General features: G+C 47.7%; 2 protein-coding genes and 1 long non-coding RNA gene across 6 annotated transcripts in view; all 3 read right to left on the bottom strand.

Annotated features, from left to right (window-relative positions):
- The window catches only part of CCNJL (cyclin J like), a 53,048-nt gene extending 38,851 nt beyond the window's left edge, over positions 1 to 14,197 (bottom strand). For 3 of the 4 annotated variants that reach the window (XM_046665653.1, XM_046665655.1, XM_046665658.1), the window contains exons 1-2: positions 13,899 to 14,197; positions 13,404 to 13,518 (exon numbers count right to left, since the gene is read on the bottom strand). In XM_046665653.1, coding sequence (XP_046521609.1) covers positions 13,404 to 13,466 — 63 coding nt within the window. In that variant the 5' untranslated portion in view covers positions 13,467 to 13,518; positions 13,899 to 14,197. The remainder of the gene's footprint in view (positions 1 to 13,403; positions 13,519 to 13,898) is intronic. The other variant, XM_046665656.1, reaches the window with a different exon arrangement.
- A 5,251-nt stretch (positions 14,198 to 19,448) lies between these two features.
- Positions 19,449 to 31,648, bottom strand: LOC124241688 (uncharacterized). The gene is made up of 3 exons (XR_006889295.1): positions 31,602 to 31,648; positions 26,601 to 26,678; positions 19,449 to 19,646 (listed from the first exon to the last, which is right to left on the bottom strand). It is a non-coding gene; the product is annotated as an uncharacterized LOC124241688 (long non-coding RNA).
- An 18,521-nt stretch (positions 31,649 to 50,169) lies between these two features.
- Positions 50,170 to 70,832, bottom strand: C1QTNF2 (C1q and TNF related 2). The gene is made up of 3 exons (XM_046665537.1): positions 70,721 to 70,832; positions 54,466 to 54,718; positions 50,170 to 50,950 (listed from the first exon to the last, which is right to left on the bottom strand). Exons 2-3 carry the CDS (start codon positions 54,707 to 54,709, stop codon positions 50,337 to 50,339), a joined length of 858 nt encoding a protein of 285 aa, XP_046521493.1. The 5' UTR covers positions 54,710 to 54,718; positions 70,721 to 70,832; the 3' UTR covers positions 50,170 to 50,336.
- Positions 70,833 to 71,273: the final 441 nt, after the last annotated feature.

The following is a 71,273-nucleotide window of genomic DNA, read 5'->3' as shown; positions in this document are numbered from 1 at the left end:
AGAAAACCACGTTGGGTCTCCTCTGTGCTCCCCACCAAGCTCCTCCTCACTGCTGCCAACTGCTGCCTCCCTAGGGAGGCTGGGCCTCCAGGCGCTGGGCCAGCTGCTTGGGAAACAGCTCCAGGGGTTGCGTCTGCCTGAGAACAAAGAGTGGCAAGATGTGAAGAAACACCATGGGTAACCAAGGTGACCAACAGGAAGCGGAGACTTGCAAATTGAAAGGGAAAAAGAAAGGGGAGGGGTTCCTCAGAGGCCTCAGGAGTACACACCACTGACCCGGGAGGCCCTGCAAGGCTGGAGGGCCACCCTCCTTCCCCTCTCTGCCCTATTGCTTCACAAAGCCCAAGGAGGCACTTTCGGTAAAGAATCGACATCTCTGCGGGAACACTATTTCAACATTCTCTCGAGAGGGAAGCCCCCGGCACAAAAAGCCAACAATGCCAGTGACATCCCCTCCTGCTGACACCTGGCTTAGCTTCCTTCTAGCAGAGAGAAAGGTGCCCCCAGCCACCACATCTCTCACCAGCCCCCTGAACTCAGCAAAGGGCAGGGGGGCCAGCTCAGGACACACCTCCTCATTCCCAGGAGCCAGAGCCACTGCCATTCCGGGCATACTCTGCACCAGGCACAGCTACAGCTGCCAGGCATCCAACTGTGGCCAAAGTCATGTGTGTCCCCTCTTGGTGGTCTCCTTCCCACCAATGCCACTAAGCCCTCCCACCACCCCCATGGACAACACTCACGGCCTTTTCATAAAACACCCCCAAGGTCTTCACTTCAGCAGCTTCCTGATAGGACCACGTCCCACACCCCCTTGACTGGGGTTCCCCTCCTTCTCCCACACCCTCCATTACCTAGGGGCAGGGGTCATCACGTGCCCCCTTCCTAGTTCTCTGTAACACGTCCCACCCTTGGATGTCTCCCCCTTTCTTCCTAGGTCACCATTGCTAAGCTGTGGCCTCAAAAGCTCTCCATTCCACACTTGGAGCTCCTGTCCCCAACTTCCAGATTCCTTCTGATGGCTTCCATCCTTGGCACCTTGACCCTACCATGCAGCCCAAAACGGGTCAGTAGGGTGATCACCACCACTACCCTCCAGTCGCCCCAGCCAGGACTCCATTCTCCTGTTGGTCTCTAGTCCCGGGTTTCTGCAGCTGTGGTCAGTTGACCACAGGCATTGGAATCTCCTGGCAATCTCCTGAAAAATGGAGGCACCCCCCCTATACTCAGTTGGATAGTGACCCCCAAAATTCATGTCTACCCAGAACGTGACCTTATTTGAAAACAGGGTCTTTACAGATGCAACCAAGTTAAAATGAGGTCGTATTGGATTAGGGTGTGTCCTAACCCAATGACTGGTGTCTTTACAAGAGGAGAAAACAGAGACAGACACACAGAGGAAAAACTAGGTGGAGACGAACACAGGAAGAAGGCCATGTGAAGACAGAGGCAGAGAATGGAGTGATGCAGCTACAAGCCAAGGAACCGCCAAGGATGCTGGAAACCACCAGATCTACAAGAGGCAAGGAAGGATCCTCCCCAAGAGCCTGTGGAGGGAGCACGGCCCTGTAGACAGCTTGACTTCGAACTTCCAGCCTCCGGAACTGTGAGAGAATGAACTGTCGTTTTAAGCCAGCCAGACTGAGGCGGCCCTAGAAACCTACTACCCTCCCCATTTCTGACCTACTGAATCAGACGTCCTGGGCACCTATCTGTGCTTTACAAGCACTTCACTTGAGCCTGATGCTGGACTCTAAGCTCCATGAAGGTAGAGAACTTTGTTTTGTTCGTCACTTACATCCCCAGTGGCTATCAGTGCTTGGCACCCGGTCAGCTGCTAATATGTGTTGAATGCAAGAATGAACATGCACTGAGCTTCAGTCAGGACATTTAACTTATCCTTTTTTTTAAAGCAACTTTAATAATCAAATGAGATAATGTGCATCAGGCACTCAACAGGGTCCGGCATATAGTAGGTGCCCAATAAACACCAACTCCCTTACTGTGGTGGTCAGTGGGGGGGTCCTTAAAGATTACAGAGAAACTAGTCATTGCTAGAAGGAGCAGTTTAAGAACAATGCACTGTGAAAAAGGCTGATTGTGCTCAGCAATGGAAAATTACTTTGTTCTAACTAGCAAGAAACTTGAAATCTTTCAGTCCTTTTGTTAATTGGCCCTTTTTCTTTTTTGAGGAAGATTAGCCCTGAGCTAAAATCTGCTGCCAATCCTCCTCTTTTTTTGCTGAGGAAAATTGGCTCTGAGCTAACATCATGCCCATCTTCCTGTATTTTATATGTGGGATGCCTGCCACAGCATGGCTTGATAAGTGGTGTGTAGGTCTGCACCCGGGATCTGAACTGATGAACCCCAGGCTGCCGAAGTGGAGTGTGCAAACTTAACCACTGCACCACAGGGTTGGCCCCTTAATTGGCCCTTTTGCTCCTATTTTCTAAAATTCTGAGGTCTCCTCACTTCCTGCCCTGGTTCAAATGCCATCTCTTTGAATCACTGCCAACACCCAGGTTGCCAAGGCCAAGGCCATTGTCCAGTGGTCTGGCACTGCCTTGCCCCTACCCTCTTCACAGCTCTCCAAGTGCTCTCAGGATAAGTGTAAACATCTACGGAGACTGCATCCCCAGAGTCAATGTTCCTGGCGCATCTCCCTCTCCTTCCCCACTCACCGGGCTGCCCCTCACAGGTCTCTGATGTGTGACCATCATCCACTGCCCCCGGCTTTGGGAGATGGACTTCCTCCACACCTCTCTGTGACTAGTCAGCTTGTGCTCACCTTTTGAACCCAGCTCAAACAGCACCTCCTCTTTGAACTTTTCACACTTTCCTAGGGAACGGGATGTAGCTGTTGGTATAGTGGTGTGAGTGTGAGCTTGGAGCCAGGTTGCCTGGGTCCAAATTCTGGCTCTGCCATCTACAGTACTAGCTGTACGGCCTTGGGTAAGTTAGTTCAGTCTCTAAACTTCAGCATGTCCCATCTGTAAAATGGGGATAATTACAGGACCCACTACAAGAGGGGGCCCGAGGACTTAGATACTGGAAGGGGGTATGTCAAGCTCTCAGCACCCATTAAGGTGGGCAGTCATTACCAACTTTCACTGGCTATTACAGCCACCAACAAATGGAATGGCCGTAACTGGTTTAATACAACTATGTCCTCAGCTGTGCTAAGGGCCCCCAGGGTGGGAGTTGGGTCCGGGTATGTCCTGGCAGAGCCTCCCAGGGGTCCGCAGGCTATACATGGGGCTCAGTTAATAGCTGCTGGATAAAGAGGCTCTCTGCTAAATAAGCCACGGAGATGGTGCACAGAAATAAGCCAGAACTGCCCTTCCCAGACTCACAGTCAACCAAGACTACCTGTGGCCACTTGGCTTCCTCCTTCCTGACCAGAATGCTGACTCCCCTCCTCCCAAAACAGGCTTCCGGGGAGGTTCCCGACACCCGGGAAGACGTTTCGAGTGGCTTGACACAAATTCCCCCAGAAACCGCTTCACGGCCCATCTTAAAGTTAACTATGCGAAATAAACCCTGAGGTATTAAGGGATAATGGGTTATTACGTCTGCAACTTCGTTCCAGAAAAAAAAACGTACAAAGATAGAAGAAGAGAACGATAAGGCAAATGTGTTAAAATGTTCACAATTGTGTTCTCTGCCGGCAACTCTTCTGCAAGTTTGAAATTTTTTCGGAACAGAAAGTTAACACAAAAGGAGAGACCAACGAGAGAGTTCAACTCCAGAGGCAACAGCTCTGTACCACGAACCCCCCCGCCTTCTCACCTCGCTCCGTGGCCGCCCAGGGTGTCGGCCCACCGGAGGGGAAGTTCACAGTTTACCATCACTGACTTCAAGACTGACTGCGAGTCCTCTGCCTGTCAAAAGCCAGGCTCTGGACAGTGGATCACAGGTTTTAAGGCCCCAGCTCTTCCATCTAACAGGGAGACCCTGGCCGAGCTCTTCAGTCCTGGGAGACTGTTTCTCTACCAGCAGAATGAAGTTAGCAGCAGCCGTGCTACCCACCCCACAACACTGTGGACAGCAAACTCCCAGAAGGCAGTGTGTGGGCTGTAAGGCACAGACCCCAGATAAGGTGTCCATGATGAGCACATACCAACTCGGGGGGTGGGGTGGGCCCTCTCATGCAGCAGCTGCTCTGCTGAGATCTGAGGAGACACAGCCCCCGCCCGCCATCTAGGGATGGAGCCAGATCCAAATGGAACAATCCCATTAAGAAGCGTATAATTACAAACTGTGCTGAGCGCAGAAGGAATAATCGAGGGTGGTCTGAGAACATCACAAGGGGCCCGGCCCTGTCCTTGTCTGGGAGTCAGGGAAGGCTCCTCAGAGGAAGTGATGTTTGAGCTAACAGCTAGAGAACAAGTAGGTTACAGCAAATTATAATCCACAAGAGTGGGGAACTATATAAACCAAACTGTTAATACCGAGCTCAGTTAAATGATATCAAGAGGAAGCAATAGGTCAAATCAAGAACAGGGGACATTCATCAGGACAAATGACCTGTTTTTCTCCAAAAATCAATGGCATGAAAAAAAAAACTTTTAAGGGGATGGAGGACGGGGGACCATTAGAGAATAAAACACTTAAGAATAATCTTTTAAAAATGTAATTAATGCACAGATCTGGATCATGATTTGAACAAACTAACTATAAAAGCCATTTTTGAGACAGCTGGGGAGAACTGAATATGGCCTGGGCAATAGAAGATATTAAAGAATTATGGTTAATTTTGTTTAGTGTAATAATGGCACAGTTGTTATGTTAAAAAAAAAAGCTGTTAGTAGATATTTATCTGTTAGTAGATATTTCTGGGTGAAGTGACATGCTGTCTGGCAAAGAGATGAAACAGGTTCCGGGCTGGGTGGAAGGTACAGAAGGATTCATTCTACTTTTGCGTATCTTTAAATATTTCTATAATAACAAGTTAAGGAAAAAGCTGTGGTTTACTCCAAAGCGTCAGAAGCACTCCCGGTAGCTTGGATTTTTTACAATGATCAGAAAAATCAATTGCCATCATACAAAGTTATCGACCACATCACGTCTAATGACTCCACCATATTTTAGTGGATAGATGAACCACAGTGAAACCAACTCCCTTCTGATGGGCAGTCACGTTTTTTCCAACTTTTCCTTATAACAACTGAATCTATCCAATTCCAGAAGCTTCTGTTCTGATGATCCTCCCATCCCCCTCTTGTCTTCCCCAATTCAGACTCTCAAGTCACTGGATGACCATTTCTGGACTAAGTAGCTGGTGGTAGCAGTGTGGACGTCCCTATCACAAAGATAGCCTAGACTCTGGCACCATCTGCTCCAGCGACCTGCAAGGGACCCACTGCCTCAAGACAATTCAAATTCAGCCTCAGAAGGATTCAGTTTCCAATTCAGCCTCAGAAGGATTCAGTTTCCAAGGAACTGCCCCTTGGGAGCAGCGGACAGCACACACTGCAATGATGGGGCTAAGAGGGAGCATGGGAGTTTTCTGGCCAGGGCTGAGGGTCACCTTCACAGCCCTCAAGCAGCCCGACACAGGCCTCAGGCTGGTTCCCTGCTGCAGACAGGTCTCCCAGATGCTGGAAAGTATTCAGAGTTCCCTCCTCCTGCCCCGCCATCCCGCAGTGATTTTCCTATTCTGGGTTCCTGCTCCTTTTAAGCACAGGCAAGAGACACCATCTAAAGGGACCTATTTTTTTTTTAAAGGCTAATATCCAGAGTTAGCAAAGCTGCTGAGAAGCAGGCACTCTCCCCCACCACTGGGGCAAGCACAAGCTGGGCCGACCTTTTGGGAACATATTAACTGCTGATGTGCAAAGTTCTTAGAGTCATACCCTGTGACCAGCAATTCCATTTCAGGAATTTATTCTCATGAGCATCCACACAGACTAGGCTCCCCACCACAGTGCTGTGTAAAATGGTACACTAGAAATGGCCCAAAAGACCATCAAGAGGGGAATTGGTAAGCAAATTATGTTATATACATACAAAGGAACACTACTCAGCAATAAGAAGAAATAAACTCCTAATAGATACAACACAGATGAATCTCAAAGCATTACACTACGTGAAAAAGGGCAGACAAAAAAAGGCATACACAGGCGTAACTCCATTTATATGACTCGAGAAAAGACAAATTAACCTACAGAGACTAAAACAGATCAGTGATTGACTGGGAGCAGGATGCAGTGAGTGACTGAGGGCGGCAACAGAGAACTTTCTAGGTGGATGGCAATGTTCCATATCTTGATTATGGTGGTAGTTACATGAGTGTATACATCTGTCAAAACTCACTACAGACTCAAAACTGTATGCACACTTAAGATCTGTACACTGCACTGTATATAAATTATACTTCAATTCAGAAAATGAATAACAGCTCCGTCTAAATACCCAGCAAGACAAGTTAATTGAAGCATCGCATTGAATCATGGTATATCCATACAATAAAACATTATGCATGATATTCTAGAATAGTTAATGACATAGGACTACGTCATTAGTATATACAATTAAGAAAAAAATTGTTAGCGAACACTAATGTAGTCTAATGGCATTTTTGTAAAATAAAATGTGTACATTTGGATAGAAAATGACCAAAAAGAAATATTCCATTCATTCATTCAAAACAAATTTATTGAGTTATCTACTATATATCTTTATTGTTACAATGAGCAGAAAAGACAAAAAAAAGTCCCTTCTGGTCATGGAGATTCTGTTCAGTGGTTTCACAGAAAATATTAAATAATTAAAATGTAAACATTAAAAAAAATCACATGGTACAGGAAAGTGTGTAAATGATACTACCACTTGTGTTAGAACATACACACATTTGATTTGTTTATGCACAGAATAACTCTGGAAGGATTCATGAGATACTGGGATCAGTGGTACCTTCCAAGGAAGAAAAAACTAGGGGAACACGACAGAGGAAGTCTATTCACTATCTGGTCTTTTATACAGCTTAATTTTGTTTTGTTTTCTTTTCCTTTTGTTTTGTTTTGGTGAGGAAGATTGGCCTTGAGCTAACATCTCTGCCAATCTTCCTCTATTTTGTACGTGGGATACCTCCACAGCATGGCTTGATGAGCAGTGTCTAAGTCTGCACTCAGGATCCCAAACTGTGCACCCTGGGCCAGTGAAGTGGAGCACACAAACTTAACCACTACACCATCAAGCCAGTCCCAAAGATTTTTCTTTTTGCTTGAGGAAGATTAGCCCTGAGCTATTATCTGTGCCAATCCTCCTCCACTTTGTATGTGGGTTGCCACCTCAGCATGGCTTGATGAGTGGTGTAGGTCTGTGCCTGGAATCTGAACCTGTGAACCTGGGCCACCAAAGCAGAGTGCACCAGACTTCACTATGCCGCAGGGCCAGCCCCCACAGACAGCTTGAACTTTTTTTTACAATGTTTGTGTATTATCTATTCTAAATAAACACAACTGATTGTTTCTCATTTTTTGCTAATGACCAATAACCAGGAATTGAGCGGGGAAGAACGATATAGAAATGCGTGCATGATAAAAGGCAAAATGAACAAAGAGTTTTGAGACAAGAGGTTTTCCATTTTTACCATAAGAAATTCAAAAATAAAAATGTTCTGTGACAACGCACACACAAAAGAACAGAACCTACATCAAAATGTCAACAGAGATTACTCCCAAGCGATGGGACTGTGGGAGGGGTTTTACCTTCTTCTGTTTGCTTGTATTTATTTTTGCAGTTTCCTAAACAAACAAGTAAAAAAAAAAAAAGATCCCACTCTGAGTGTGTGTGTTTAATTGCTTAAAAATGAGAAGAGAGAAAAAGCAGACCCATAGCGTCACCTCTTTCTGCCAGGTTCTCAGATACATGAGAGAGCGGTTGGCTGCACTCCTCTTACCCAAGGGGCCATGGGGTTTAGGAAGACAAAGAACAAGTCAAGGGCAAGGGCACAGGGCCAGCCCAAAGCCTTGTGTCCTTCCCTCACTCAGAGAGCCCAGGCTTCCCCAGCCAACCAGCGCGCCTGCCAAGCCCCTTGCCCGTCCCCAATCCAGAGGCCCCAGAGGTTGACGGAACATGCCCGTCATTTTCTCCAGCGTCACCTGGGAGGCCAGTGGGACAGGGATCACTTCCTGGTTTACAGATGGAAAGAAGGCTCCAAGCTAATTTGCTTCTTCCACAGAGAAGGTGCAGAGAGAGCAAGTCTCAGCTGCGTGTCACGGGTACACTGAGCCCTTCGGTCTTCTGAGACATGAAGGACTCGAGAAAACGCCAAGTTCTGATTGTTTTGTCACCAGCTTCCTACAGAAGACAGGTGACACACCGGAGTCAAGGAGTCACCAAACTGGATGCCACCTTGCATGACATTTCATCCAGCCCCCCAACCCCACTGGTCAATCCATCTTGCACCCTTTGTCTGTCTTCATGCACCTCTGGGGGCTGCCCACATCACCTCTGCAAGCTGGCCTACAGGAATTCTCCCGACGTAGGGTCTCTGGGAAGCCTTCCCACATACCCATTCCATGGGCCCCAGAAGAATCCATCTGAGCCTGGTCCTTCCCTTCTGTGCTCTCACAATGCCTGTGTCTGCATCAGGTGAGGCGGTGGACATCCCTCGGCCCCTCTCCACACGGTACACTCATCTGGGAATGCCGGGACACAAGGCACAACCTCATGCTGCAAGGAGCTTAAAGTCTAGCGGGCAGGACACACGACTATACAGGGTGACAGGGACAGTGAGAAGCATGCATGAGGTTGGAGCTGGGACACATGGCAGAGGGGAGAGGTTTGAAGGACAAGGAAGTTGGCCCTCAAGTTGAGAGCCACACCATGCCCTAATTCCATCGTGTGCATCCAGAACCTGCTAAGTTTAAACTTAGGTGGATGCATCTTTCACAAAAAAAAAAATGTAGCTCTCAGTTGTCATCTGAATACTCACCAGGGCATACACCTGGTTACCAGAAAAACACCACCACCAGCCTCATTATCACCACCGGCCTGGTGTTGATCTGCTCCTCCCCTCGTGTTCAGTGAAGAGGTTCAAGGGCACAGGTCTAACAGCAAGAAACCTGACCCCCTGTCCTGGCTGGCAGCCCCCAGACCCAGCAGAAAGGTGAGATGCGGGGTAGACGGGGTGTAGCTGAAGTGGGGGGCTCTAGGTCTGCTCCAGCAGAAGCAGTAGGGCCAGGAAGGGTGATCAAAGGAGCAATTTAAGGCTGGGCATGGGATAAAGGTGACCTGAGAGAGAGAGATTGCTCCAGAGCACCGGCGGGGGAGGAGAGCTCATTCTCCTCTTCACCAGTCAGGACGCCTTAGCTGGGCTGTCAGATCTTGCCGATGGTGCCTAGCTCGTGGGCCCCAGCCCTCAGCAGGACATAACTTTTGGCAAACTGCTGCCATCCCCAGCCTCAACCCCATCACTGTCCAATAGTCCAAGGGCAGAATGCTGCCTTTCTTACGAGGATTATCTGTCACACTTGTAAACCCTTGGAGGGTGGTCACAAACCCCAGGCCTTACCCTGACAATGCACTATGTGAGAGGGCCGTCGTGCTCACAGGCAGCAATCGGAAGTGGAAAGGCATGACACCCGAGAGGTACCCAGCACATGTCTCACACAGCTCTTAGGTTCTCTCACTTACTCCTAACACTCCTATAACACAGTTACCCCCATTGACAGAGAGGAAAGTAAAGAAGATTCTTTCTTCTCGTCATTGCACACAGACCCGGGAGGCTCTGTTCTAGACACAAAGGCCCGGCACTGAGCAACATGGACACAGGCCTATTCTTGTGGAGCATATATTCTAGTGTGGGAAAAAAGATGATGAACACACAGAAAACAATGCCAGATACTGGTAAATGCTACAAAGAAAACAAAATAGGATGGTTTGACAGAGTGACTCAGAGGAACAGTAATGAGAAAAGTCGACTACAAATAGAGGGAACAGATAGTGCAAAGGCCCTGAGACACAAACAAGCTTGATTATTCAAGGAGGAGATAGGAGGTCAGGCGGGAGCAGGTGAGACAAGGGAGGAAGGCAGGCTGGGGCCCTCGTATCAAGTAACACAAGTAGTGGTAAGGACTGGGAATTTTATTCTAAGTGCACTGAGAAGACACTGGAGATCTTTAAGCAGGGAATGACATGATCCAAGCTCTGGCTGTTGTGGAAAGAATGGGCAATGGGGGCCAGGTTTAAAGAGGTTTAGAAAGGTTAAATAAGCAGCTCAGGGTTTCACTGGCATTACTGGCTTGCATCCCACATTGAGGTTCATTTCCAGTGGCACATCCTACGTGCTGGAGTATAATGTTCTTCTAGAATCTCACATCTGATGAAGCGGGGCTCCCGCCATCCCCCCGACCCCAGCCTGCTTCCTGCACCAGTCTGCCGAGAGTAAGTGCTCCTGGTTCTGGGACGACAGCGCAACGGCACACACGGAAACACGCTCTGCGTCCATCTGGCAACATTCACCAAACTGTGAGTGTCTCCTGTGTGCCAGACACTTGTAAAGTTGTTCTACAGTATAAGAAAAGTTTTATTAGACAGATGTTTAATAAAAAATTACTCTGGGGAAAAAAGAAATGGCCAGCTCTCATTCCTCAAGAAAGGTGAGACCGGCGTGGTTCTGGGCTCCCCCTAGTCTTTACTTCTCTCTGCAAACTCTCTGTTAAGCCAAACCTTCTCCAGAAGCATCTGCTTCTTTCAAGAGGGAAAGGAAATAAAGGAGAAAAATAGTTAATACACTGGGGAGGCGGGACATTATAACTACAAGAACCTGGGATTTGGGGCTGGCCCGGTGGCACAGCGGTTAAGTGCGCATGTTCTGCTTCGGCGGCCTGGGGTTTGCCGGTTCGGATCCCAGATGCGGACATGGCACCGCTTGGCATGCCATGCGGTGGTAGGCGTCCCACATATAAAGTAGAGGAAGATGGGTATGGATTGTCAGTTCAGGGTCAGTCTTCCCCAGCAAAAAAGAGGAGGATTGGCAGCAGTTAGCTCAGGGCTAATCTTTCTCAAAAAAAAAGAACCTGGGGTTTGCCCTAGTACGACCAGCTTCAAGTCACTGGTGACCCTGAGCATCAACCCCTGAGTTTTCTATTTCTAACCTGTAAAACCTGGACAAACCCATCTACCCTCTGAGGTGGGTGGCCCAACAGTGAAGGAGTATGACCCCATGGCATGGGTGAGGCACAATTACTGGGGAGCAGCCTGCCCTGCTCCTTTGAGTGGCTGGAGGCGAGATGAGAACACTCACTCACGTATAAAAGGCTGGGGATTCTCAGGTAACGAGCCAGCTGAGTTTATACTGCTCTCAGAAATCCTGCCTGCTAGAAAGGGGCGAATTAGGTCAAAGTCATTCCTCCCAAGCTATAAGCAGAACTGACAGCCACTCGAGCCTGTGATAAACAAGGAAGCCCCATTTCCACAGCGGCCCTCACTAATTCATTCAGCCACCACCTCCAGAAAAGGACGGAGACCGCGCAGCCTGGGCTCCATCCCACCACCCCTGCTTTTTAACTGAACCCTCGAGACCAGGATTTCCTCTCAGATGCCTAGAATGTGCTGCACCTTGGCCATCCTGCTCCAGGAAGAAGCCCCAGGGAAGCCCAGGAAAGCCTGGACGAGCAGCACAAGACAGGGACAGGCTAGTAGATATAGGAAAAAAGAAAAAATAATTAATTCGGCTGGAAGACAGCTATTCCCTAATGAGGAAAAAATCCCACATAGCTGGTGACTTTTTAAGCAGAACTCCACAGACACTGGGTGCAAGTACACTGGATGTGGGACCTGTCGGTACAGAGACCCAGGAGCCCCACTAGGAAGGCCTCTTCTCCCTCCCTGTACTGGGTGGAATAGCATCCCATCCCCCAGCCACCCCAAATTCACGTCCACTCTGAACCTCAGCATGTGACCTTATTTGGAAAAAGGGTCTTTTCAGATGTAATTAGTTCAATTAAGATGAGGTCATACCAGATTAAAGTAGACCCTATTCCAGTGACTGGTGTCCTTATAAGGAGAGAAAACAGACAGAGACATACAGACAGACAGCCATGTGACAAGGGAGTCAGAAACTGGAGGGGTGCAACTACAAGCCAAGGAATACTGAGGATTGTGTGCAACCACCGGAAGCTAAGAGGAGGCAAGGAAGGACCCTCCTTTAGAGAGAGAATGGCCCTGCCAACACGTTGATTTCGAACTTCTGGCCTTCAGAACTGCGACAACAAATTTCTGTTGTTTTAAGACCCTCATACCAGATTTGTGGCGCGGTGGGCCCTCTGGATCTGCGGGTTCTGCATCCGCGGATTCAACCAAGTGCAGATGCAAAGGCCTACGCACGTGGTTCCGCTGACGGTTGCGACGGTACTGAACGTGTGCTAGACTTTACTTTCTTGTCATTATTCCCTAAACAATACAGTATAACAACCATTATACACAGCATTTACCTTGTATTAGGTGTTATAAGTAATCTAGACGCGATTTAAAGCATACGGGAGGATGTTGCCTAGGTTATATGCAAACACTACGCCATTTTATATAAGAGATTTCAGCATCCGCGGGTTTTGGTATCCGCGGGGGTCCTGGAATCAAACCTCCGCGGATACCGAGGGACTGTAGTTTGTCACGGCAACCCTAGGAAACCAATACACACTCTTCTACTTCTCACCTGCTCCCCAAACCACCCTTCCCTGTCTCAGCCCACAGGCAGCAGGCCAGACACACTGGCCATGCCTCCAGCCCACCGGGACTTTTTCCACCTTCCCAGGAGCCATCAGCTCCCCTCCTTTGAGGCGAGGGGAGTGGAGCGATCACATTTCAGCTGCCCCCACCTTCTGCCACCAGAGGCAAACTGGCAGGGGAGTTTGTGTTTTTCTCCCAACCGCCTCCTAGTTTTGTAGCATCTTTCATTTAGATTGGTGTTTCTTAAATTTCATTTACCTAATATTTCTTTGTTATCGAGTCACTATTTTTACTTACATTTAAAAGGATCTGCTACATCGTTACAATAAATGGAAAATGAGCATCATTTATCCTACACAGAATTTGCCAGATACATTTTTTTAACTGTACGTTAAAATACACTATTTTTTTTAAAGTCCATTCATGTGACATTTAAAATAATCTCGAGCGCCAATACGACGGGAAATACTGCCTTAAGAGTACAGTGACTATCTCTGTTTAATTGGCCGGAGCTCCGGGCTCCTAATCAGAAGAATCAACTTAAACTCTCCAATCTCGTTTTCCTTTCTCCCCCCACACACTCCGGGAGAAAGCTAAGGGCAGGAAGAAAGCAAGGCACCAAGGATTCTGAGTTCCCACGCGGGGTGACCTGAGGACACGGAATCGAGAGCGAAGGGACTTTAACTACCCAGTCCTGCAAGTGACAAGGGCGGGGAGGGACTGACCTTCTCGCGCAGGGTGCAGTGGACGTCCGAGGCGACGCGCCCTTCCCACCACGGCTCATCCATCACCGCGTGCGCAGCGCCGCGATCCGAGGCTACCGGGCTCTCCGGGCGCACCCTGCGTAGACACGGGCAACTTCAGCGGCCGCAGCGCGCCCCCCGGCTCCGACCCCCGGCATCCCTATCGTCGCTCGTCCCCGCCCGGGGACCCTTTCCTGCCCTGCTCGGCAGAGCTGGCGGTCGCCTCCTGTCCCGGGGAGGTTGTGGTGCCCCCTCCCCTCTGCTCGCGGGACCTGGGGCGACCTGGAGCTGTGCGAGAACTTGCAGAATTTCTATCTTCCCTTTTGCAAAAGTTGCAGAGAAAGTTGCCGTCGCCGCTAGCTCGCCCGAGGCTGGGGCTCCGGCGGCGGCCACCGGCTCGCCGTCCCCAACTCCTCCCCCGCCGCCCAGCCTTTGTCCTGCTCCCACATCCTGCCCTCGAGCCGGGGCGAAACTCACGCATCCCTCTCCGGGCGTGGGGGGCTGCGGGCGCCGGGCCCCTCCCAGGGCCGAGCCGGCGGCGCCTTAGAGCCTGCACGCGGCGGGCACCGCACGGGGCGCTCCCCGCTCCCGACGGCCGCCCCCGCAGCCCGTTCGCCCCGGCCGCCGCCGCGCCCCTGCGTGCGCTCGGTCCCGCCGCGGCTCGCAGCCTCCGGGCCGCCGGGGGCCTCCCTCCCTCGCTGGGGGAATTGGGGGCCGGGCCTCGCGCATGCGCCGCCGGCCCCGCACCCCGCGGGGCGGGGGGCTGGGAATTGGAGTTTTTCTTTCGCCAGCGCTGGCTCCGCTTCCTGCCAGCCGTCCTCCCCCGCCCCGGTGGAGAGCTTCCTCTCACCTTTGCCGAGCCTCCCGGTGGCCTCCTGGGCACCCTGCCGGCTCACTCGGGGGCGCAGGGACCGCGGCGCCACCTGCGCGCAGCACACGTGAAACGCGCGGGCGGGAAGCACCCAGAAAGTTCTGTCTCCCGCGTGCGCTGCTCTAGCCGAGTTTACGTCCGTTCCACCTGTTTTTTCTTTCTTGTTTTATCCTGTCCTGTGTTGGGGAGGTAGATTTCCAAACGGACGGTTCCCACGAAAGCTCCAGAAAAGCCACTTTTAATTATCCACGAGTCCCTAATTCTACAGGAGGCTCAGTAAGTCAACTAGGATTTCTTGTGCTCCTGCAAAGTACATGTTGATCTACGCCTCACATGGGAGGAAAAGCAATCTTTTGGGACGGTCCAGTAGGTGGAAAGCATTGTTTTTTTAATTCAGTTGATTGTTTTCGGAAAGGCACTCTTTTCAGTCAGCTAATCTGATGGCACAGTATTTGTGATTTGGAGATTCACAGTCCTGGGATCGAATCCACCTACCAACTAGGTGGTTTGTGCCAAGTTCCTCAGACTCTCGAAGCTTGGGAACCCTCCTGTGTCAAATGAGAATAAAAGTTGCACCATCCCGCTGGGGATATTCTATCATTAAATAAGATAATTCGCATAAAGGGATAACCGCCATGCCGAGTATAGAAGGAACATAATAGCTAGCTGCTGCTAAAGAGCCTTTGGTTTCTGACTAGTTTCCTGCAAGCAAATACCCACCTGGAAAAAAATCGTAAAGTCAGCTTTGGTAAGCTTTAATTGGAGCTTAAAGAGCAGTTTTAACTTAAAAAAAAAAAAACCCAAAATTATCAATTCTTGTAAAACTGTAAAAAACCTAGGAATAAACTTACTAAAAAGTGCAGGCTCTTCATGAAGAAGTTGTAAAGGTTGAAACGTAATAAGAAAGGCTTGAAGAAATAGGAGGTGAAAATAGCAACTTTACCCAAATTAACTCTTTTAATAAATTCTAATGGTTGTGAGTAGATGGGAGAGGATGAGACTTAACACTTTTTCTAGCACTTGAATGGAAGAATATCTGTGCAAAAAGCTAAGATTTTTAATTTTGAAAATGGGAATAGACATATCGCTGAATCTTAAAACATATTGCAAAGCTATAATTAAAACAGCGTGGTGTCGATACACGAATGGATGGAGAAGCATCACCGGAATAATTGAAAGTCTAGAAACATATACGATATACGTAAAAATTAACCAGATGATCAATGTGGCTCGGGCAGTTAGTTAATCTGGGGGAAGAAAGTAAAACTAGGTATTTATTTAAACCACCACCAAAATAAATATAAGAACCTGTCTAATGACAAAACGAAAACAATTTAGTGATGAGTTTGATGTCCTTTATTCAAGGGAGAACAATCCATGGGGTGGGGAGTACAGGGCCTCAGGAGCTGTGGAGCGCTCTTCCCCCCGGGATTTTGGGCAAGAGTGAGTTTTACAGAACGTTGGAGGAGGCAATGTGGAAACAGGGCATGACCGCCTAGGAGGCTGGGGATTTCCTAGAAGGCTATCGGGTCTTACTTTCTAGGGCAAGGTGAGCTAACAGCTGAGGTGGAGATCTGTGATTGTTGTATGTTAGGTTTCCTTGACAGGTGTTTCCAGTAGGTACAGGCTGACTTAGGTTTAGATTTGTGACCTGAGCAGGCCCACTATGGTGGCCTCCATTTTGTGGGTTCCTATATATGAATTAATTTCCTCAAAGCCCCAAAACTACAAACCACCACCAGAAATCACCAGAGAATTAAAGGAACACATAAGTGAATTATTTCAGAGGAGAAGGCCCAGGTAATAAGGCATAGGAAGAAACCAAAGGCAAGAATGAGGATATATATTTGAATAAATATGCAAGACTTAAACATACCAAATATCACCAAAAAAGGCAAATGACAAATTGGAGAAAATGTTTTTAGCAAATGTGACAAAAGGTTGATCTTACTGTATAGATCTCTTATAAATCAGTACTTCAAACACCAACACCCAAAATGCAGAAATGGATGAACAGGCCCGCAGTGAAAGAAGAAATTCAGATGGATAAATATCATTTTTAAAGTGCTCATACTCACCACCAAAGACATTGAAAATTTTTTGGAAACAGAGGCATGCACCTTTGTCAAGGATTTTAAAAAACGTAGCATGCAGCGTTGACACATATACAGTGTTGTTGGGAATATAAATTAACACCATATTTCTAAAAGATAAATGAACTCAGAAAGTTTAAAAATCTATCACTTGATCCAACTATTCCACTTTTGGAAATTTATTCAAAAAAATAAGCAGATGAGTATAAAGTTTTATTTACAGGGGATTTCATCATAATCCTTTTTTATTACACTGAACTGTTCGAGCAGAGACTGGTTAAATAAGGATTTGGCTCTTAAAAAATATTTTTTAAGAGAGTGAATATTGACTTGGGAAAATGTTCACATTATATTATGTGAAAAAGATTAGAGTATGATGCCAACTGTACTACATTCACACACACATGCAAAAGAAATGAAAGCAGATCCGTAAAAATATTAACTGTGTAATCAGAGTGGTAGGATTACGGGAAATTTCATTTTACTTTTTATTCTAATATAGCTATATTTTCTAATTTTTCTGCAAGAAATGTGCATTACTTTCATAATCAGAAAAAAAGTGAATGTTATTTTAAAATCTCACATGACATACTTACTAGAGTGGCCTTCCACTGAATAACAACTCATGGTATTGTTTCGTTTTTGTTTTTTTTTTTCAGTAGCAGTATTGTTCTTTCTCAATAATCTGTCTATACAGGGCACATCAAAAAAAGGAAAGCCTTTATTATTCACAACTTTGGAGCCCTCTTTTCCTAAACTTCAGCTCTCAGTTATCAGGAGTCCTGATAGGTGAGAGGAGGAGGCAGAAGCTTCAGGCTTTGCTCCGGGGGCCATTTTAAGCGGATTCTAAACGTCATTCACAGTCTTCAGTCCTTTCTGTATCATTCTCGGCAGTCTCTGGTTTTCCCAGAATCTCTGAAGCATGAAAACACATTGCACTGTTGGTCACTGTCCACAGGTAGAAATGGTGTCAGTGCCCTCAGCGGGAGAGGCTTCCTCCGGCGGATGGCAGGGGCACGAGTAACTGGAGTCATTTCTCCCACCCACCACCCGACCGAGCCAAGAAGTAGTCATTCGTTCATTCATTCATTCATTCAAAAACTAAACTTTTGTCAGGTGCTTACTGTGAGCCAATTACCATCCTTCTATCCCCTTTCTCTGAAGCTCACAAGTTGGGAACCAAAGATTTAAACCAAGACCGTCCTACCTGTCCCCAGCTGTCCTGTGTAGAAAATGAGAAAAAAAAGGTTTTTTTCTCTGACCATCCCAGTCTTCCTCAGAGGACAAATTAATCTAATATTATCAAATACTCACTTTAATTTTCCTTTCTCTGTTTCTTTTTCACATGATACAAGTTTTCACATGACAAATATATACGGTGAAATGTACATGTGTTCACTGTGGTCCCAGGCCTCGTCCTCCCCCTCAAGGACAAGCAGCACCTTGTGTTTCCTTCCAGAAATGATCTGTACACTTACCAGCACCGACATTCATGCCTTTTTCCTTCTACACGAACGGCAGCTTATGGTACACATCCTTCTGCAACTTGTTTTTCCTCTTGGTTGTTTCCGGGCAGTGCCCGAGCGCTGCACAGTTATCCCAGAGTCCCACGATACAGACCCATCGTGATATATGTAGCCAGCCTTCTTTGCTGGACTTTAGGTTATCTGCAGCCTTTTGCCACCCGACTGCACTGCAGTGAATGTCCTGGGTGGCAGGAGGTCAGTGATAGAAATTCTTCGAGCACTCAGGTTTTCAGAGGAAGTTGACGTGTATACTTCGAGTAGTGTTTCCTTAGGGTCTTAATGGTCCGCAGTGCTCCATTAAGGACCAAAAGCATGAAGGCTGGCTCTGTTTATAGGGACAGAAGGAAGACATCTGGGCCATAAACTTTGAGACATAAGCCTTGTTTACCACTTTGGTCTTTAACCAAAAACCAAGCCAATCTCTCTAAACTGTTTCTCGCGATGTGCTCTATGCAGTCGAGAGAACATTGGCCAAGTCTTTTATAATCCTTGACTAGACATTCTTGAGATGTAACTCTACAGATTAGGTCTGAGAACCAGGCAGGAAGAATAAAACCCCGGCATTTTGCAAACAGAACTCAAAACCTAGGACATTTATAAAGCTGGCCCAGATTACTCTTTTCAATTAAAAAAAAATGGTGTGAGATCATAAAGTATAAAATAAATAAAAAATAAATCTCCCTCTCATTGGGGCCAATTCATGGGAGTGTGATCTATGCACTTGCACAGCCTGTGCTCAGAAGGGCCTCCTGCTTGTTTTAATGCTCTACCATCACCAACTTGAAATTCTTAAGAATTTTATCTTTGGGCGCCATCCCTGTGGCCCAGTGGTTAAGTTTGGAGCATTCCTCTTCGGTGACTGGGGTTCATGGGTTTGGTTCGCGGGCACAGACCTACACCACTTATCAGCCATGCTGTGGTGACATCCCACTTACAAAATAGAGGAATATTGGCAGAGATATTATCTCAGGGATAATCTTCCTCAGCAAAAAAACCACAAAAAACAAAAAACAAAAGTCCTAAAACAAACCAAAGGGCCTGAAACAGAGCCTGTTTCTGCCACATCCCTTATAGTACAGGGTTCAACTAGGGATTCAGTTAACTGACAAAGGCCAGGACCTGTGTTCACAAAGACTCTTAACTCGATCTATTTAAGAAAAAAAAAAAGAAGAAGAAAGAATTTTATCTTTGAACCCGTATTTTGTAAATGAAGTCGGAGGGGACGGCAGAGCACGCACCTGAACAGAGAGTTGTGCAGTAGGTGTCTGCTGTCCCTTGCTGCCCCATTTGCGTATAGTGTTCTCCATGCCCCATGAGCACCGAATTCCAGTGAATCTGTAAGGCGTGGGAGTTCAGCAAGATTCAAAGGAAGTAGAAGGTAAGTGAATTATGTCTACAATGTGGGGAAAGGAGGGCAGGAGGAACTGACAGCTCCTAGAGGCCCTGCTTTCAGCTTGAACTAGAACTTGCTTTGAACATAGAAAGGTGTATAGTTTCCCAGGGCTGCTGTAACACAGTACCACACACTGGGTGGCTTAGAAAAACAGAGCTTTATTATCTCCAGTTCTGGAGGCTACAAGTCTGAAATCGAGGTGTCAGCAGGGCCATGCTCTCTCTGAGGCTCTGGGTAGAATCCTTTCTTGCCTCTTCCTCGTTTCTGCTGGTGCCGTCAGTCCGTGGTGTTCCTCACCTTGCAGCTGCCTGACTGCAGTCTCTGCCTCCATCTTCAGTTTTCCTAAAAGGATACCAGTCAGTGATACAGGATTAAGGGCCCACTCATTAAGATGAGTATGATCTCATCTTAACTAATTACATCTGGAACGACCCTATTTCCAAATAAGGGCACATTCTGACATGCTGGTGTTAGGATTTCAACATATCTTTCTAGGGGGACATAATTCAACCCATAATAGAAGGCAATAGTGTTCTGAGAAATACACACCGAGGAACCCCATCATATCCTTTCTTACTGGTATTGCTTCTTTGTATTAGGCAGCCACATATTATGACAAGAAGGAAAGGAAAAGATAGGACAACCCATCATTCCTTTTCCTCTCTGCCCTTCCTTACTCATCAGTAAGCCAATGGTAGAGAGCATTAAAAAGATGTGCACACCTCAAGAAGTTCATTGCAGCATTATTCACAGTAGCCAAGATGTGAAAACAACCTAAGTGTCCATCGATGGATGAATGGATACACACAGACACAAACACAGACACAGACACACACACACGCAGGAGAATATTATTCAGCCTAAAAAAGGGGATTATGCCATTTGAGATAAATCGAGGGCACTATGATAAGTGAAATAAGCCAGTAACAGAAGGACAAAGACTGCACGGTCTCATGTACATGTGGAATCCAGAGGAGTCGAATTCATAGTGGCAGAGTAAAACAGTGGTTACCAGGGGCAGGGAGGTGGGGAAATGAAGAGATGTTGGTCAAAGGGGATAAAGTTGCCATTATGCAGGATGAATGAGTTCTGGAGACTTAACGTACAGCCTGGGGACTGTAGTCAATGACTCTGTATGGTAAGCTGGAAATTTGCTAAGAGAGTAGATCTCAGGTGCTCTCGTCACCCCCCTCCCCCAGAAAAAAGTAACTATGTGAGGAGATGGCTGTTAGTTAGCTTGACTATAGTAATCATTTCACTATGTATATACGTATAGCAAAACATCATGTTTTATAGCTTAAATACACAATATTTATTTAAAAAATGAAACACCCCCCAAACAAAAACAAACAAAAAGAAGTGAAATAAAACCAGTTGAGTTAGTTTTGTATAGCATATGCAGTGTTATTGTATGAACTAAATACATGAGCACATACAAGCCAAAAAATACAAATTGTGTAATCTCAGGGATCCTATATGTGAGTTAAATGCCCTTATTTTTGCATTGAAAAGTGTTACTGCACAATATAAAGACGAATGATAAAACTCATGCTAATATTTTTAATTTTTCTTTACTGAGAACATTAAATCGCAAATTAAAAAAAAAAAACCCATGGCAAGTCAAGAGATGGCAGAAGAAAGGACAGAACTTTATATTTTAGCACTTTAACAACACTTTTCCCAGCTTCTTGAACAAGGAGTGCTGTGTTTTCATTTTGTACTGGGCCCTGCAAATCATGTAGCCAGCCCAGCTCCCACCTCTGTCCCCTCTGAACTCTACCCCAGAGGAAACCCATTACTATGGTCTGAATGTTTGTGTTTCTCTCAAATTCCTATGTTGAAATCCTAACCCCTAAAGGTGATGGTATGAGGAGGTGGAGCCCAGGGGAGATGACTAGGTCATGGGGTGGAGCCCTCATGAATCAGATTAGTGCTTTATAAAAGAGACCCCATAGACATCCCTGGCCTGCCCACCATGTGAGGACGCAGCCAGAAGGTGCTGGCTATGAAGCAGGAACAGGGCCCCCACCAGAATGTGACCCTGCTGGTGCCTTGATCTTGGGAGTTCCAGCCCCTAGAACTTGTGAGAAATAATTTCCTCTTGTTTATAAGCCACCCGGCCTGTGGTATGTTGGTATAGCAGCCCAAACAGACTAGACATGCACTTCTGTTTCCTTTCACAGACCTCGTGTGCCACACCACTCTTCATGGGAACTCACCCATCCCCCTCCAGGGGCACTTTGGGGATGAGGTTTTCTGCATTTCTGCCCGCCATTACTATTTGCCCTCACACAGTTTAGGCTCCTTGAAGACAAGTACAGTGCCTGAGGTAGAGGAGATGGTCACTATAGGTTTACTGAATTGATAAATGATGGACACGTGGGTAGCAGAGCCCATGGGGGCCTGAAGCAATCACTGGCCCAGACTTCAGGTTGGTAAGTGGTTTTTAATCCCCATTTTTCAAATGAGACCCAGAAAGTTGTGTGACCCTGGACACTGATGCTCTTTGGGCCTCATTGTTCATATTAGTAAAATGGAGGAACTACTCTTTCTTTAAAAGACTGTTGTGACTGTGAAAAGAAGAAACTTGAGTGGAAGTACATCCTGCTCTCTAATACTTGCCACTTGTAATAATAACAAAACATTCTAGAACCTTCCTAGGACATTGTTCTTTACAGCCTGAAGCAAGCACTGTGTAAATTCACTGTGGGGACTTGGCAGGTAGCCCTCTTTCCGTGGACCTCAGTTTCTCCTTCTGTCAAAGAAGGGGATGGGGGGCCGGCCCCGTGGCCGAGTAGTTAAGTTCACACGCTCCGCTTCGGCAGCCCAGGGTTTCACCAGTTTGAATCCTGGGCACAGACATGGCACCACTCATTAAGCCATGCTGAGGCGGCGTCCCACATGCCACAAGTGGAAAGACCCACAACTGAAAATACACAACTATGTACCGGGGAGCTTTGGGGAGAAAAAGGAAAAATAAAATCTTAAAAAAAGAAAAAAAGAGGAGGGGATGGGATTAGACCAGGGGGGATACAACCCAGGGGGATAAGAGGATCAAGAAGACAACATAAGAGAAAGAAGCTCGCTGGGTGGAAGAAAATTCTCACAGCCTTCCTGGCCCAACTCCCCCACCCCTCACCCCCCACTCTGAAAGAGACAAGAGGAGAGAGAAGTGCTTTTCTTTCTCAGAAAAACAACAGCACAATTTGATGGTCAATGGCCACCCCAGTTGAGGGGCCAGGGAAGCACTGGGAGTGGGGAGGACTGTGGTGAGCAGGACAGCTCACGGTGCATCCAAAGCGAGGAGCCCCTTCTGCAGCCCTGGGATTGTTCTGGCTCTGGATGTGGGCCCATTGTTGCCAGATGGTAAGATTTTTCAAAGCAAGAAGAAATTGAGATATCTCCTGATTTTTAAAATACTGGCTTCTCTTTTTTTCTTTCTTTCTTTCTTTTCTTTTTTTTTTTTTTTTGCCATGTGGCCACCCACAGCATCAGCCCTCGTTTCAGAGCTCTGGGATAGGTGTGTGGTAAGGAGCCTTCCAGTCTGCCTAGGACTCTGTGGGGAACAATGGAACGAGACCCTAGGAACTCCCCAGACTCCAGGAGGAGGAAATAAAAGCAGCCATTAACTTCAAAGCCCCTGAGCCTGCCAGACCCCCCTCCTCTGACAGACAATGAACAGGAAGGAAACTGAGACTGGACAGTAAAAAGCCACCAGACAATCCTGTCGGGGCCTGCCGTGGGACTCTCAGGCAGAGGCAGTCCTGCCTGCTAGCCGCTGGGCACTGCTTTCCTCAGGCCACGAGACGCCACCAGGTCACCTTCTCTGAGGGGCTTCCAGAGAGCCCAGGGGGTTCAGAAACCCAGGGTTGAGGAGCTGAGGATTAGGGTGGCAGCCACTCAGCCGGGGGCCTTGAGGCTGGGGGGTGGGGAGGTGCTGCTCCATCTTCTGTTTTAAAATGTTTTGATCATATAAGTGTCACTCTCCTTGTAACACTATTAAAACATGATTACAATATGTTCAAGATCCTGAAGGACTCCACCCTCCTCCCACCACCGGGCAACCATGCAATACCAATGCGATGGTGTCCCGGGCTGCACACATGGACGGTGAGGGGCAAGGGAGACCAGCTGGGAGGCTCCAGGTGCAAGCGGTGGAGGAGGTGGGAAGGGACCGGATTCTGACTGTCTTTTGAAGTTGGAGCTGATAGGATCTGCTGATGGACCAGATGTGGGGTGTGAAAGAGGGAATCAGAATGACCTCAAGCTTTTAGTCCTCAGCACCTGAAGGCAGAAGTTCCCCTTTACTGAGATGGGGACCTTAATTCCATCACCCAGGACATTTTTTTTTTTTTAAAGATTTTTTTATTTTTTCCTTTTTCTCCCCAAAGCCCCCCGGTACATAGTTGTATATTCTTTGTTGTGGGTCCTTCTAGTTGTGGCATGTGGGACGCTGCCTCAGCGTGGTTTGACGAGCAGTGTCATGTCCGCGCCCAGGATTCGAACCAACGATACACCGGGCCGCCTGCAGCGGAGCGCGTGAAGTTAACCGCTCGGCCATGGGGCCAGCCCCTCACACAGGACATTTTTGGTGTATTTCCCTCCCCTCCCCTGGCCACTGTACCTCCCGCCAGCTCAGTGGTTCATCGGGGCTCTAAGAGCTCCGACTTCAAGCTTGACCTTGCTTCTTTCTAGTTGATGATCTCAGGCAAGTTATTTAACCCCAGATTCCTCATTTGCAAAACGAGGATAATAATACTTCCTTTAGAAAGTTATATAAAGATCAAATGATATAATGCCTGGTATGTAGAGGGCACTGAATAAGGGTGAGCCAAAATTACTATATCATCGTTCAGTTATAATCGTATATGTACATAGTTTTGTATCCTGCTGCTTCTAAGCCCAAAATTATCTTATGAGCATTTTTTCATGAGTACCTTAAAAATATCTTTCAGGGCCTGGCCCCATGACGGAGTAGTTAAGTTCGCATGCTCTGTTTCGGTGGCCCAGGGTTCAGGGGTTCGAATCCCAGGTGTGGACCTACCAGTCACTCATCAAGTCATGCTGTGGAGGCACCCCACATACAAGATAGAGGAAGATTGGCATGAACATTAGCTCAGGGACAGTCTTCCTCATCAAAAAAAAAAAAAAGTCTTTCAAATGGCTGCGTGATATTCTATTATATAGCTAAATCATCATTTATTTAACCAGACTTTTATTGTTGGATATTTTAAAATATCGCTAGGAGCCATTGGTAACATTTACATTGATTCTGTTTTTTCTCTATGTGTTATAAAGAACACTGAGATGAAAATCCTAAAAACATATTTTCTTCATGCCTCTCCAATTATATCCTGAGGATACACTCCTAGAAGTGAAATTGCCATGATAAAGGTTTGAACAGTTTTAAGGCTTCTGAAATCGATGAGAAATTGACCTCCAGGTGGTTCTACCAAGACACATTCCTGTCCGCACAACGTTAGAAGGCGCCTGCTTCAAAATCAACAAGTGGGACGACATCAGACTAAAAGCTTCTGCAAAGCAAAAGAAACCCTCAACACAATGAAAAGGCAGCCTATTCTGTAGGAGGAAATACTTGTAAATCATGTATCTGATAAGGGGTTAATAACCAAAATATATAAGGAACTCATACAACTTAATAGCAAAAAAAAATCTGATTTTAAAATGAGCAGATGACTTGAACAGACATTTTCCCCAAAGAAGACATACAAATAGCCAAGAAGTACATGAAAAGGAGCCAGCCCTGGTAGTCATGATTCAGCAGTCTCACTGCCACAGCCCGGGTTCATTTCCTGGTCAGTGAAGCACACTACTCATCTGTTGGTTATCATACTGTAGCAGCTGCATGTTGCTGTGATGCTAAAAGCTATGCCACTGGTATTTCAAATACTAGCAGGATCACTCATGGTAGACAGGTTTCAGTGGAGCTTCCAGACTATGACAGACTAGGAAGAAGGACCTGGCCACCCACTTCTGAAAAAGTTGGCCATAAAAACCCTGTGGATAGCAGTGGAGCATTGTCTGATAGAGCAGTGGAAGGTGAGAGGATGGTGCACAAAGACTGGCCCGGATTCCACTCTGCTGTATGCAGGGTCACTAGGATTCGGAATTGACTTGACAGCACTAACAACAAAAACGTGAGAAGGTGCTCAACATCACTCATCATCAAGGAAATGAAAGTCAAAACCACAGTAAAATATCACCTCATACCTGTTAGAATGGTTATTATAAAAAAGACAAGAGATAACAAATGCTGGCGAGGATGTGGAGAAAAAGGAACCCTGGTTCACTGTTGGTCGGAATGTAGACTGGTACAACCACTATGGAAAACAGTATGGAGGTTCCTCAAAAAATTAAAAATAGAACTGCCATATGATCCAGCAATCGCATTTCTGGGTATTTATCCAAAGGAAATGAAAACAAGATACTGAAGAGATATCTGCACCCCCATGTTCATTGTAGCTTCATTCAAAATAGAGAACCAAAACATGGAAACAACTAGGGGCCAGCCCTGTGGCCGAGTGGTTAAGTTCGCGCACTCCACTTCGGCGGCCCAGGGTTTCGCAGGTTCGGATCCTGGGCGTGGACATGGCATTGCTTATCAGGCCATGCTGAGGCAGGGTCCCACATGCCACAACTAGAAGGACCCACAACTAAAATATACAACTATGTACTGGGGGGCTTTGGGGAGAAAAAGGAAAAAATAAAACCTTAAAAAAAAAAAAGACATGGAAGCAACCTAAATCCATCGAAAGTGGCCATCAGTGGATGAATGGGCAAAGAAAAGGTGATACACACAAACAGATACAAACAGAAACACACACACACACACATGAATATTATTCAGCCATAAAAAAGAAGGAAATCCTGCCATTTGTGACAACATGGATGGACCTTGAGGGAATTATGCTAAGGGAAATGAATCAGAGAAAGACAAATACTGTATGATCTTATTTACATGTGGAATCTAAAACATCAAACTCACAGAAACAGTAGAATGGTGGTTGCCATGGGCTGAGGAGTGGGGGAAATGGGAGATGTTGGTCAAAGAGTACAAACTTCCAGTTAGAAGATGAATAAGTTCTTGGGATTAATGTACACTTGGGGACTACTATTAACAGTACTGAAAAGTTGCTACCAGAGTAGACTTTTAATATTCTCACCATAGCAACAAAATGGCAATTACGTGAGGTGAAGGAGGTGTTAACTTATTGTGATAAACATTTCACAACATATACATGTATCAAGTCATCACGTTGTACACCTTATGCTTACCCAATATTGAAAGTCAATTCCATCTCAATACAGCTGGAAAAAATAAGGCGCCTGCTTCCCTGGACCTTCGCTAAGTCACTATTAAAAAAAGAAAAAAGGAAAAAATATTAAAATTTCTCCCCAATTGATTATGAACTTGAATACATTGTTTTACTTCACATTTCTTTGCTTTCCAGCAAGTTTTAAAAATGTGATTCTCTGTTGTTTATATTTCTTCTACAAACTGTCCTTCACCCATCTTTCTGTTGGCATATCAGCGTTTTGCAAAAGGAAGAGCTAGTTATATACTAAAACTAACAAGCCTCCGTCTATTGAATTTGTTGCAAGTGTTTTTGCTGCTGTTTTTAAATTTTATGCTGGGACTTTGCATGTAGTGAAATACACTGTTTATGTATTCTTCGTGGCTACTTTCATGCTACAGTGGCAGAGGTGAGCAGCTGCCACGTTTCACTATAGGATACATGCAGTGAAAACTCTTTTTCCTTCCCCAGAGTCTATGCTTCCAAAGCACTTTGGCGTGCGTGCTCAAATGCGCCTGGGAATCCAGGCTGCAGGCCTACCCCTACCCTGGTTTGCTGTTTGACATCTCTTCTCGGATCACAGCCTCCCCATCTGTCAATGGGGTGCAGTCCTCGTTAGATCTCTGAGCTTCCTCTCAGTTCTGGCATCCTATGTTTATATTCTAAAGCTAGAAATTTGATTTCAAGCTCAGAGCTCATTTCAAGAAGCTCTTACCGCCTATTACAACAGCCTCCCTGGTAGCTCGGGCTGCTATAACAAATTACCATAACTGGCTGACTTAGACAACACGCATTTCCCTCTCACAGTTCTGGAGCCTGGATGTCTGAGATCAGGGAGCCAGCATGCGTGGGTTCTTGGGGAGAGCCCTTTTGCTGGTTTACAAACAGCAGCTTTCTTGCAGTATCCTCACAGGGCAGGAACAGAAAGCTCTAGTCCCTTTGTCCCCTTGTAAGGGCACCAGTCCTACCATGGGGGCTCCACCCCATGACCTCATTCAAACCAGATTTCTTCCCAAAGGCCCCACCTCCAAATACCATCACGCTGGGGATTAGAACTTCAACATACGAATCTGGGGGGGGGAACACAAACATTCAGTCTTTTGCGCTCTCTTAACTGGCCTCCCCATTTTTATCCCTCTATGCTCCAATCTTTAACGGGCATTGCTAACATCAACCTTCCTAACAGGCAGTTCTGAGCACGGGGCTCAAGGGCTGCAGACGGGACCCCGCCCCCTCGGCAGTCCTTGATCTTCTTCTCTGCCTTCCCAGCCTTATCGCCTGCTGCTCCCTGTCAGAATAAATATTTGTGGTTCCCCAAATATTTTTGCTCATACCATTGCCTTTGCTGGGAATGCTCCCACACTGTACATTTTACATGGAAAAACATTACCTAACTTTTAACCACAGCTAAGCACCACCTCCTCCCAAAGCCTTTGGTAACTATTTCTCAGTCCAGAGGAAATGTTCTCTTTTGAACTGCAGTATTATTCACATACTACGTGTATTATGGTTGTTGATATTTATGTCTTGTTTCCTGAACAGAAATATACCAACCTCTGAGGCAATATGGCAAGCCACTAAATTAGTGAGTGCAAACTGGCAGCCTATATGATATTTTCAGAATTGGGAAATTTCACAAAAAATCCCAACTTTCATCTTCTCTCGAAAAATCAGAAGATCTGGACTACATTTCTATAAGGCAGAGGTCAACAAACTATAGCCCTTGGGCCAAATTTGCCCTGTCACCCATTTTTGCAAATAAAGTTTTATTGGTACACAGTCACACTCATTTGTTTATGTATTCTCAGTGGCTACCTTCATGCTGCAATGGGAGAGGTGAGCAGCCGCCACAGAGACTGTATGGCTCACAAAGCCTGTTTACTATCCAGCCCTTTACAGGAAAGGTTTGCTGACCCTTGCTGTAAGGCACCAAGTATAGGCCACCACCGAGGCTCACTTTAAATGAAGCATGTACTCTCCAGTTTCTGCCAGGAGCCTCCCCACCTGCTCTTGGATTGACCCTGGCCAGCTGCCAAGTATTTATCTTCCCCTGCAAGGCATTTGAGCCATTTGCATTTTCCATTCTTATGAATCCTCTAAATCACAGCCTAATACAACATGAAAGCCATTATGCCATAGAAGCGAGGCAATCTTCTAAAAAATACCTAAAAGCATTACACTGCCAATACTAAATTTGAGGATCAGGTCTGATAATATTCCTCAGTAACTCTAGCTCCTGATGAAGTAAGTTCTTGTAGGTTGAAGCTTGGAGTCTAAAGTCAGATTGCCTGGGTTGATATTCCAGCTGCATCACCAGTGAGCCGGGTGACCCCTGTAAGCAAGACTGAGTCTTAATTTCCTCGTCTAAAAATGAGGATAACAGTAGTACCTACTACTGGATTGATGAAAGGATTAACTTCCTTCAATTAATATTCATTGCTCCCTGCTGTCAGGCCCTGTGCTGGGCTCTTGGGACACATCTGTGAACAGAAATGACAGTCTCCGCTTGCTAAGAACTTGCACTCTAGTGGGGCAATGGGTCAGGCAGCAGACACCATGGAGCCTGTCGCCCACCTCTGAGTTTAGCCACGGCTGTCTTGAAAAGTGCTGACTTGCCTCTGGCTCCAGAGCCTTCTCCAGTGCAGCCTTGCATCTGGAACTACCTTGGCCCTCAGGCAAGCACAGGCTGGTAGTCAGGGAACCGACACCCTGGAAGCAGCCGCCACCAGTGGGGATGGGAGCCAGTGGATAAAGGCTTCGGCCTCCCATCTTTGGCAGGACAACCCCGCCAGGTATTCTGAATGCTTCCCAGAGTTCCTGTGGGATGCAGCCCCTCCCCTACAGCAGTGAGGCTGACAACACCCTTACATGGACTTTGCGCCCTCCCCATCTCACTCTCGGTGCCTCCTCACCCCCACCTTCTGGCAACACCTTCCAAATAAGCTACCTGCACCCAGACCTTTGTCTCAGTCTCTGCTTTTAGGGAAATCCAAAGTAGAACAGATATAAACAAAACCAAGACAATACAAGAGGGTAGTGAGTACCATGCAGAGAATTAAAATAGGCATGAACAACGTGAGTGAGCAGAGCCCACATGACATTGGGTGGCCTCAGCTGAGACCTGAGGGACAAGAAGAATCTAGTCACGCATGGACTAGGGGAAAGATTAATCCAGGCGGAGGGAACAGCTGGTGCAAAGGCCCACAGCAGGAGTGTGCTTGGCATGTTAAAGAAGAGGAAGGTCAGGGAATCTGGAATTTAGTGGTGAGGAAATGACGTGGAAAGGAAGGCCAAATGGTGAGGGATGTTGTAATCCAGGAATAGTGATTTGGGACTTTATTCTAAATGCCATGGATGAGAGGTCGTGGGACAATTTTAAGCAAAGGAGTAAGATGGATTGATCTGCAGTTTCAAAATATCACCCTGGCTGCAGTGCGAGAGTTGGGAAGACTGGGGAGCGGAAACAGGACTCCTATGAAGGAGCCTCCTGCAGGGTCCCTGCCAGTGAAGGTGGTGGCTTGGATGAGTGTCGTAATAATAGGGACAGAGAGAAGCAGAGGATTGGGGAAATGTTTTACACAGCATAATGGCAAACTCAAATAGGGTCTACTACATGCCAGGCGCTCTTCTAGCACCCTTGGTAAATTAACTCACTCACTCTTCACAAAATCCCCTGGAGGTGGGTAAAATTCTTAGCCTCATTTTACAGATAGGGAAACCAAGGCACAGGAAGATTGAGTAACTTGCCTAAGGTCATCCAGAGCAGAGATTTGACCCAAGTCCATCTGGCTCCAGGGTTTCAGCTCTAACCACCACATGACCCTGCCTCACTAGAGCCTACTGACTTGCTGACGGATCGGACACGGAGAAGAGGAAGCTAGGAGCCAGGGCGGAGCCCCAAATTCAAGGTGTTCCACTCGGATCCCCTCCCCCTCTTCCAGCCTCTGCCACTGCCAGGTAAAGAGGGGCCACTGCCCTCTCTGTGCTCCAGGCGAGACCCCATCCCTCCCTCTCCCCAACACTCAACACTCCGAGCCTCACCACCACGATGTGCCTTGAGACCACAGGCAGGCACTTGACCCCTCTTTCAGCCCAGGTCTGCCAGGTCTCCCCACTCCCCCGGACTTCATCCTCACGCCCACCATCCTCCCCTAGTCTGGTCCCATGTCCTGAAGCCTGCCATTTTCCCTCTGGACCCCAGGCCAATCACTGGCAAAGTCCCCCACATCCTTGGACTCCTGTCAGTGTCCCCTTCACCGTCTTCCTCTCCCTCCCGAGCTGCACAGTCAAATCACGTCCGGGGCTTAAGAACACACCCAAGTCCAGGCTCCTCACCAGACTTATGAAATTCAAACCTCAGATAGTGGGGTCCAGGCTCCCGTGTGGTCTCCAAATTCCCCAGGTGTTTCTCATTTGAGGCTAGGGTGGAGAACTACAGAGGGAACGGACCCTGGCTCTCCCTGAGAGCTCAGCTTCCCAGCGGCTCCCTAAGTGATGGCTCTGCTCACTCCTGCTTCTCTGCTCCAGGCCTGGAGGTGGGGTGGGCTCCTCCTTGTTCCCCTTGTCTTGCCAGACCTCTCTCCATGGTCGTTCCTGTAAAACCTTCTGGCTTTGAACCTCTTGTCATTAGAATGCAGCTCCCGCCACCTCTCCTTGTCGCCGTCACCTCTGGGCCACCAGGTCACCACCTCATTGCTTGAGGATTTTAGCTCCTGGCTCACTGTCACTCTCTCTAAGTGGCTCCTGCTTCAATTCTTAGTGTTTTCAATATCCAAACAGAAAGATGCACCTTCCAAGACTCTGGCCTCTCATTCCTGGACCTCCTGTCCTACAAGCACCCTGTCTTCCACCCAACCTTGGCCACTCCTTGCTATGGTCTCACCCCATCCATAACCTCAATTCTAGCTCACTCCCTCTAAGGACCCAGACCACAACAACCCTGGACATCCTGGATCCTGACATGTCTCCACCAACGACTCACCTCTCCTCTCACCTTGCCCAGATTCACATCCAAGGTCAACCAGCCCAGTCATTCCAGTGCCTCTCCCCTTAACCTACTTGCCTTTCCCAGGATTTGTAGCATTCACTTGGCTAAAATTCAACCCAAGTTAAACCTACCTGCCTGCTCTGTGCCGGTTCCAGTGCAGCTGAGCATGACAGAGACAAAAACACAGCCGTGCTGGCGGCCTTCAGTGAATTCACCATCATGAGGCACAAATGGGTGCTCCATTCTGCGGGGCAAACTGACTGTAATGCACTTCTTCTGTGGTTCTCAAAACTGGTCCCCGACCAGCAGCATTAGCATCAGTGTCACCTGGGAATGTGTCAGAAATGCAAATTTTCAAGCCGCATCCCAGACTTACCGAGTCAGAAACTCTGGGCGTGGGGCCCAGCACTCTGCTTTCTCGAGCACTCCAGGTGAGCCTGCTGTGCGTGCTTAAGTTTAAGACCCATTCCTCTCTCACTCTCCTAGGTGACTATCTAAACGTTGTCCTCTTCCTGCAAAGGTCCAATACATCTCCTCCGCCCCCCACCTCACATTCAGCTTGCTTCCTTATTCACTAAGAAACCAGAAGAACTGCCCACAACACACTATGCCCCTTCTTACTCCACCTCTGCCCTCACACCCTACCTGGTCTCTCCTTAGTAAGATGTACCCATTCATCAGCTGTTCGGGCTCCTAAGGCCATGCCCCCACTACTGCCCTGGTCCAAGCCACAACCAGTTCTCAGTGGGATTATGGCAAAAGCTTCCTAACTAGTCTCCTTACATCAGCCTTTGCCCCCTATTTTGTCCTCACAGCAGTCAGCATGAATCCATCGAAATGCAATTCACATTTCTCCTGTGCCCAAAACCTTTCAGGGGCTCCCCATTTCATTCAGTATACAGGTCAAGTCCTTCCTATGCCCACAGGGCCCTACATGATCTGTCCACCCCTCTGTTTGCCACTTTGACCTCCTCTCACCCCCACAATCTCCCTTCCCTCCACCACTACCACCATGCTGACCTCCTCGCTCTTCCTCAGACATTGTGGGCATGCTGTCACCTCAGGGCCTTTGCAGTTGCTGTTCTTCTTACCCCCAGGTCTCTGGTCAGCTCTCCAATTTCCTTCAGGCCTTTACTCAATGTCTTCTTCTCAGGGAGCCTGTCTTAGCTAACTATTATAGTTTTAACTCCCAATTACTGACACTTCGATCTTTCTTCACTGCTTTATTTTTTCCCCTAATATTTAGCACTATCTAGTAGACTATATATTTGACTTTTTCAATCTTGTTTACTCTGTCTCACCAGGTGGAACATAAGGCCCAGGAGGGAGGATATTTCACTCTTTTGTTCACTGTCTCAGTGTCCAGCTGAGTGCTGGGCATAGAAAGTAAATATCATCAGCTTCTTTAAATATTCCTTTCCTATTCTCCCTTTAACCAAAACCTGGCTCCTTTCTGAGAGCAAGCTTCCACTGTAGCCGTCTTGGGTTGGGTTTGTTTTCTGTCCCACTACCCTTGTACCAAGGGGCCTGAAGGGGAGGTGGGTGACCTCCTTGCTCTTCATTGTCACCCCCCAACCATTCTCCCTCCTGCCTCCAGAAGCCCTCGCCCTTTAGAAAGGCACATCATCAGGCTAGACTCTCTTGTTACAGCCTCAGATGGACCCCCAGGACATCCCTCTCATTACTGGAGGATGAGCCTGTGCCTCACTGTCACTATCGCCACCATTATCTCATCATAATTCTTGGTGATTTCATTATCTTGGTAGATGACTCACCCAAGACCCTGGTCTCTCAGTTCCTTGAGGTCTTCTCAATAATCTTGTCTCTGTGCCAGCCCGGTGGCACAGCGGTTAAGTGCGCACATTCCGCTTCGGTGGCCTGGGGTTCACCAGTTCGCATCCTGGGTGCAGACATGGCACCATTTGTCAAGCCATGCTGTGGTAGGCGTCCCACATATACAGTAGAGGAAGATGGGCACGGATATTAGCTCAGGGCCAGTCTTCCCCAGCAAAAAGAGGAGGATTGCTGGCAGTTAGCTCAGGGCTGATCTTCCTCAAAAAAAAAAATAATAATAATCTTGTCCTCCACGTGACCTTAGCCCAAACCCAGACTTTGCTATTACTAATAACTGCAAACCATCCATTTCCGGGATCACACGCTATGACCACCCACCTGTCTTTCCAGCTCACCCCTCTGTCCCTCCAGCTCCAACAAGCATTCCACCCCACTGGGTCTTTCATCCATTGATCCTTCTGCCTATTACTGTCCCACCCGCCCGCTGTCATGCCCATACTTGCTTTTTTACACAGCACAGATCCCACAGCTTATCCTTAAATCCTTCCATTGCCCACACCCTCAACTCTGCTGCCCTTTCTCACTTCACGACCTTCATCTGGCTAACCCCAGCCTTTGTTGAATGCAACTCTCCATCTCCTTTACCCCGTGCAACTAGATGTCACAATAAAAAAAAATATGACACCATACTGAAGGCGCCCCTTTAAGTGAATGATAACAGCTACCTGCATAGCCCTCTTAATCCTCACAAGACCCCCAAGAGGTACTATTATTATCATCCTCATTTTCACGATGAGAAAACGGAGGCACAGAAAGGTCGAGATCGCACAACGAAGTGGAAGAATTAGAACGGAGCCCAGGCAGCAGCTTGGCTCCAGAATCCACACTCAGAATCATTCCACCAGCCTCTCAGGTCCGCTAACTTCACGCAGCCTCTAATGCCCACGAGTTACACCACATTTAAGTAGGCCAGCCTTCTCAGACCAGAGCAGGCCTCAGATCTGCCAGGAGGGCTTGTTAAGCACAGAGAGCTGGATCCACTCCCTGGGTTTCTGAATCTGTGATATGAAGGGTTGGGCCTGACAACAATGCCCAAGTTATGCTGCGGTGCTGGTCTGAGGACCTGAGCAGAGGACCACGGCCCTTGTCCATTCACCCCACCCCCCATAGGCGACCATTTCACACTTTCTCTCAACCTCCAACGCCTTGTCCTCATCCTCACTCCTTTTTTTTTCTTTTAATCATTTTTCTAGATTTTTTTTTTAGGAAAATTAGCCCTGAGCTAACTGCTGCCAATCCTCCTCTTTTTGCTGAGGAAGGCTGGCCGTGAGCTAACATCCATGCCCATCTCCCTCTACTTTATATGTGGGCTGCCTACCACAGCATGGCTTTTGCCAAGCGGTGCCATGTCCGCACCCGGGATCCGAACTGGCAAAGCCTGGGCTGCTGAAGCAGAACGTGAGAACTTCACCACTGCGCCACCGGGCCGGCCCCTCATCCTCACTCTTGACAGATGACCTTGCTTCTGACCTCACTGAGAAAACAGGAGCCATCAGAAGAGAGCTTCCACAAGCTCCCTCATCATTTTTCCTCACTCTCCTGCTGCCATCCCTCCTGTCATTATGGGCGAACTGTCTCTCCCCTGGCTCGTTCCATCAGTAGAGAAACATGCTATAACTTCTCCCATCTTAGAAAAAATAATTTCAAAACCCCCTCTTCATTACCTCTCTCTGCTTTACAATAAAACTTCTCGAAACAGTTGTCTATGCTCACTGCCTCCCGTTATTCACCTAGTGTCTCTTTTTATTTTTAAACATTTTATTGTGATAAAATATGTATAACATAAAATATTCCCTTTCAACCATTTTTAAGTGTATAATTCAGTGGCATTAGTTACATTCACAGTGGGGCCAGCCCCATGGCGTACTGGTTAAGTTCACGCGCTCCGCATCGCTGGCCCAGAGTTCGTGGGTTTGGATCCCTGGTGTGGACCTACACCACTCATCAAGCCACGCTGTGGCAGCAGCCCACATACAAAATAGAGGAAGATGGGCACAGATGTTAGCTCAGGGACAATATTCCTCAAGTAAGAAGGGGAAAATTGGCAACAGATCTTCCTCACCAAAAAAAAAAAAAAAAAAGTTACATTCTCACTGTTGTGCAACCATTACTACCGTTTCCCAATTTTTTTCTGTATATAAGAAATCCCAAAGAATCCACAAGAAAGCAACTAGAGCTAATAAATAAGTTCAGCAAAGTTGCATCCTCCTATTGTCTCTTGAATCTTCTCCAACCATGTTTTGCCTCCATTCCTATTCCCAAACTGCTCTTTCCAAACACTCCTCTGAGCTCCATCTTCCTAACGCCAATGGTCGCCTTTCAGTCTTCATCTTATTTTTGTTCCTGCATCATCTGATATGGTTGGTCATTTCTTCCTTTTTGTATCAGTGTCCTCACTTGGTGCTATAGACTGAGTGTTTCTGTCCTCCCCAAACTCTCATGTTGAAAGCTAATCCCTAATGTGATGGTGTTAGGAGGTGGGACCTTTGGGAGGTGGTTAGGTCATGGGGGTGGAGCCCTCGTGGATTCGGGATTATAACAGAGGCCCCAGAGAGCTTTTGCCCCTTCCACCATGTGAGGACACAGCAGGAAGACGGCCTTCTATGAACCAGGAAGTGGGCTCTCACCAGACACTGAATCTGCCGGCACCTTGATCTTGGAATTTCCAGCTTCCAGAACTAAGAAATAAATTTCTGTTGTTTATACGACACCCAATTTATAGTACTTCATTATAGCAGCCCGAATGGACTAAGACACATGGAGTCCAGCACCACAGTCCCTTGGTTCTCTCAACCTCTGTAGGGGAGAGGCACTGTGACCAAGGAGGAGAGGCTGGAGCAGTGTGGCCACAAGTCAAAGAATGCCAAGAGCCACCAGAAGCTAGAAAAGGCGAAGAACAGATTCTCGCCAGGAGCCTTCAGGGCAGCCTGGCCCTGCCGACACTCAGAGTTCTGACTTCAGCCTCCAGAACTGTGAGAGAATCAATTTCTGCTGTTTTACGCCACGAAGTTTGTGGTAATTTGTTACAGCAGCCCTAGGAAACTAACAGAGATGGCTCACAGACATCTCCAGCTCAACCGTCCAAAACCAAACTCTCCATCTACTTACCTCTCGCTCCCACCCACGGAACCCGCTCCTCCCACCGTCTTTCCCTTCTCAGCAAAGAGCAATTTCAGCCTTAAAGTCACTCAGGCCAAAACCTTGCTGTCTTCATTGACCCTTCACTTTCTATCACACCTCACATCCAAACCATCAGCAAACCTGGTTGGCTCTACCTTCAAAGACAGCACAATCAGATCACTTCTAATCTCCTTCCTGTAACCACCTGGGTCCAAGCCACCAGCATCTCTTGCTTGGATTATTGCAATCATCTCCTGTCTCCTTGATTTTGTCCTTGCTCCTTACAGTCTATTCTCAAAATAGTAGCTGGAGTGATGCTGTTAAAATCGAAGTCAGACCTTGACACTCCTCTGCTCAAAACGCTCCGTGGTTCTTCATCTCACTCAACATAAAAGCCAAGACCTTACAATGTCCTACAAGGGCCTCTGTGATCTGGACACTTGTAACCTCTCTGATGTCATCTCCCACTACTCTTGTCTTTCATCACTTGGCTCCTTGAACCAACCATGTTGGTTCCCAACTTTTCACTGAGAATGCTGGCCGTTTGGGAGGGGAGCTGGTAGGACTACCAGGACACATTTTGTCCTATTTGAGATTGGTAGACGTGAGTTTAAAGTGAGACCAACTAGCACAGTTGTGTGTTCTCTTTGCCATTCAGTTGGAACGAGTGACTAGGGAAAGAGGAGGGTTGGGTTTGGCCAGATTAAGGTTTAGCTAAGGAAGGATGATGGGAAGAGAAGAGCAAGGATGTTAAGGCCATTTGTGTAAGGGAATGATTATAATGTTGGACCATGAAATCTAAGTGGATAAGAAGGAATTAAGTTAAGTAGTGCATACAAAGCACTTACTACAGGGCCTGGCACATGGTGAAAGCTCAATAAGCAAGAGCTATTATTACCACAAGCATTCACCCTAAGTGTCCTAAAAGTATTCTTAAACCTAAAAAAGACCTGGCAAAATTAACTGCAGAACTGCACTCTCTCCCAGCTCTTGTGATTAAATCTCTATCCCTATAAATAAGAGATGGCTTTGAAGACAGAGCAATAAAATCCAAGACAAAGATAACACTTAACAGTTACATATGTATCTTAGGTATAAATAAATAAAAAGTATATTTTTGAGTTCACCACCACCAGAGTGAGAAGTCATCATTGCTTTCAACTCTAAGAATTCATAATGAGTGAGATGCAAAAAATACATCCCAACACATCCGTCGATTTAAATACATAAAGCCTTACTTACCCCTCCAAATATTTCAGCCTGATAATACGGTGGTTTTTCTCTTAGACGGCGGTCTCATCTTACAAATTGGCAGTGATTTGCTTTCAATGATACATTAATGCTGACACAGAAAGCGCCTTCTCATCTGTTACTGTCGTCTGCCAAGAGGCAAGCTGGGGTTGACTAACTGGAAACACACAACCAAATGCATCAGCTTTATCAGTGTGTTCTGGGTGCTCAAGGCCACGGCTCATTTCCTTCAAGCTTCGATATTATTCAAAGATTTGGCTAAGAAAAACATTTTATTTCTCTGTTCATACAAATAGAGATGTTAATGAGTAGAATGTCAAAGTCACATATATTTTAAAGATTAAAACATATCGGCACCATTCAGGAGCTGGGGCATGGAGCACAAAATCAACAGATGGGAGTTCTGGTAGGAGGGTCCATCTGCCAGCGCAAGGTCCCGCTAATTTAGGAGGAAGATGAACCCTCTGTGTCAACACTGTGGCAGAGGGAAGGATCCTGACATTTTTGAGCTAAGCACCAAGGTGAATGGGGTTGCCGGTTACTAAAACGAGGGAGCTGGGGCTGGAACGAATGGTTGTGGGTCCAAGTCTCTGATTTTACACTTCTAATTGCAGGAGCCTCAATTTCCTCATCTGTGAAACGGATGTGATGACTCCGAATTTCCTCAGTTGTATCATTCGATTTTTAACATTTCTAGTATTGAGAATGTGTCTTAAAATTAACCTATTTGAAGACGCAGTGCTTATCTTTGAACAGAAAAAGTATGAAAGGGAAGGTAATTCTTTTTCTCAGTGTTGATGTAAAATGTAATGAAGCAGCTAGGACCCAGCTCATAAGGTTGCCGTGAGGATTGAGTTAGTGGCAATGAGATGTTGTGTGTAAGGCATTAGGAGAGCATCTGGACCTGCGGTTGAAGTGGGGTGGGGGGAGGGGTAGCCCCAGTCTGCTGATGTCCCGCTTTGCAGTTGGGTTTCCATGTCAGGTCATCAGAGCTAAAGCGGGGCAGAAAATGGCAGAAAAAGGAGAGGGAAAACATCCCTACCCTGTTCTGCGGGGTTATTTCTTACCTATAATTTGTTGCAACTAGGTTCAAGGACGTGCATTTCTCTGGAGCTGTTTCCTATCCTACTCCCTTTGTTTTGTTATTCACTGTGGAACCTACTTCAGAACACTGTCAGATTTAGCGACCCAGTTACCACCTCTGTGGGCGGACCTGGAGCCTGCATTGATTTCTTGTTTACAGGTACATCATTTATGTAAAGCCTTTGTTCAAAATGCTCCAGGGGCTCTCCATCTCCATGTAAACGCCAGGTCAGGTCAGTGGTCCATAATACCTTACATGATCTCCCCCACCATCATTTCTCTGACCGTCTTCTCTGGCCACGGTGGCCTCTTGGCTCTGCACACCATGCACACTGTGTCTCAGGCCTTCACACTGTTGTTCCCTCTGCCTAAAATGCTCCCCCTCCCCCGCAACCCCCTCAGATAGCCTCATCTCACCTTCTAAAAGGTCCTTACTCAAGTGTCACCTTTGCAGTCACACCTTTTCTCAACACCTCGCTAAAGCTGTGACCCACCCCAACCAGCCCCCAATTCTCTCCCCTACTGTATTTTCTCTCCATGGTTCATGGGACCATCCAACATACCATTTTACCTGTTTACCTGGTTTATCGCCTAACTCTCTATTCGAGTGTAAGCTTCATGAAGGCAGGAATCTTTCTCTATTGTGTTTGCTGCTTTATCCGCAGTGTCCAGAACAGAGCCTGGCACACACAGGTATTCAGTAATTATTGATTTAAACAGTATTTCCGCATTTAGCATGTCCCTTCTTCAAGGTTGGACTATTGGGCCAAAAGGATGAGTATTTTTTCACAGTTCTTCACCTCGGTTGTTGCATGTATCAATGGTTTGTTCCTTTTTGTTGCTGAGTAGTATTTCATAGTATAGACGTACTACAGTGTGTTTAACCATTCACCCGGTGAAGGACATCTGGCTGTTTATAGTTTGAGGCTAATATGAATAAAGCTGATATAAACAATCGTGTACAGGTTTTCGTGTGAACATTAAGTCATTTCACTGGGATGAATGCCTATGAATGCAATTGCTGGGTTGTGTGGTAGTGACCTATTTACTTTTTTAAAGAAACCACCAAATTGTTTTCCAGAGGGACTGTACCATTTTACATCTCCACCAGCAATGTAAGAGTGATCCAGTTTCTCTGCATCCTTGCCAGCATTTGGTATTGTCATTATTTTTTATTTTAGCCATTTTAATAGGTGTATAGTGATGTTGTGGGTTTAATTTGCATTTCTCTAATAGCTAACGATCTTGATCATCTTTTTTTGTGCTTATTTGCCATCTGTATATCTGCTTCAGTGAAATGTCTCTTTGTGTCTTTTGCCCATGGTCTAATTGGATTGCTTGGTTTTTTACTACTGAGTTTTGAGAGTTTTTAAGATATATTCTAGATACTAGTCCTTTGTCAAGTATGTGGTTTGCAAATATTCTCTTTCACTCTGTAGGCTGTCTTCTCATCCTCTTAACAGGGCCTTTCGCAGAATAAAAGTTTTTAGTGTTGAGGAAATCCAACTTTTCCATTTGGTGTCAAGTCTAAGAACTCTTTGCCTAGCCAGATCTTAAAGATGTCCTCTTCTGTTTTTTCCTAAAAGTTTTATAGGGTAATATTTTACATTTAAATCTATGATCCATTTTGAATTAATTTTTATATAAGGTGTGAGATTAGCTTGAGATTTATTCTTTTTTTTAACCTATGGATGTCCAATTTGGAGCCTGTATTTCAACAAACTCCTCGGGAGCATAAAGATCTGAGAACTGCTAAGGGATTTGTGGATTTAGACAATCATGTGATGGTAAATGTTTCACAACTGGCTCTTGGCAGGGAGGGGCAATTTCTCTGGTATAAATACAACCCTCATAGCTGATTTCAAGCTACTAATATGATGCCAATGGACACTGAGTCGGAAGAGATGTACAGAAGCACACCATTATGTAGCATCTCCACATTTATGATAGATGCAAATAACTTCAGAAGCATAGATAATTATCAAATCTAGTAGGAAGTGATGAGTTTTGAGTATTTATTATCTTTGTTCTTAACATCATTTATTTGATTTTAAGTTTATGTCAGGAACTTTGGAGGTTCTAAGAGTTTACCCTACTTACAAGCTAACAAATTGACCCATCAGTTTCATGGATGCCGGCAGAAGACACGAGACTCCTGGGTCAGAGACAAAGGACTTTGTTGCTTAGAGCAGTTGGAGTAATCAGTGTCAGCGTTATCTTGCACCAGTTCCCTGAGCCCCAGTTCCCATAGGGTGATGCAAAGTGGAGCAGTTGGCATTGCTGGCACATGCAGTGAGTTGCATGTAGGAGAGAACTCCTGAGCTTAGGGACCTGAATCTTTCATAAGGATAAGTTATCACCTTTTATAATGCTTAGGGGTAGACATTATCTTTATTATTCTGGACAAAGAGCAAAGCTATTCTTTTTTTCTGGAGGGAACTACTATACAAACAAGTTTGAAAAGATAGCCTGGAACAAAGACAGTGAGACCAGCTGAAACGAGAGACATTCATGGAGAATTGGCTCCCAACAGTTTATATAATTTTTTTTTTTTTTTTTGGTGAGGAAGATTGACCCTGAGCTAACATGTGTTGCCAATCTTCCTCATTTTGCTTGAGGAAGATTGTCACTGGGCTAACATCTGTGCCAATCTTCCTCTATTTGTGTGTGAGAGCTGCCACAGTGTGGCTTGATGAGTAGTGTATAGGTCCACACCTGGTATCCAAACTCACAAACCCTGGGCCACTAAAGCAGAGCAGAAGAACTTAACTACCATGCCACCGGGTTGGCCCTATAATTTAATTTTTAATGATGACTATGTTTAACAACCAGTTCACAAAATTCCTGAGAATTTAACAATAGACCCTCTGAAGCCAGTAAAACTTGGCTCCAGCACACAAATATATTTCGAGGAAGAAAAAAGGAAGGACAAAGAGGGAGAGATTCCTCCGGGTTGATTTCACCAGCTGGGAGCCCAGGAGGCTGGAAATGAGGCCTCATTGCTGGCGGAAGCTGTTTTGATCATTCGTTTTCCAGGATGGTTATGATCATAACGGAAATTATAAAAATGGTAATTCAAATAAAAATAGCAACTACTCTTTATTGCCTGTCAAGTTCAGATCCTGCAATTTTGGGGCTTTTTGTCTCATTTAACCCTCACGATGATCCCACGAAGTAAGGACTATTGCTATCCTCATTTAATAAGTGAGAAAACCAAGGCTCAGAGGTCAAGGCAAAAAGCTGGGCTGGGATTGAGCTTGTCTGGAAAATTCTATTTCTGAGGAGTTGAGAACTCATAGTCATAAAAGCAACTTTTCCACTCATGTTAACTGGCATTATCTGCAACCCCCGCCTTCCCTGGGCCCCTCTAAGAAGCAGGACTCTGCGATGTAACAGTGGGAATGGCCAGGGGTGCAGATTTCTGGTCTCTGTTTGCCAGTGAGGTACAATGTGACCTTGGGCAGATGGTTCATCTCGGTTCCTCTGTTTCCTCATCTGTAAAATGGGTTGATGGCACTGCTCTGCATCTTGCATAGAGTTATCCTGAGACTCAAAGGTGCATCAAAATTGGCTAGAGTTGTACTTTAGGACTTGTCACTCACAAGCTACATGGCTTTGTACCAGCCATAGAATCTCTGGCCTCCCAAGTTTCTTATTTATATTATGAGGGGGCCACATGAGATCACCATAAGGCTGTCAGATTCTGAGGCTACAAATGAGAAAATAGCTCCAGAAGGGCCTGGAAAAGGTAGAAAGCAGTCCACAGGATGTGAGGTATTGTTTTTCACTCTCTGCGGCCCCATTTCTTTCCAACTGCCTGTGGTTGTGTGGTCACTGGTCTCAGAGAGGGTCATGGAAGCATTTATGACCTGAGTCTTTGCACTGTAGCAGTGATGGCAGATCAGACAGTGCTGGTCTCCCTGGGTGCAGATGAAGCCTCACCTCCAAAGCCAGGGAGGAGGCATCTGGGGGGAGCAGGAGCTTGGGCACAGCCTGCCTCCAGGCCCTTCAACTCAGAGCTCTGTCTGGGCTCCACCTGCCAAGATGCCAGGCCTGGGTTCCAGGCTCAGAGTTGCCAAGAAAATGGCTGGGGGAGGGCATCCCAAGCCCAGGGACCAGCAAGTCCAAGGCCTAGAGGCAAGAATGACCTTGGCAAATACAAGGCCTAGAGCGGGGAATAAACTTGGCAGTTTCAAGGCCTAGAGGGGGCAATGAACTTGGCAGTTTCAAGACCTAGAGGAGGAATGAACTTGGCAAGTTCAAGCAGCAGCAGACCAGCCTGGCTGGAGAGAGGAAGGGAAGAGGTCAGACATGACCTGCCCAGGCAGCAGAACGCCTGAGAAGCCAATGGGCCCCAAGGGGGCAGGTGAGAGACGTTCCCTGGTTCTTTTCACCACCTAGCCCTCAGGCATGGTCACCCCAGACCTCTGGGGGGCCTCCGTCTTGGGAGGAGTCCTCCCACCTTCCAAGTCTCCAGGTGTTCTCAAAGGAGCGGATCAGTCCCTCTAGTGGGGCCAGCAACCAGCTCTGGCAGGGCCCACCTGGGGTCAGCTGACCATTTCCCTTCCTCCTCTCAGCTTATCTGTGGGTTGAGTCTGGGCCAGAGGGACAGTGGCTGGCAGGGCTGAGACAAAGCCTTGAGAACTTGGCTCTCCCTGCCCAGCCGTTGGAGCCGACGTGGTGTTAGCAAGGTCCCTCAGCCTCCATCTGTCAGTTCCAGAAACCCAATCACCTTGGGGGAAAGGCTTCTGGCAGCAGAACTGGTGAATCATAAAATCACAGAATATCTGAGCTGGAAGGGAGCTCGGAGGTCACGGAGTCCAGCCAGAGAGCTGCCTCTCTGCTCCAAAAGCCCTCCCAAGAGTTTGCAAAGGCAGGAGGCCAGCGGGTCCCAACCTGGCTGCACAGCAGACTGGGGAGTTTACACACATTCCCACTGCCCAGGCTGCACTCCACGTGGGCTGCATCAGAGGCTCTTTGGAGGGAGGATTTGAATGTTTAACACCCCACCCAGGCGATTCCAATGTGCCAACCAAGGTCGAGGACCAGGGCTGTGGTCCCGCACAGCTTTCTGGCGCTGCAGTCATTATGAGCGGGGCCTCTGGGGTCAAACAAACTTGGATTTGACCTCTTACTCTGCTACTTCTCCAACTGAGTGACCTCAACCGACTTTCTGAACCTCTCTGAGCCTCTATTTCCTCATCTGAAAAAAGTACATCATAGAAGTTCACGTACCTTATATGTTGTTCTCAAGGCCGAGTGTACCAGTCCATGAAAAGCACGTGGCACAGTGCTTCGCTCCCGGTAAAGCCCAAGAAACGTGTTCACTGTTGTTACTTTCCCAAGGGCAAGCACTCCATTAGAAAGCTCTTCTTTAGGGTAAGTTGAAATGGTCTTATGGCTGTACGAGTGATCTTCTCATAACCCAAGTTTGCTTATGTCACCCGCCCACTTAACATCGTTCTGTGGTTTTCCGTTATTCTCAGGGTCAAGACAGAAGTCTTTAGTTTGACCTACCCGCCTGCTAGGTCTGGGCTCTGCCCCCTCGTCTTCTCACCTTGTGCCTGTTCCCCATGACCTGGGGGAGGGGACTTCTTTGATTCCCCCCACCTGCCACGCTTTGTCACACCACAGGGCCTTGGCATGAGATGCTCCTGCCCCTGGAATGTTTTCCCCACCCTGCTTGCCAAGGTCAGCTCGCCTGTCAGCTCTCAGTTCTGCTGTTACTCAGCCGGTCGAGTTTTCCTTGACACAGTCTTACCGAGACAAATCCTCACTTTACCGTTCTCATGGCACCATCTCACAGCTGACGTTTTACATTTCTTTGATGGTCATTTGTCCAATGTCTGTTGCCTGTGCTAGACGCTAAGCTCCAGGACAGAGACTGTATCTGCATTTTGCTCATCCCAGTATCCCCAACGCCTAACTCAGTGCTTGGCACATAGTTGAGGTTCAATAAATATTTGTTGAATAAGTAAACTGGCCAAAATTGGCTGCTTGATGAAGTTCACCAGCTGTTCAAGTTCTGCCCTCTAGGGCTCCTCAAAGCAGTTGTCGCCCTTGCCCCCAGGACCAGCCTGCAGGAGGTCCTTATAGAAGGTGGTTCTTCCAGAGCCCCACATCCTCCCTGGGACAGTTTCTGGCTGTATGTGCCTGGTACAGGACTCACCCCACAGATGGGGAGCTTTTCAAGAGTGATTTGCCCACACAATTCTGCCAAGCGATGGGGCAGCCGAGAGCAGCTCAGGATTTAATGCGCTAGTTAGCCTTTCACCTCCGAGGCCCTTGATCGCCACGTAATTAAGCTCATACATTAAATGAGTTTTATGGGATAAGGGAGCCCCAAGTGGAATACAGACTTTTCACACCAGGAGGCCATTTTGGATAATTACCAGTCTCAGCTTGAAAACCACTTGGGGGTGGAGATGAACTTGTGCTGCCCGTTCATGAGGACATCGGTGAAAATAAACACCAGGGATGAAACTGACCCCTTCCTTCTTGTTTTTAATCAGGGCCAACCTGCGGCCCAATTATAAAGTAGATGAAGAATGCCTTAACACAAAAAAAGCGATTTGCCCAGAGCCATCTGTGGGCCATTTCTGAGAAATTCTTTTCAGGCGTCTGTCTACGGATCAGAGAGAGGGGAGAGGCTGGGGAGAGGTTGTCAGGACGGAGAAAGCACCAGGCTCCTTTCCTGCCCTCAGACGCGGGCTGAGGAACCGGGCCGGTGAGGCACCGTCAGAGCTCCACTTTCAACATCCACCTGGGCCTGAGGACCGCTGTGAAGTGACCCCAGGAAAGCGGAAAAGGAAGAAAAAGGCACACACACGTCCCACCCCCATTAAAGGGTAGAATCAGAGTCTTCCTGTTCTGGTTTTCCCCTCAGCCTGGCCCAGGGATTGGAAGCTGGCTGTACTTTGCCGTCAGCTGAGGAGCTTGTTAATGAGCCGGACTCGCAGGCCCCCCGGTGGAAACTGAAGGAGGCGGTTCGGTTTGGCTGGAGCACTGATTCAACCCCCGCCCGCCGGCCTGGGAGATTCTGACTCCCCACCTGTTAGGGAGACCAGAGGAGCCTTCCCTGGCCTTGCCACAGCGAGGGTTTAGGAGATGTTTGCTGAATTGAGATGAAACCTTCAATCCGCTAGACAGGACCCTGCTTTGTGGGAGGGAAGTGTTTGGGGCCCAACCCCCACCACTCAGGAGTGCTTCGAAATCAGGGCACTCCTCTGGCTCCCCTCGCACAAGGGGATACACCAGTGGCAGGGAGGGCCCGTTGCCCACAGATGGGTCCACTTGTGGCCACTGCAGTTGAAAACGCACTGTCTGGATTCAGACACCCTTCCAATCCTAGCTATGCCTTTATCAGCTAGGTAACCTTTGGCATTGACCTAGCCTTTCTAGGACTCAGATTTCTCCATCTGTAAAGTGGGGATGATGCTCATCGTCACTGCTCACAGGAATGTTGAGAAGCCGAAAAGAGACAATACCTGTAAAACCCAGCACATGGCTAATGTTCAGCAGAAGTGAGCCGTTATTTGCTGGTGCAGGAAACTTAGTAACAGCAGTTTGTTGGAAGTCTTCTGTGGGAGCAGAGGGCTGAAGGGGAAGTTCAACGTTTCAGAACACGCCTCCCTCAATCACCCAGCTGCTTTAATTTACCTTTCAGGAATGTTAGGCTCTTTTCCTAGTTCTGCTTTGGAGACAGAAACATGTTTAGTGCCAAAATGGATTCTGAGATCATCTGATCCAATACTTCATTCCACAGATGGGGAAACTGAGGCCACCGGATGTAAAATCACTTGGCCAAGTCATTCAAGGAATCTGAAGGCAAAGCTGGGACTGGAATCTAGATTCCTTGTTTCCCAGACAACTGCTGTATTCCTGCCCTATCCCAGCTGTCTCTGCAATTTAGAATGTACGGAAATCCCTTTAACTGAAAATGCTAGGAAGATGTGTGGCTCTTGTGTTTTACTCTTTTTCTTTTCCCCAGTGGAAGGTCATGGTCTCATAATACCATGGGTCTAAATCTCTCTCTTTTTTTCTTCTTTTGGCTCTGAATCTAGAAAGCAGCCTGGAGAAGAGACTAGGGTAGACCCTCCAGCCTCTGAGCCTCAGGCCTGGAGCTTTGTGTAGTGGACGTGCTCCCCCTAGTGGAACAAGTGAAGATGACAGGCAGGAAGTGAAGAAAGTTTCCACCCCCAGGGCCTGGCTGCCCAGGGGTCCCATGCTGGGGGTGGACCACCAGGATCCCAGGTACTTGCACGACTCGGCCTCCCTCACCTCACCCTAATACCAGCACTGTCACATCCCATGTCCTTAAAATTTTGATATTTTGTTCATCTTAGAGCTTTTTTGCATTAATTTTGATTTATTAAAATGTTACATTAAAATATTATTTATATGGATAACTGAGGTTTTTGGCAACCTCTTAAAGTTTGTGCCTGGAGTGAGTACCTCATTCGCCTCCCCCTAGCCCTAGTCCTAATCCAGGAGTCAGCACTGGAAGACCACCCTGATATATCACGTACAGCACCCCCTCACGTGTCAGGTGAGCCGTGAGGCCCAGCGAGGGCCGGGGCCGGCCTGTCAGGGCAGTGTGGGTCTCGAGCTCTTTGCACCATAATAATCAGAGCTGTAGACTCTTTGGGCTTTCTCCAGGAGGGGACAGTGACAAAGAGTCTCTCCTTACCTAAACTCTAGCCAGGCTCCTCTGAGCCCTCTTCTTGACTAGGCTGGCCAACCCTGGCCCATAAAGACTTGAGCAAACACGAGCATCATTTCTAACAGCTCACGGCCACATCCCTAAATGACCCCCCTTAAAGAGGCTGCCTGAAAAAACTCAAGGCAGCCAAAAGAAGGTATTGTTTGTTCCAGCCAAGATCTGAAGATAGACCCGTCTCCCAGTCTCTGCCAGGGGGAGGAGCCCCTCTGACAAACACCAGTTAGCAAACCCAGATGGGTTTCACCTGGACTAATTCCCTTCCTGTGCTTTGCAATTTTCCACTTCCCTGACTCTACAGCGCCACACGCCCCCATCCCTAGTCCCTCCTGCTCCCTTGAAAATACCCAGTCGCCTCTGTACGACTCGAAGTTGAGTTCAGTTCACGTTGGACTCTTTTCCCTATTACAATAGTATATTAGTGATTAAAATCTGTCCTTACCACTTTAACTAGTGTCTGGCTTTGTTTCGCTTTGACAGTGACTGCCTTTCAAAGTGTGTCCCTTATGAGCAAAGACCCTGGGTTCGAGGGCAATTTTATTGCACAAAGATGCACTGGGTTCTGGGTCTTCATCGATGCCTACAAATGAGAAGCCCTAAAGACAGGCCCAGCTGTCTGGGGCCCAGTGCAAGCAGCCAGAGCCAGGAGGAGGGGCTGGTACCCCAGTGTGTCTGGGAAGGCGTCCTGCTTGGAACACCTTCCTCGTGGGGCCTCCATTCTGCATCATCTGTTGGGGACTCCAAGTGGCTCACCCAGGAGGCAGCCACCCTCAGAAGTGTTAGGGGATAAACCAGCCCTCATCCTTGGCATCAGCTGGCCACCAGAGGCTCCCTGAATTGTGTCCCCTGCTTCTGCCCCACCTGCCCCAAACCCAGTGCTCCCATCTCACCACCTCCAGCAGCCCTGGACCACATCCAAGGGAGACAAGCTCCCAATGTTGGGCTGCGAGATCTCTGCTTCCATCTGCCCCAGTCAGCACAGAGTGCCGAGTGTCCCCCCATTATGCCCACCATCCTCCCTGGAGACTCCCCAGCAGAGTGAAGGGGACATGGGAGCAGGTCAGGCCCAGGAGTGGCAGCTACAGAGCTCTGGGGTCCTGTCCATATTGCTCAGGCTGGATTTATTACCCAGGCGACAAAGAGTTAAGTCAACTGTCTTGAAATGCCTACATCCCTGGGGGAAGGAAGCTGGAAGTGGCTAAATGAGCTCCTAAAAAAGACTAAAAGGAAAAGAAAAAAAGAACTGTTCAGACAAATATGCCCCTTGATCTCAGAAGCTGGCCCCTTCCTATAGGGGTGCCGGGAAGGACTCTGACCTGCACATCAATCTACTTGGGCCCCAAACCCCTTCCTGGGTTTCTCAGGCCTATCCTAATCCCATACTCTTTGTGGCCCAGCAAGAATGGAGTCGTTTTAAGAAAACCTCATTTTATTTATAAAGGGGCCACCCCTTCCAGGACCACCCCAGGCAGCATTCTCTGTCCTTGAGGCCCCCACTGGTCCCACTTTCCAGCTAGAGGTTGGTCAGAGCAATCTGCCAGGGAGCTGCAGCTCCTTCAGAAAGTTCTTTCTCTCCAGCAACTGCCCTGTGGGGCCTTCTCACACCAGCCACTTTGTACTGTGGCTTCTTCTGTCCCTCAGATCCATGCACACTGGAGACCCCTGGGACAGGGACAGGAGTCCTTTACACACTACCCATCCCGCCATCTTAGAGCCGTGGCTCTCAGGCATGGGAGATCCTAGTGTGTCTCATGGACGGAGAAGTGGGCCTGCAGGTGATTTGTAACTAAGAGCAAAGTGCTTAAGAGTGAGACTGATCTGACTCAACATTGAACAGGTTCAAGGTTACCCCTATATTAAGGCCAGGCACACTCTTGCATTCGGATAAGCTTTCTTGAGCGGAATGAACTCTGCCACGGCCTGTGAGGTCCTGTGTGATCCAGCCTCGCACCTCATGCCTCCCGTCGCCTTTCTCACTTCCCTCATCCCTCTTGCCTCCAGTCAGCTCCTCACACATGCCAAGCTCTTTCCTTTGCATCTGCAGCTCCTTCTGCCAGGAGACCCCTTCCCCACCCTTCACTTTGCTCTATCTCCTGCTTCGGGGCTCAGCTTAAAAATAACCTCTCCCTGGTCCTGACGGACAGGGGACTTAAGAGAGCCTTGGGGACTTGGGGGGCTGGAAATACTCTCTTCTTGATCTACATGGAGGTTACAAGGTGTGTACATATGTAAAAATTCACTTAGCCGTCCGCTTACGATTTGTAGACTTTACTGGACATGAGTAAACCTCAAACGATGAAATCTAAAAATAAATTTCAACCTCTTCCCTGTCCCCTGTTACTCTTGAGCGTGGCATGTGCACTTCCATCCCGGCACAATAATTATATTTCTGGCAGGTTATATCTCCCACTAGTATGTGAGCCCCATAAGGACAGAGCCTCTGTCTGTCTCGTTCACTGATGTAACTTCCAGAGCAGAGCACAGTGCCTGTCGCACAGTAGATACCAAAAAAATTACTGAATGGATAGATGGAAGGATGAATAAAAAAGCTTGGATTTAATGATGGAGAAAAAAGAGGCAGGGGAGGTTGGCCTGAGGCTAGAAGGTCCCAACTCACGGCCCCCAGCAGACAGTTTAGGGGTCTTGCTCTGGAAGCACAAGTCCAGGAGGTTGTTCCCCCTGGAGGCCCAACGCTTGCCTGTCTACAGCTCATTGGGGTTGTCCTGGTCTGCGTAGATGAGGAAGCCCGTGAAGAGGCTGTCGGTCCAATAAGGGTCATAGAAGAGTCCATTCTGCTCGGAGTAGAAGATCTGCAGCCAGACCTCGTCCCCCTGCTTGAGAGCCAGGATGGTGGAGCCCGAGGCCACATCGTGGTTGCCTGTGTTGGCATCGAAGGTCCGGATGCGGTACTGGCCATTGTGCACTAGGCCGATGGCCAGGTGCTTGTTGGCCAGCGTGATGTCGTAGGAGAAGTAGTAGATCCCCGGGACGCCGCAGACGAACTTGCCGCTGGACGCGTTGTAGTGGCCACCCTCGTTCATCAGGATCTTGTCGAACTTGATGGGCAGCCGCTCCCGCGGGTAGCTCTTAGTCACTGCCACCGAGAAGGCGGACTTGGCACGGCCACTGCCGCAGCTGCAGGGGCCTGGGAGGCCCGGCTCCCCTTTCCTGCCCTTGGGCCCCTTCTTGCCTGGTGTGCCGTGCTTCCCTGGGGCACCACTGACCCCCTTGGGGCCGCGAGGGCCGGCCCGTCCAATGGCCCCGGCTTTGCCCTTTGGTCCTGGCTTTCCCCGGTTACCTGTGCGGCCAGGTGGACCTGGAAGACAGAGCAGCTGGTGTTACAGAGGGGCCCTCACAGAACTAGGCAGAGGCTGTGGGCCTTGGCTTTCCATCCTTGGAGCACGGGCCTTGGGGTAATGGGAAGAATAAGAAGGCTTTGGAGTCGCATAGTAACGGGTGCAAATCCTGATGGTGTAAACTGGAGCCCTTCTCCTAGTCTTATCTGGAAAATGGGAATGGGGATACTTACCTTCCAGAATCATTGTGGATCAGGGCAAAAAGACTAACTTGTAACCATTCTCGCCCTTCCCTTTTCCTGCCTTCCAAGGGAGAGTCTAGTTTGTCTGCTACACTAATCCTTCAACTGGCTGTTCTGGTCATGGGTTGAGAAGAGAATTGGAAAAATTGGAAGAAGCCTTTTGACTTCAAAACATTGATGTTAGTGAAATCCTTGCCTCGTGCCCCAGATCCCTGCCCACACGTACGAGGGTTTTAATGCAGCACTGCTTACAGTAGCAGAAACTGGGAACAACTAAATGCCCATCCGAAGGGAAATGATTAAAAAAGTACGGTCCATCCATATTGTGCAATCCATGCAGGACTTAAAAAAAATGAGGCAGATTTACATGCACTATATGAAAACTTCTCTAAAATACACTGGTAAGAGGAAAAAGCGGGTAGTAGAATCTCTTTTGGGAAAAGGAAACCACAACACTATCCATTGCTATACCAATTTAAGTGCATAGAAAAGTGCCTGGGCCATAGTAAGCACTTGCTAAACATACTTGGCATATCCTGCAGAACATTTCTGCGCCAACGTTTTCCTGTAGAATGCCTCTTGGTTTTTAATAACATGTGCATTGGCCTTAATACAACATTTTTGGCCAATGATTATATAGGAAACATTTATATATATGTACCCTAAACTCAATTCAACATTTTAAACAAAACATATATGGGTAAAGATTTGAGTCACCTCCAAACACAATCGTACAATCAGTACAATTGCTAAGGGGACAGAATTGGGTGAAGATGTTTTGAAAAGTGGCCGCATATCAACCAAGGAGGCTGCTTCTGAAGGTTGCTGCTGCTGGACGGCATCGTAGTATCGCTGTACACAAAGCAACATTTGTTAACCACCATGTGAACTGGGTGATCAGAAAGCAATATTGTAGGCTTTTTACATCCTAACAAGGTACTTTGCTTCTTATATTATATATAAGTTGGCATTTTACTGTGTTTTAGAGTCTTAGGTTAACATGCAATGCATTTAAACTTTTCCTATTTTAAGCAATTGGGAAATAGATTCCCAAATAGCTTTTTCTCCCCGAACATCCAGCTCTCAAGAACAGATTGCTTATGCTAAGTGGCTGGCAGTGCCTGGTATTATTATACATGTATGTAAATACGTAGGAAAAGGCCAGGAATGATACACATCTAACTAAATAGGCGTGGTTACCACTGGAGGATGAGGGGAGGGCCAGAGGGATAGGAATTAAGAAGGACTCTCGTTTTACTTTTATTGTTTGAATATTATTACCATGAGAACATATGTGTGTATTACTCATGTAATTAAAAATAAATAAAAAGAATGGAGAAAAATAAGACCAAGAAAGGACACAAAGCTCTTCCTTGAAAAAATGAAAATAAACAAAAGGTGGGAGAAGGAGCCATGAGAAGAGGAGGGGTAAGGACAGAGCCCTTTTGGTTTGGAGGTTTTTGGGGAGACAGATAAGGAAGCTTATTGGGAAGTTCCACTATGTTTTATGTGATGTGCTTCCTTCTTGATTAGCTTTTGGAGAAACTTTAGGGAAAGCTGCCTTTACTTTTCAAGACCTTTCTGGGGATGGATTTGTCCGTGTACGTCAGGGGGAGGGTAGCTGGATGTCAACCTGTACTGGTCCCAGGGTGACCCGGCTTTATCTGGGTTACACACGTCAGGACTGTCCATCTCTCAACACTGCCATCCTCAGTGTGTTGGCTTAATTCTCAGCAGAGACTCAGTGCCTGCTAGGAGAGTTGGCCAAAAGCAGCCTCAAGCCTACATCCTCACAGCTCTTGATCAAGGGGAAAAAGCCAATAGCAGAGACACCCTCTCACCCGTAGGATCCATAAGGCAAGTGTCAGGGAAAACTCCAGCTGGCCCTCCCTGGAGCACATGCCCAGACCCGAATCTACCACTGAGGTCAGGGAACGAGCTACCGTGACATCCAGGGCCTGACATACTGTGAGACCCCTCAACTCAAAGCCATCATCATTATTGATCAAGTTATTCTTTTAGGAAGGAGGTGCTTTTAGAGGAACTAATTTGGTGTGGTAGGAAAAGGCCTGGATTTGGAGTCTGTGACCAGCCTGCTGTGTGAGCTCAGTAAGTCAATTAAGGGGTGACAATCATTTATTGTATGTCTACTCCGAGATGGGTGCTTCCCATGTGATTTTATTTCATCTCCATGCACCCCTGCGAGGGAGGTGCTATTCTTATCCTTATTTTAGAGATGAGGCAACCGAGGTTTGGAGAGAGGTTAAGTAATCTGCCAAAATTGGTATCCAGATTCATTTCCAAAGTTCAAGTTCTTGCAGCCATGACACGCTGTTCTCAACTTCATCGCACTGATTCTTAGATTCCTCATCTGTAACATGGGGATGCTAAGAATACCTCCTTCACGGTCAGATGAGCAACATATTCGGAAGTGCTTTGTCAGTGTTAAAATGCCATACAAATAAAAGTTACGATGATTTCCCTGCTGCTTCCAGTGTACACTTGGAGATGCTGCTGACATTGAAAAGTGCTCAGTTAGTGGGGTGAGAGTTGAGAGACATAAGAAATGTCAAGGCTGAGAGGCCTGTAGTGAGTATCCAGTCTGTCTGCTGGCTGCCTGGCATCCCTTCCTTCAGGGACCTGCCCTTCGCTACTTCACGTGGTCCCAGTGAAAGTGTCAATCACAGCGACCAACTGCCCACCCCACCCACTCACACACACCCAGTCCCAGCAAACAGTGGTTCTTCATCTCCATGGTCAAATGGATTGGTCCAGGATACACAGGTGAGCAAGGAGGATGGCTCATCCTGAGATTTGCCCTATGGATCAAGCCATGAGGAGGCAGGCTGGAGCCCACCATTTCATAACTTCTAGCCTTTGTGAGAACAAACCAACACACAGAAAGAAGCAGAGCCTTGAGAACAATATTTGAGCTCCTGGGCCCAGCCATTCCTGAAGTTCAGCTCTTGGGCTTCCTAGTTACATAGGCCAATAAATTCCATTTGGGGCTATAAATTGGGTTCCTGTTACTTGCAACCAAAAGAGTCCTGAACGATATTTCAGGAGATTTGCCCAAAGTCATCCAGCGAATCAGTGGCGCAGCTGGGGCAGGAACACAAGATTTGATACCCACTGCTCCTTTCAGGAGAATACACCCCTCTGTGTTTTAAAGAGACATTAACTTGGTTTATAATGAAATGAGACTAATACTAGTTTTTATAACTTCACAAACCCTCTCTGGGCTAGATGCTGTCAACCCCAGGTGGGAACAGGAAGGGTACCAGGCCTCTTACCTTCCTCTCCGTTGTCCCCCCGGTCCCCGTCCTGGCCATCCTGGCCATCTTTGCCAGGAAAGCCCATTCTTCCTACCATTCCTGAGGGCCCAGGGGCTCCTGGGGGGCCAGGTGGGCCCTGGGGGCCAGGCAGGCTGCAGACGAGCTGTGGGGAGCCCTTCTGGAAGTCCCTGCGGGCGAAGGCACCAAGCAGTGGGTCGGCCGCACATGGAAGGGCACATGCCAAGAGCACCCAGGGGATCATGGTGGTCACCTGTGGGAGGCAGGAGAGCTGTGAGCAGGTGAGTCTGGTCACTGAGCTGACTGGTGTCAATCAGAAAGGCATCTGGAGGAGGCAGAGGCTGCAGCTGGGAGAGACTCAATCGTATTTCTGCCTCTTGCTCTCTCCTGCATCACATGCAAGCAGCTGGCCAGTGTCATCATATCTTGAAGATACGTTTGGATGAGCTGAGTCATGGACCCAGAACATACTCTGGAGGGGTCTTGGGTGTGAGGCAGTCATCCTCACACCACTGTCTTCCCCACCGGCTAAAATGGAGGCAGGACTTTCAGTCCAGCGACAGCCGGGTGGGAGGGGCTGTGGATGGAGAGAAAGGATCCATGGTTTCCTTCAAATACATAGCACAAAAGGAAAGCAACGAGGGCAGAAATACTTCGAACTGCAGGTAATAATATGCAACGAGGCTACTTTCCCCAGGCGAACCAGGGGACTCGAGCTAACACGTCGGTGGGTGAGGATTCAGTTCTGAGTGAAGGTGCCCAAACCTGAGCGACACTGGTGGGCTGTGGGGACAGCTGCTCTGCCAAGTGCTTCCTGCGCACCAGGCAGTTCTTAATCTCCTACATCCTTAGTGAACAGAGACAGGGGAGGAGACGGAGGCTCAGGGACATTCACCACTTTCCTGTCATGCAACTTGCAGGTGGCTTGTGCCCTTTTGCCCCAGGCTACACTGTGAGCTTTTTTTAAAATTTTAAAGTTGAAATTAATAAAAATACTACACTGACATTGTTTACCAAGTCAAAAAATACTCTTATGATGAAAAACTGTGATCTCCAGCTCCACTCATCCTTAACCTCAACCTCCCGCCCTGAACCCTCTAGCTATTTCTTCTGGCACTTACTTCCATTAAAAGACAATATGCTTATACTGGTTCTTTTTGATTTATCAATTTCAGACACTACTGTTTGAATTCCTTTCATGAAAGATGAGGATCCAGCCCTCTTCCATCACTCTGGACCCCTATTCCTCTCCCTAATGTTGCTAAAATAAATTTCTAGACTAAATCAAAATTCACTCTTGGAATTATTATAATAAGTATTGTTTACTGCTAAGCTAAGCACTGTACTATAATTATATTTCCTTTCTCGTACATGCTTTCCTTACTGGAGATATTAATAGTTTTATTTTTTCATTTGCTTAAGTTCTTTTTTTGGAGGAAGATTAGCCCTGAGTTAACATCTGCTGCCAATCCTTTCTTTTTTGCTGAGGAAGATGGGCCCTGAGCTAACATCTGTGCCCATCTTCCCCTATTGTATGTGGGATGTCAACCATAGCATGGCTTGACAAGTGGTGCCACGTGCCCACCCGGGATCTGAACCAGCGAATCGGGGGCCACTGAAGTGGAATGTGTGAACTTAACCACTGCACCACCAGGTTGGCCCCTTGCTTAGTTCTTTATGTCACTATTTTCTACATTATCAAATATATCAGAAAATTCATCTGTTCCATTTATTTTCCTGAAGATATAGGTCCTAGAGCCCTCCATCCTCCTGTTCCAATCACTATACATGCTACACAGTTGTCATCTGGGATTCTCCTTTATGCAGTGGTCCCCCCTTATCCACGGGGGATACGTTCCAAGACCCCCAGAGGATGCCTGCAACCGCAGATAGTACCAAGCCCTTTATAGACTACATTTTCTCCTATATATACATACCTATGATAAAGTTTAATTTATAAATTAGGCACAGTAAGAGATTAACAACAATAATAATAAAATAGAGCAATTATAACATACTGTAATAAAAGCTACCATAGATCTCAGCAACCTCAGCATACAATTTTTTTTCTTAAGTCAAGAACTTTCACCTTTTCACGTAAAGGAAGCACTTTATGGCTTCTCCTTAAAGGCATGCCTGACTTGGCGGCATCACTTCTCTTGTGTTTTGGCGCCATTAAGTGAAACAAGGGTGACTTGAACACAAGCACTGTGATACCACGACAGTTGCTCTGATAACCAAGATGGCTACTGCACAGGGAGCCTGTTCCTGAATGAAGGGATGATTCACGTCCTGGGAGGGACGGAGCAGGATGGTGAGAAATTTCATCACGCTACTCAGAATGGCACACACTTTAAAACTTATGAATTTTTTATATCTAGGATTTTCCATTTAATATTTTCCTATCGAGGTTGACCTCTGGTAACTGAAACCGTGGAAAGTAAAACCATGAATGACGGGGGACGACGGTAACCATCATGGTGATGCTCTCTGCTTCTCTCCTGTGTTATATCTCCAGTTTTACGAATCTCACATCTCTCTTCTTTCTAATTAAAAAAAATTTTTTTAATCCCACATTTTGGTGTACATATCCTGTAGTAGCTTCCTGGAAAAGAGGTATGGGAAGTAATTTTTTGGGAGACTTTGCAAGTCCCAATATGTCCCAATTTTACACTGTGTCCTTAAGGCTGGTGGCAGCAATGGCATGATCACCAGAGACCAGAGTGTTACGTGCTCAGAGGTGATCCACTCCCAGCCCCTCTCTGTGAAGATGCAGAAGCTGAGGTCCAGAGCAGGAATAAGTGGCTTGTCCGAGATCTCTCAACAAATGAGCTCAATCACTGTGCAACCAACAGCCTCTCCCAAGAATGAAACCATGAGGCAGAACATTCCAGGCATGGCGTCCTGACACAGGGATGGGCCTCAAGTGATAACTTGCTTTGTGACCTTAGGCATGCCCTTTTCCTTCTCTGAGCCCCAGTTTCCCCACCTGAACAGTAACGGGTTGGTTCCCATACTTGAGTGTGCATCAAATTCACCTGGAGGTGAGTTAAAACCCAGATTGCTGGGCCCTGCCCCAGGGTTTACGATTCCGTGGTCTGGGTTGAGGCTGGAGGATTTGCATGATTATTAAACATCCTAGCAACGCTGCTGCTGGTGGTGCAGGGACCCACTTTGAGAACCACTAGACTGGATGGCCTCTCAGGTCCCTCCCCTCTGATGCTGAGCCTCTCACACTCCAATCTGCCCTCTCTGTCCAGATAGGAAGCCTTGCTGGCTTCGCTGTTCCAGTACAGCTTGGCTGCCTAATCAGAGCCTTCAAGCATTAGGGGGCTCCCCGCAGCTGTGGTGCAGGTGGCAGGGCAGGAACATTGCTCAGGGCTCGGCCCTTGGAGCTCCCATGTCCCTCTGGGGCCCTCCGTCTCCCTTCCCTTCAGACCCTGCTCTGCCCCGGCCCTGGGAGCCCGTCCAGACTTCCGGGCCACCTCTGGAAACAGCCTGATCCTACCTCACCTCCTGCTCCTCTAGAACCTTTAACCCTGGGAATAGATGATGGGAGAGAAAACCAGGCCTCCCCGACCAGGGAGAGGAGGGGAGACCACAGCCCTGCCCTGCTCTGGGGCTTGGGGGCCTGTTCTAGTTCCAGCCTCAATGCTCTCCAACTGTGTGACTTTGGGCAAGTCACTTCTCTCCTCTGGACCTTGGAGGGTCTCTCTAGATAAGCGTCATAGAAGCGAGCCCGGCCAGGTACCAGAGGCTTCTTTAAATAACATTATATCATATAGTAACAAAGTTATCATCTTTTCTATTTCTTTAATCCTGATTAGGAAAAAACAGTTTCAATTTGGTGATAGTAAATCTTTAATGCCTCCATACCTGTTTATAATATCCCTTCTTAACAAAGAACAGGGTCATCTATAGCAGTGCACACTGATTCTTTAAGCATCTCAGGCAGGCCCCCACAAATATGCATGGGGACCTCAGAAACCCCTAGACAGGCACTTGGCTCCAGGGACCCTGGGGCAACACCTGTGCTAGGATGCAAGGAAGACTGTGGCACCAGGGAAGAGACTTGGGCGGGGCACAGGTGAGCTCTGGGTACCTAGTCCTTTGGAGAGGACTTACTGGGTGAGTGTAAGAAGATGTTAGCATCGAAATTTCCACCTGGGCACCAGGATACATGAGACGCCGTATGATACATTGAGGGGTTTGGGCAAAGTGAAGAACTGACAAAGGAAGAGTGTGAAAGCCCATTCCACAGCTCTTGGCACTCTTGTCAGATCAAGGGTTTTACAAGGTGACCCCTGTTATCGGGAGCAGAGGGAGAATGGACCTGTGTCTGAGGCCTGGGTGAGAAACCTAAAAGGAGAGCTGGTTGCCTGGGTGGAAGGGGACAGAGGGTGCCCTGCTGCTGGGTGGGGAGAGGCTGACTGCCTTGTCACCCTCCCTGCTAGATGGAGGTAGCAGACATTCACAGCAGGAGCTGGCCCGGGCCAGAGGGATGTGGCCAGAATGTGAGGGGCCCCCGCAGGGATAACCATGTGGGGTGAATGCCAGAAAACCAGAAGCTGAGGGCGAGGCCTGGATCCCCCAGTAAAAGGAACATGTACCTGGCTACCTCAGGGCTGCTACAGTCATAGGGCTCAATATGGAAACCCCCAAGGAGCTGGTGAAAGGCCCCATGAGACGCAGCTCCAATGTCGGCCAGGCCCAGAGAGGCAGAGCAGTTTAACCCTGTCCAGCCACGAGACATGTGAGAACCCTCCTGCTTCTGTCCCCTAACCACTCCCTCCTCTCCTCCCTGCAGCCCGGGAACAGCGGAGTTGAGAAAGGGAGCAGATGGCCTGCCAGCTTTGCACCTGCTGGAGGACGGGCTGAAGCCTCATCTTGGAATGAAGATTGAAGTGGATTAGCCTGGTAGGGGGAGCTCCTCACTGGCCAAATTATAAAGGGGCAGAGGGAGGGAACAATTGCAGTTTGCTGTACCTCTGGCGTCACATGTGCTCACCATGGGTGGGGTAAACGACACCAGAGGTGGCAGGCAGATATGACAAACGTGGAGTGTTAACATGCACGATGTGCTTTTGGAAAACTGCCTGGACACTCCCCAGTCCCCAGGAATCTCTGTCTCCTCCCCTTGCCTACTTGATGAGAGTCCTGCACAACCAGTCAGTGTTACTTGTGGGCTGTGACACATCCAGCCCCCCAGAATAGAAATCGAATTGTCAAAGCAGGTTTGAAATGGCTTGCAAAGTTGCAATCTGCAAACATTTTGCACTAGGGAGAGAAGGAGGAAGGAAGCCGTGGGAGTGAGTCTCCCAGGCAGATGAGAGTCCTGCAGACAGCAGGACAAAGACAGGCAGGAAAGAGAGACAGGCAGATGAGAGACAGGAGAGAGAGGAACCATCCGCTTCAGTTTACCGATCTCCTCTCTCAGCCCACAAGAGGAAGGAGGGTCTGCCCCACACCAGCCGCTTGGGACAATAGTGGCCTGCTCAGTGACAGCTGGCCCTGGCAGGCCCCAGTGGCCGGGTGGAGGCACAGGCGCAGGGCTCTGGGACACGCAGGGAGGAAGGGATTTCTCAGAGCTGGAGCCCCGAGCCAGGAACTGTTTTGGAAATAAAGGCGGGGAGACTAGATTCTGGTTCCAAACCTAGAGGGAGGGGGAGGAGAGCCTCTTTGCCTCCAGGGCACCTCCAAGAAAAAGAAGGCTCCAAATAGCCCTGCTCCCCGCCTGTGCCCCAGCCTCCCAAGTCCGGCCCCAAGTCTGGTGGTGGGGAAGCCAAGGCCCCAAGGAATCCAGACAGGTTAACTCCTCCAGGACCTTTTAAATACCTTTAGAAGGACAAACTTGAGGAGGGTCCCCAAGGTTCAGTCTAATCCAACCCCTTCAGTTACAGACAGGGAAACTGAGGCAGAGGCCAACTGACTTTATTGGAGACACTGACAATGTTCCAGGCACCATGTGAAGCTCTTTACCTAAATTATTTTACTTGAAGTTTACAATAAACCTTGTGAAAATCCTAAGTTATTGTCTCATTTTTCAGAAGAAGAAATAGAAGCTCCGAGAAGTGAAATGATTTACCCAAAGTCACAGAATCGGAGCAATGAGAAAACATTTGAATCCGTGCCTGGGGGGCTCCGAAGGCAACACTACACCCACTCCACCTTGCTCCCTTCTCCTGCTATTGTTTCCTGTTTTATAGAAGAGGAAGCTCAGAGAGGCTAATTTGCTCATGTTTACACAACTAGTTCATGGCAGAAGCTATATTTGAACTTGAGTTTGGCTGACCCCAATGCCCAAATGCTTTCCATTATGTCACTGTTTCTTAGCTCTTTCCTCCTAAATATCCCCAATTAAAGAGACCGTGACCGTGTATGCCAAAGCCACATACAGTAGTAGAGATTTCGTATTTTATCATTTTACACACACACACACACACACACACACATACACTCACACTCACAATACATGACTTTGAAAATGGAAAGGAGATGCCTTTTCTCCCTCAGGACACTTGAGTAAATCTATGCTTGAGGCAAACCTCCTGTCCTTGAGAGGCCCACTTTCGGCTTAGCCAAGGAGATGGGGGTGGTGCAGCCTCCTGGGCCCTGACTTCCCACCACGAGCCCCTCTGGGGTGTTCTTGGGGTCTGAACCAAAACACCAGGGTGCACAAAGCACAGCCCTGGTGCCATCCGCCATGGCCATCAGCTTATTCCTTGCCTGGACTGGGCAGGGGTCCCCTCCCTGGGCTGTCGCTCCCCCCACAGGCACTCTCCATGCCAGAGGGATCAGTTAAAAACAGAGCTCAGCCACATCACTTCCTGGAGGGTCTCATCCCAGTGGCTGCTGGCTGCAAACAGCCAACGTCGGAATCCCTGACGTGGCCCACAAGGCCCTAAATGACCTGGCCCCAGCCCCAGCTCCTCCCCTCTCTCCGCGCTTCCCCCACCCTGCCACCTTGCCTCCTTCTGTCTGCAACCTAGGGACCCCACCCTCTTGGCCTGCTGCCTATCCGTTATTTCAGCTTAAATGTCACTTCCCCCAAGGTCTTCCCTGATGTGCCCTCTCCCTTTGGATCCCAGCTCCTTGTTTGTGACTTTGTGGTCCTTAACAACAACTCACCAGTACCTCACTCGCTTCCTGGGCCCACTCCTTCTCCCATGTGTCCCCTGTTCAAATGGAAGCCCATGGGAGCAGGGACCTCCTGCTATATCCCCAGGACTTCCAACCTTCTTGCGCACAGTGGGTGTTCAAGAAACATTTGTTGATTAATGAGACCAGACTCTGCCCTCAAGAAAATCCACAGCAAAGAGAAAACAAGACAGTAGCCTAAATCCAAAAGGGGTACTGATACCCTTGGATTCAAATAAGTTTTCTCCCCTTCCCAGTTTTTCTAACCCAAACCAGATCTAATTCTAATCCCTCTTTCCTTTTTTCTTTTTTTTTTTTTTGGCGAGGAAGATTGGCCCTTAGCTAACATCTGTGCTAATCTTCCTCTGTTTTGTATGTGGGATGCTTGCTGCCACTGCATGGCTTGCTGAGCGGTGTGCAGGTCCATGCCCAGGATTCAAACCTGTGAACCCTGGGCCACTGAAGCAGAGCGCACAAACTTAACCACTACACCACCCAGCTGGCCCCCCTCCTTCCATTTGATCTTCTAGAGCACAGGGTCTCACCCCTACTCTGGGGAGGGGGCTTGCAGAATACTTTACATATAGTAGATGCTCCATAGATATCTGACCAGAAAAAAAGAAGTATTGGTCCTTCCTCATCTTTTTAAAAACTATCTGAGCTCCTAAATTGTCCTTTCTGGCATGAGTTGAATAGCCAAGGCTGTAGGATAGCCTTCCTGCTGAAGGGAAAAAAATGTTAGTTGGTCAAACCCCAAAAATGGAATCATGAAGTGTTAAACTTGGAGAAGTTCTCCAGTCTGGTTTTAATTTGCCCATTCCATGGGCCTCTCATGTCTCAGTTAAGTAGCTTATGATTCATAAATACACACATTCTAGGAAGATGCTAGGAGCAAAGGAGCCCCAGCCTGAAGTCCACTGTCAGGGAAGAGCTTGCCTCTTCCTCCTCCCCCTGCCCCTGGCCCTGAGGACTCAGTTCCGGGGTTCTTTCCCGAGGGCCCTCCGCCCAGACTGTGATGTGAGGAGGGCCAGAAGGGAGGACCTCAGTCCCTCACTGACTCTACCTGAAAGTGGTCTCCAGGAGAAAGTCCAGGGACGCTTGTCCGGGCCTTGAGCATGGCTGCTTAGCCTCAGTTCTGAACAAAGTCCCCTTGGGATCAGAACATAGAAATTGTGCTCAAATAAATGTGACCTGTTGGTTGTCAGGTTATGTCCCACTGACACGCAGGGTGTTTAACTCAGTGACTAAGAGCCATGGGAAGCCCAGCCCCTTGGGATTCACACCTCTCCAACGGGGATAATAGTCTACCCACCTCGTGGAGTTTGTGTAGGAATAATGAGAGAAGGCATGGAAAGCTTCTAGCCTAGTGTGTGAGACAGTAAACGCTTGGCAGTTGAAGACAACTCTGCCTAAAACACCCGCTCATCCTGACCTCCTCCCCTGGAGCCCTCCAGCCTCAGCTCTCACATCCTCACAGGGTCTGCAGCATCCCCCTGCCTGCTCTAGCTTGTCTGCTCAGACCACCTGGTCTTCCTTTCAAAGCACCTGGCCTGGGTTGTGATTATGCACTTATTTGTTTCTTGACTTGCTAACGGCCTGTGTCCCGTGTTAGCGCCCCCCACCCCCAACTCCGCAGTGGGAGGTCCAGGAAAGTGGCGCTGCCTGTCTCTCTCCTGCACCAGAGCCTCTGTGCCTGCCCCGTACGGTGTGAGTGCTCCACACATGGCTGTTCCACAGTCTTGAATGGAGTGGTCACTCTTACAACAAAAGAACAAGATCAAAAGGATTTCAGGAAACGTGCAGATGACAAAGCCACACTCGCTGTGGAAGGAAACCCCGAGGGAGGACTGGTCTTGGATTTGGAAGATGTGGGGCCCTGTCCTAGCTGTGTCACTTATGGTCCTGTGACTGTGGAAAAGCCACTTCCTCTTATCTGGGCTTCCATTGCCTCACCTGTAGGATGGAGATCACAACGCCCACCCTGCCTGGCAATCAGGCAAGAAAATGGATGTTGAAAGCAAAACCTGATACAAAAGTTAGAGCCTTGTTTAAAATTGTAATTGCCACCAACTGTGGCTGAACAAACAGCGAGCAGTCCTGACGAGCAGTCCTGACCTCCCGCAAGGGGCCCCTGGAGCATCTCCGGGAGGCCTGGCTCTGGGAGAGGAGGGATTCCAGAACCTCACCTAGCCCGGCAGGTCTCCTGTGTGTGGAAGTAAAAGGGAAGGGCTGGTGGTTGGAATGGGGCGGGGCATGCTTGCAGATGAAGCTCGCTGAAAATTCGCTTTGATGGGAGTGAGAATTCTATAATGAGAAACACTCCATGCCCCCTTGAATTCCAGGAAGCAAATTGGAAACAGCCGTCTCCGGCTGAGCGAGACTGACCAGAGGGGAGAAGGGCTGGCGGCAGCGCCTCACATGCGCCCAGGGACCGGTGCCCAGGCCTGGGATCTTGAGATCCACACCCATTTGGAAACACTCCAGCATCCAGCGTCTAAATACAGAGGATTAAAAGTCATGGGGCCCACTTGCCAAGAGGCCCCAGAAAATATTTGATCTGCTGTTTTCTGTCTTTCCACCCCCAGTTTCTGGCTCAGTCTAGAAAAAGAGGCTGAAGGACAAACCACGACCTAATGAGGTCTCAGGAGCCAGGATCTCTCGAGGTTTGTCTCAGCAGGCACTCCAGAGAGAACACTGGAAGCCAGCCTGGCGGCCACCGTACCCACACCAAAGAGTTATACCTTCTGATAGACACACCCCAAACCCTTACAAACCAGCAAACGTGGCATGTGATGTGGCGGGCATGGAGCCCACCCCTCTGGGCCCTGGGATGTTTCACACTGGACTGTAGCTGCCCGTGCAGTGAGGGCAAGAGTCAGGCTCTGGGGTGGCTGAAGCCAAAGCCATCCACTTGGGACCTGCCCACAGCTGTTTTTTGCCCTGGAAGACAAAGGAGTGCAGTGAGAGAAGACTGCAGGTGATGTGCAAGCTGAGCGGGGAGGGAAGGGGGCCTGAGGGCATTCAGAGCCCTGTACCCAGCTTCTCCCAAGGGCCAGCCTCCAGTGGCAGACCAGAGTGCTGGCGAGCATGTTCCAGCAGCACTGTCCAATAGGAATATGATTCGAGGCCACATATATCATTTTCAGTGGTCTCACTGCCATGTTAAAAAGGTAAAAAGCAACTGAAATTAATTTTAATAATACATTATTTAGGCCAATATATCCCAAATATCATTTCAACATGTAATCAATGTAAAATTTATTAATGACACATTTTACATTCTTTAATTAGCACTACATCTTCACACCCAGTGCGTAGGTCACACTTGCAGAATATCTTTTTTTTTTTTAAGATTTTATTTTTCCTTTTTCTCCCCACAGCCCCCGGTACATAGTTGTGTATTTTTAGTTATGGGTCCTTCTAGTTGTGGCATGTGGGACGCCACCTCAGCATGGCTTGATGAGTGGTGCCATGTCTGCACCCAGGATCCGAATTGGCAAAACCCTAGGCCACTGAAGCTGAGCGCGCGAACTTAATCACTCAGCCACGGCGCCGGCCCCACACTTGCAGAATATCTTAACTCAGACTGGTTACGTTTTAAGTGCTCAACAGTCACAGGGTGGCTACTCTATTAGTTCGAAGCACAGCTGTTTGAGCTGAAATCCCATGAACTAGCTGTAGGACGTTTTACAACTTACTTATCCTCTCTCTTTCAGCCTTGTCATGTCCAAAATGGGGATGATAATAATTGTATCTACCTTAGAAGGTTTTTATGAGGATATAATTTTCCTAGAATAAGGATTGGCATACGGTAAGAGATATAAAAGCATTAGCTATTATTTTATTATTTCTTGTCCTGAAAATCAAACAAGATAATGGATGTTGAAAATAAAATATGATACAAAAATTAGGACCTTGCTTAAAATTGTAATTGTCATCAAGTGCAGTGGAACAGTCCTGACCTCCCTCCATGAGTCCTGTGGTATTTCAGGGAGAGACCCCTTCTAGTAATTAGAAATACATACTAATATGTATCTAATAAACACATACTTCTAATAAGTTCTCCATTTTCACTTAAGCTAATTTGAGTTGTCTTGCTGTCAGTTGCTACAAAAAAGAGTCTGGGGGAGGCTTGGCCTTGCTCCTGCCTAGCTGTTCCATCGAGGGAAGGATGGGGTGTCTACCTTGGCCCCATACCTCAGAGCCACCTGAGTGTTCATGCTCCATAATACAAAGAGAGGTGAATCAATGGGATGGTGCTTAGCTCATCAAGTGACAGGAGGCAAAATGGGATGTCATGTACCCATATCCTTGGTACCATGGCTTGGCATGTGGATGCCTAATAAATAATAATGCCTAATAAATAATAATGGTGTTGCTTATTCTTATTGCCTTTGAGGCCAGACCCTGGCGATCTGGAGATGAAAAGATGTGCTTGCTGCTCTCATAGGGCACATAGTCTGGTGATACTGCGGTCCAGCCCAGCATACGTGTGTTCTCAGGAGAGAAAGCCAGCTTCTCTCCTCCTTTCTCCCTGTAATAGTCTCTCTTTCTCAGAGAGCATCGAGGACGACATAGAAGGCAGGGGAATGAAATTTGGGGGCTAGATGATCCCTTGGAATGGTATGGAAGGGAGCATGCTTGAAGATCTAGGAACTGAGGAAGAAGAAGAAAGTCTGAACTCGGAAGGGCTGGGGAGAAAAGGCTAAGTTTTCCCTGGGCTTGCTGGTCTCCGTGGGGTCAGTTCCGGTCAGGCCATGATGGGCGTTCAGGGTAACTCTAAAGACCTGACACAGGGCTGGCCTTCAAGAAGCACAGAGTTGGTGTGGCGGTTAAGAGATGGTTAAGAGTTATTTTCTAGCTGTTTGACCTCTGTTAAGTTATTTAACCTCTCTTGGCCTCAGTTTTCTTGTCTGTAAAACGGGAAAAACAACATTGTATGGTTTTTTTGAATTTGGAATAGCATAATACAGAAATATTTATTGTTTCACTTTATGTGTGAAATCTGAAATAACTCAAAATCCCCAAATTAAAAGTTTGTCAAGGGCTGGCCCTGTGGCCTAGTGGTTAAGTTTGGTGCACTCCACTTTGGCAGTCTGGGTTCAGTTCCCCAGCATGAACCTATAACACTCATCTGTCAGTGGCCATGACGTGGCAGTGGCTCCCATATACAAAACGAGGAAGATTGGCAACAGATGTTAGCTCAGGGTGAATCTTCCTCAGCAAAAAAAAAAAAAAAAAAAAGTTTGTCAAGAACTTTGCAAGGCAGCATGACTTGTAAATTGGAAACCGCATTTACGCTCTAGCTACATGATTGCACTATTCCAATAGGTAAACAGAAAAACCTGCCCTCCTTCAGCAGGTGAGTTTTGAATTACACTAGCGTGAACTATTTGTGGTCTTTAGGAATGTCTCCCTGGGTAATTTGATTGCTCATACCTCCATTATAGAGTAATTGTGAATATTAAATGAAATGATGCAGTAACCAGCCCACAGGAAGCAGTTGGTAACAGTAGTGTTATTCTGATATAATAATATGTAAAAACAATGAGGGCTATGATAGACTGGGAGAGATTAAAACAGCAGGCCCAGGTAGAGCTGTAGAATGGGGAGGAGCTGAACAATTGTGAGTTTTGGGATAAACGGCACTGAAGGCAGTTAGCACTACTGACGCAATTTTACCGCATGGCGTGCATGCAAAGGGCACGATTTCTACAGGTGTGCCACACTTTAAAAAAGCTTACACAATTCGAATTTAGTCATTCAATGACAGCTTTTAAGATCGCAACAAACTTGTTAAGTGTAGAACCTCTGGCTGAGAGGGATTAAAAAGCTACGGAAGATGGCCCTGCCACTGAAGAAATGAGAATCTAGACCAAATGACTTATCAGTGTTCTCGTGGTCTCATGCAAACCACAGACGACACTGTGCACTTTTTTTTTGGAAGATTGGCCCTGAGCTAACATCTGTTGCCAATTTTTCCTCTCTTTTTTTAAAATTTTAAAAAATTTTTCTCCCCAAAGCCCCAGGACTTAGTTGTATATCCTCGTTGTAGGTCCTTCTAGTCCTTCTAGTTCTCAGCATGGCTTGACAAGCGGTGCTAGGCCTGCACCCAGAGTCTGAACCGACGAATCCCGGGCTACCGAAGCGGAGCACAAGAACTTAACCGATACATCACTGGGCCGGCCCTGTTATTGCTTTTTAATTTGAAATTGTTGCCAATGTAAAACTTGGGAGATTTTATGTTAAAATCAAGATTTCCAGGTTTGCTTGAGAATCTGGAGTATCTAGCAACATTCCAGCAGGGCACCAAATGGTTGCCCTTTGAGACAGGGTGACACGGGCTGAATTGTGTTCCCCAGAATTCATATTTTGAAGTCCTAACCCCAGAACCTCAGAATAGGACTATATTTAGAGACAGGACCTTTAAAGAGGTCATTAAGGGAAAACGAGGTCATATGGATGGGTCCTAATCCAATATGACCTGTGTCCTTATAAGAAGAGGAGACTAGGACACCACACACAGACTGAGGGATGACCATACGAGGTCACACGGAGAAGGTGGCCATCTGTAGGCCAAAGAGAGAGGCCTCAGGAGAAACCAAACCTGCCGTCACCGCAATCACGGATTTCTAGCCTCCAGAACCGTGAGAAAATAAGTTTCTGTTAAGTTGCCCAGTCTGTGGTATTTTGTTACGGCAGCCCCAGCAAACTAATACACAGGACCTATATTCTCAGTGTCCACAGTCCTCACCACTCCCATATGTCGTGCATCCCATTCACTTAGGCATCACACATAGCTGCTGGCGGCATATGAGTTTGTAACCTCTGATCTACAGGAAAAGGGTATTCTCCATGAATGTTACATGTTTTTATTTCAAAGCTTTGATGTTTATTTTCTCCTTTAATTCTCCCCACAGTTCTAAGAGGCTGACACTATCATCCCTACTTGGCAGAAGAAAAAACAGAGCTCAGAAAAGTGAAGTCATTTTTCCCAGGTCAAAGCTGGGATAGAACCAGGCTGGATGACTCAGGGTCCAGGGCTCATGTCGCTGTACTCTGGCCCCTCTGCCTGAGCACAGGACCCACGAGCAGAAAGCCTTAATGAACAGGGCAGCTCTGCGTGCGTGTGTGAGAGAAGTAAGTCATTACAGCAACGCGCAAATCCAAGGGAGGATTATATCCCTGAACTTGACTGACAGAAACCTGATTTACGCAGGAGTTCATCTCATGGAGGCAAAGTCACGTTGGCAGGCCTTTGACATGGAGGAAGGAGTGGGGGAAGCGGTGAGTGTATTACAGGGACTCTGTTGCCCCAATGATGAACATTCGGGAATAGTAAGCATCACAGACGGGAACTGTAGCGAGAAGGTTCAGTTGTCTGTGGCCCATCAGCAGATGAGGATGAGAAGGAACAGCAAGACAGGGAAGAAGAGAGGAATTTCCAGAGAAGGAAGTAACTTCTTGGGGGAACTGCTGAATATTTGATGGAGGCAGACCAGCTTCAAAGATGACCCCAGACTTGTGAAAGAAATCTCGATTCATTTGTACAATGACACACTATGACGCCATTATAAGAACCAAGTAGGTCATACATGCAGATATGGAAAGATAGTCAAGATACACTGTGAAAGGGAAAAAGCAAGTTGCATCATGGAAAGCAAGGAATGTAAAGTATGATTCTCTTTGAGTTAAAAAAAGATAGATACACAAATGTGTATATATATATATATATGGGAAATCTCTGAAAGGACACAGCATCTTGCAGAGGGGTTACCTCTCAGAATTAGGAATGAGTGTGTGGGCTTTTACTTTTCACTTTGCACCTTTTTGCACCGTCTGAGTTTCTTATGATGAGCATTGTTAGTTTTATATCATTTAAAGCAAAAGGTAAGTCTAACATTCAAGCATGAAAGACAGGCAAGGCTAGTGTCCCTGCCAGGGGAAGGGGAGAAGACAGACATTTGGGAAGAAACAGACTCTGTGGGGCACTTGCTATGTTAGAATGAAGGGCAGTAGTGATGTTCTGAAGAGTATGGAGGGTCTGAGGAGCTGGCAGTTGAAAGTGGGCGTAATGGATATGATTACCAGATAACAGAACAAATCGGAGGAGAATTGTGCAGATGGTAGGGCAGAAATGCAAGGTAAGAGAGGACAGACATTGAACAATGGTAAGTGAGCATCAGCCTTGGGCTGACATAGACAGGACGTTGTCGGTACTATTGCTGCTGGTTCAGTGTGGCAGGCACACGAGGGTCTCTGGGAGATGGCCAGTCTAAGGAGAGGACTCTTGAAGGGTCGCAGGCAGGAGAACTCAGTGGTCAGAGAGCAGAGGGGGATTGCACCGAGGTTGTGCAAAGGACTTGTGGTGTTAGGGGAGAGACCTGGGCTGCAGTCTACTGGGGGCCATTGGGATCATTCAGCTGAGAGAGACAGTCCTGGAATGGGGCAGTGGCAGTGGGGATAGAGAAATAAGAACAAAGTAAGTAAGCTGAGGTTTAGAGACAAGTCGTTTAGGGGAAGAGGGAGGGTGAAGAGAGTTGTGAAGAATTGGGTGCAAATCTCAGCTTGCCGTTTAGTACATTTTCAGCTCAGTTTGCCCATCTGTATGATGCATTTAATTAAAGAAATGTTGTGAAGAGTAAATGAGACAATGCACTCCATAAATGTTAACTGTTAGCTGGGGTATTGGACTCAGACTTACTAAGGTTCAAATCCTTTTACCACTAGTTACTAGCTGTGCGATCCTGAGCAAGTCATTAACGTCTCTGAGCCGGGTTCCTCCTTTGTAGATGGGGATAACCTGTTGTCACAGAAATGAAACAGCACACGTAGAGGGCTGGCAGGGCCTGGCACAAAATAGGCACGAATAAGTGGCAGAGCTATTACGATCAGCAGGTAAATCCCTGAGCACAGCCCTGACACGCAGTAAGCGCTCAGCAGACGTTAATTCAGGTTGTAATTCGCAAGGCAGAGGTGAGAGCCAGGAATCCAGGGGCTGCCGGCCTGCAAACAGCGGGTGTTCGCAGCACTCCCCCTCCTGCCCCGCCCAGCCCCGCGAGGCCTCCCCTCCGCGCCCGCACTTTCCGCCCCGGCCGGACAGCGCGCGGACACTCACCCTCGCTCCCGCCGGCCACGTCCCGGGGCGTCCGGAGCGACGAAGCCCTCGGCCGTGCTCGCGACCCCGCCTCCCGCGGCAGCTGCGGCCCGGCCGGCGCCCGCCCCAGGCATACTTTTCCCATCCCGTCATGGGCGGGGGCGCCTTCCTCCGGTCACGTGGGCCCGCCAGAAGCTCCGCGCTCTCTCTTCAGCATCGGTTGCGTGCTCCCAGGGCTAGTGACAGCTTGCGTGTGTCGATGAATCTCTGTGTGTGGAACTTATCAGTGTATTTGAAAGTTTACGTGCACGAGAGTGATCGTTACGCAGGCGTTTGCAAGGGTGTGGGTACGTCTGCGTGTGTCAAGAGCCATCTGTATTGCTTGCACGTGAACATGCATCTCACTGTGGATCTGAGGGTGCTGGGGGCAGGACAGCTTATAACAGAGTACCTTTTCCTGCGTACTGAACGTGCGTGTACTTGAGAGTGATCATGAATCGCGTGTGCGTGCTTAGTTATCTATGTGTGGGCATTCATAAGTGCATGTGTCCACATGTGCATCAGGGCTGGTGTA

Source organism: Equus quagga, chromosome 7 (genome assembly GCF_021613505.1).
Source record: "Equus quagga isolate Etosha38 chromosome 7, UCLA_HA_Equagga_1.0, whole genome shotgun sequence".
NCBI classification, from domain to species: domain Eukaryota; kingdom Metazoa; phylum Chordata; class Mammalia; order Perissodactyla; family Equidae; genus Equus; species Equus quagga.
Note: the sequence above shows the minus strand (reverse complement) of the source record. Positions and strands in the feature narration are given on the sequence as shown.

What these genes read in the sequence shown, in the direction of transcription:
- C1QTNF2 (XM_046665537.1), bottom strand. Translation starts at nt 54,709, where the DNA reads ATGATCCCCTGGGTGCTCTTGGCATGTGCCCTTCCATGTGCGGCCGAC. An exon ending in GGGGGACAACGGAGAGGAAG is followed by an intron (nt 50,951 to 54,465) that starts GTAAGAGGCCTG and finishes TCTGTCTTCCAG; the next exon opens with GTCCACCTGGCCGCACAGGT.